The 72,089-nt window shown below is 31.6% G+C and overlaps 3 protein-coding genes across 4 annotated transcripts; all 3 read left to right on the top strand.

Moving 5' to 3' along the window:
* The first annotated feature begins 575 nt into the window (after positions 1–575).
* Positions 576–8,755, top strand: LOC145327900 (uncharacterized). The gene is made up of 10 exons (XM_080171431.1): positions 576–694; positions 2,123–2,191; positions 2,532–2,613; positions 2,870–2,959; positions 4,226–4,290; positions 5,019–5,107; positions 6,133–6,218; positions 6,857–6,917; positions 7,845–7,910; positions 8,607–8,755. The coding sequence occupies exons 1-10, from the start codon at positions 662–664 to the stop codon at positions 8,731–8,733; spliced, it is 768 nt and encodes a 255-aa protein (XP_080027557.1). The 5' UTR covers positions 576–661; the 3' UTR covers positions 8,734–8,755.
* A 250-nt stretch (positions 8,756–9,005) lies between these two features.
* On the top strand, positions 9,006–19,359 carry LOC145327901 (uncharacterized). The gene is made up of 12 exons (XM_080171432.1): positions 9,006–9,155; positions 9,511–9,581; positions 11,599–11,688; positions 12,659–12,703; positions 13,475–13,531; positions 14,104–14,180; positions 14,547–14,598; positions 14,982–15,041; positions 15,699–15,773; positions 16,081–16,158; positions 16,748–16,858; positions 17,854–19,359. Exons 1-12 carry the CDS (start codon positions 9,146–9,148, stop codon positions 17,914–17,916), a joined length of 789 nt encoding a protein of 262 aa, XP_080027558.1. The 5' UTR covers positions 9,006–9,145; the 3' UTR covers positions 17,917–19,359.
* A 1,080-nt stretch (positions 19,360–20,439) lies between these two features.
* Positions 20,440–31,177, top strand: LOC145329047 (uncharacterized). Of its 2 annotated transcripts, XM_080173066.1 has the most exons (15): positions 20,440–20,465; positions 22,459–22,548; positions 22,831–22,872; positions 24,220–24,304; positions 24,848–24,901; positions 26,339–26,386; positions 26,561–26,602; positions 26,886–26,990; positions 27,088–28,590; positions 28,668–28,748; positions 28,988–29,123; positions 29,286–29,334; positions 29,431–29,544; positions 29,809–29,932; positions 30,214–31,177. In XM_080173066.1, the coding sequence occupies exons 2-15, from the start codon at positions 22,489–22,491 to the stop codon at positions 30,219–30,221; spliced, it is 2,451 nt and encodes an 816-aa protein (XP_080029192.1). In that variant the 5' UTR covers positions 20,440–20,465; positions 22,459–22,488; the 3' UTR covers positions 30,222–31,177. The 2 variants fall into 2 exon arrangements, with proteins under 2 accessions (XP_080029192.1, XP_080029193.1); XM_080173067.1 differs by lacking the exon at positions 20,440–20,465 and having other exon boundaries at positions 22,434–22,548.
* The last annotated feature ends 40,912 nt before the right edge of the window (positions 31,178–72,089 follow it).

Here is a 72,089-nt window from a genome sequence, read left to right on the forward strand (position 1 = left end):
TTTGATTAAAATTTCAAACAACTTCTTTATTTTTTGACATAACCATCATTGTTAAAAAAATTTTTAGTGAAGAAACTCTACCAAAAGTAGTAGTAGGATTTTTTATTTGTAGGATATCGCTAATTATTTTTTATACTGATTATTATCACAACAAGGTAAAATGGTATAAGCGGAGGATCTCTATATCCAAGTCCTAAAAATGTAGGTATGTCCTTAAACAGTATCATGTATCTAAGCAGTTTTGCAGAAAATTTACTTTCATTTTTTTGGTCTTAGGCATTAATATTCTGCTTATTTTTCAGTTCTGGCACTCTACAAGTGTTAATGTTCGTTTGTGCCTCCAGTTTTTAGCTCCACTTTTATAGATGTTGTTATCCTTGTTATTTCCCTTACTTTTTTTCTTTCTGATTATACAGCTGTTTGGACAAAATTGAACTTGCTTTTGATTTTTCACTTCTATTTGCGTCCTTGTTTGATTATTTTATCAAGTGATTTACTGACCTTTCCTTAATTTATGCTAAAACATTAATGTTATTCCAAAAACAAGGCGCATTGTTGTTTAGTAAAACAGTTGCGTTTTAATTGTTTTCTTATGATATAAACAATTAAAATACTTTTCAAGTTAACAATACTGTTATTTTATATAATAAACATTATTAAAATGTCCGAAAATAAATTTAATGATCAAGAAAAGGTATTTAAACAAGGATGACAACATCCATAAAAGCGAAGCTCTGAAACGGTAGGATAAAAGAGCATTAACACTTATATGGTGTCAGAACTGAATAATCAAAATATAAATATATAACACTCAAAGCAAAATTATAAGTAAATTAATTGAAAAATTGGTGGATGTGGAATATGTTTAAGGACATACTCACATTTTTAGGACTTGATTATGGAGTTGCTTTGCTTTTAATATTATCCGTACTTTCTTGTCCCAGGAATCAGTATACTAAAAATCAGATCAATCGGATGACTGGATCATATAAAAATTTGTTGTTAAAAAAGTGAAAAAATTAACATGTTGAAAATGGACGTACGGACATTCTGGTAACGATTATAGAGTTGCTACGCTTTCTAAATTGTACCTAACTATTACAGGGATCACCATGCAAAATTTAAAGTCGATAGGACAATTCTAACGTGCCTAAATTAACTGGAAAAGCTATCCGTTACGGACAGACGGACGGACCGCTCCTAATTATAGAAAAGCTTCGCTTTTAAAAAGAAAACATATTTAAATTTTGGTGTGTCGGTCCATACAGCAAGCCAAACAAAAGGTTAGCTCTGATGTTAAGCATGTATAATTTACCCAAACAATTTTTAACGTTGTAAGCTTAGACGTCCAAGGATGGGGGTAAACCCCTCATTATACCCACCTAAAATCAAAAACAATAATACATTAGATCATCCCCCCCCCCCCAAACTAAAAATATAAGACGTCCCTGGTTGTAATAAGAATCCTGTATTAATAAGGTATAATATATTAAGCATAATTTGTAATAACGACTTTTATTTATTGCAAAAATAGATTTTCCAGTATGGCTTGGAAACCGATTGATATCCGCTTGATTAGAACTGGTTCTCAGCCATAATCATTAATCATATATAGCACCATATTATTCGCGGATATTAAAATCAAAATAATGAAATTAATACCAGTTTTGTAGCGCGGGTTTTAAGCTTCTCGGGGCTAACTAAACTGGTTTTAATCTAATTTTTTTTATTTTCATTCCGAAGTAATCTGTCTATAATAAGATGCGATAAATAACTTTCTCGTTTTCATTCGAATCCGGTGGATAGGAACCGGTTCTCATCCATACGAAAAAACTATGTCTAGCATCATATTATATCCAGCTTTCTACGAATATAAAAATGTACAATCATAAGATTAAAACCAGTTTTTTTAGCCGGTGCCTTCGGCAACACGGGGCTAAAAAAACTAGTTTTAATCTAATAATTGTACATTCTATATCCGCGGAAAGTCGTTTATAATACGATGCGAGAAATAACTAATATTTTCTCCAAAGTAAACTTTAAAAGACAGGCAATCAGTTAGAATAATTTGGAATTTCGCTTCTAAATCCACAAATAAAGTTTAAATAATTTTTCGATTTAGAAAGAAGAAACAGATATGATAGAAGATATTGGGGCTCGCCTACAGTTACTAGAAAAGGGGCAAAAAGAGGTATAATTTTTTTGGGGGGCGCAGCAGCTTAATAATTAGCATAAAGTAAAACGATTACTCCCCACTCATTTTTTATTAATTTAATACAAGTGTATAGGGACGGGGGGGGGGGGAGATCTGTTATTGACAAGGCACTTTTAGAAATCTGCTAACAATACTTTATATCCTAATTGTTTCATGGCAAGATTGAATAACTTTGATTTTTAAAATTAATTTCCCTGAGGCTTACATTCCGTGTTTTTTTTGCTGGGCCAATTAAGGAATAATGTTGCTGTTTCATTTTTCACAATCTCACAATAATCAAGCTACTTGACTGTTCATCTATGTTCATATTTTCAAGGTTTTAAGTTTGGTATCTAGCATAAGAGAAGAATTAGCAGGGTTAAACACAGCCATGGCGAGAAGGGACAGCCTACAAATAGGTAAAAAAGACGAATAGCTAATCTTTTTAAAGAAACTTTTGTCAGTTTGTCAAAAATGTTCAAACTTGTTTTTTTAATATGATTGAAAGTGCAAAAAAACTAAGATTATACTTAAATCTTTTCTTTTTTATATCATTCTTATTCTTTTATAGAAAAAGCACTGCCACTCTATAATGCTTTTGCTCTTTTGACCAATTGTCTGACTGTTCAATTAATTTGTATGGACGTTGTCATCCTTGTTTTTTTTTGTTTGCAGCTGAGTCTATGGTCCAAGATTTGCATGTTTCGAGACGGCCTCGGGTAAGGAGAGACACTAATACATCTGATGAACTTGTTGACTTTACAGGTAATCTACAATAACAGCATAATATAGCTCAGTGAAAACTAAAAAGGAAGCTTTACAAAGTGTCTCAAAAATCAGCCATGTGACGTCATAAAAATGAGGGATGAGAGGAGAAGTGGGAAAGAAAACCCTTAAAAAGAAATAGATAATCCTTCATTTTTATGACGTCTTATGGCTGATTTTTTAAGACACTTTGTAAAGCTGGACTAAAAAGTCATGATTTATTAGTATATTTTTCCCCGGGTAAAATATATGTATGGACTGTTTCTGAACCTATACAAATTTAAAATTTGAAACAGAGCTCGGCAGCCACGCGCCAGCCGCGTCTAAATATAAACCCGTTTGGATGCTTAGAATTTAAAAAAAGAGTGATTGCCATATTTGGGACATTTATAGACTTCCATCTTATTTTTAAAACTATAAAAGGTTCAATCTCTCTAAGGCCTACAGGCGGCTGATGCGCTGCCGACATAGGCGTCCAAGGGGGGGGGTAATGGGCCATTTGGCACCCCCAAAATTTTGTGAACAATACCCCCCCCAAAAAAAAATTACCCCTACCTTGGGGGTGCCGTAGGCACCCCCAACGATTTTGGGGGGGGTATTTACCCCCCCCAAACCATTTTGGGGGGGTAAATACTCCCCCCAAAATAGAAAATCTCTAACAAAAAAAATTTTTGCGCGCTTTGCGCGCATTTTTAATACCAAATTTTTTATAAAATTTAAATTACCCCCCCCAAAAATTTTACCCCGGGGGTAAATTTTGGGGGGGGTAAACAAATTTTACCCCTGCCAACAGATTTCAGGGGGGGGTAATTACCCCCCCCAAGCAAATTTTACCCCCGGGGTAAAAATTTTGGGGGGGGTAAAAAAAATTTGCGGCGCGCTTCGCGCGCCATTTTACCCCCCCCAAAACCAAATTACCCCCCCCTTAAAAAAATTTTACCCCCCCCAAAATAAAAAGCTTGGACGCCCCTGGCTGCCGAGCCTTGGTTTAAAACAAATATACTTTATAGATGTAAGATTATTTGACCTTAATTGTACAAACTTGCATAAAAGGTAAGGTATAAATTTAATGTTTCTAATATTATGCCTCTATTTATACACTTGTGTAGATCTGAATTTTTGGCTGCTATATGAAATATACTTTTCGACTTTCCACTAAAGGTATTTTTGTACGAATGAAAATCTTTTAGGTATTCACGTGATACGCTTAATATAGATGTTTTCATACTTGTTTTATTTTCTTGGCAATACAATTTTTTATTTAAGGAACGGGTTCGATCCCCTCTCGAAGCAGATATCCTTCAATTGGACTAGATCATAGTGCCACAGAGGTGAACACAATCTATAATACAAAGTAGAACTATGTCTGTCTGTCTGTATGTCTGTCCGTCTGTTGTCCGTCTGTCTGTCTGTCTGTCCGTCTGTCTGTCCGTCTGTCCCTTAAGATCTCGGTAACCACTGAACCGATCGTATTATACTCTTCAGGGTATATACCTATTGGTCCTGTGGTGGTTTTAAGCTATTTTCTTGGGGGGTGGGACACTCCCAAACCCCCTAAAAATAACCTCCCCCCTATTTTTCTTTATTTTTTTGAATTAGTGGTGGAGTGGGGGCTTCTCACCAGGTACTTAATTTTTTTCTTCTCATTAATTACCTCTTGGGGCACAGCCCCTAGAGACTAGGGACAAAGCCGCTAGTGCTTTAATAAAATACTATGCTAAAGTAGCAGGATGTCTAAAGGTTTATTATTTTAAGTGCGAGGTAAGGAGGAAGGGGTGATTGGGCTGTTTTTACACTGGTCCCCAAAGTTTTTTACTAACGATTTCTTAATCGTTGACTTAACAACTTTGGGACTTTTATTAAATTTTGATTTTTTGGTTCATTAAGTTAAGTATCCGAACGTGTCAACCAATAATTGTAATCTATAGAAGGGGTAATTTTGTGTATTATCATTGGTGATGTACATAAATATATAAGCATTGTCTTATCCCTTTAGATCCATGATTTAGATATTGATCTACTATTTGTATTATCACCCTTTTCCAAATCTACATTACAGGATAATTTTGTTGATATACCCAGAACCTTTACCAATCCTTTGCTACGGGAGCTAGCCAGCACTCCCCCGCCTCCCTGGAGACAAGAACTTACAGGAAAATATTCCTTTTTGTTATCATGTTTTGAAAACTACAAAGTAGAAGTATGTAATTCTTTTAAATACAGATACATTTATTAATAAATGTATAAGTATATGTATTACCCAGACAACTACCTAGCTTCTGCTTTTCGTCTGCAAGCGAATTGCTTTCTAGTCTTATATAGCGACTTGGCTGTGTAAGTATTGCTAACGCTATTGGCTGATATTCAAACCCAATTATCGGCAGAGAGCCCCCACCCTTGCTCCCAACCTCCCTCTATTCTTTTACTTCAATATTTAACTAAAGAGTCAACTGATTTCTTGCTTTTGGTTTTTAATACATTTTGGTATGATTCCTTCTGAAAATATAAATGCTGAAATAAGAAAATTGGTATTACCAACCTTTTCCGGTAGCATGTTTTCAGTATTTAAATTTATTTCGAAAATGAAGAATGGAAAAGGTTTCGCGATGATAAAAATATTCTAATAGGTTTGGCATTTTTTGGATAAAAATAATTCAGGGAGTAAAGGAATTTATTCCCCTCGTTAATTGTTAATATATGTTCGTTTATATTCTGGTTTCTCAATTATTTTTGTTTATTTCAATTTATTTTGGCATTTAAGATAATATGTAAATTGTCATGTAATAGGTTTCGTGATTTTTAAACATCCTGAAATGCACTTTTAATTTATAGATTAACTAGCGGTTTTGCCCCTAGCCTCAACTCAACCTATTTTTGTGTTATTTAAATTTAAAAAGAAAAATATTTTTTTTTTTTTGGGGGGGGGTATTTTTTTTTGGGGGGGGGGGGTTTAGGGTGTCCTCCCCCCCAAGAAAATAGCTTAAAACCATCACAGGACCAGTAGGTATATTCCCTGAAGAGTAGAGACCAGTCGGTTCAGTGGTTACTGAGATCTTAAGCTTCAGACAGACAGACGGACGGACAGACAGACATCGTACTACTATGTATTATAGATGAATATGTTAAGGGGTGGGGATTTGCCACTTGCACATCAAAAAAGTAATATTTTGATGTACAGCCAGCACACCACCGCCCTCCTGGAGACAAGAACAACAACGCCAGGGAAGTGGCAGGGGACAACAACACTCACCAAGAGGAGGTCATCAAGATGCATCAGTTTTGCTCTTCATTTTTGCAAAAATCATATTTTTATTAGGGTTGGGCCGGATATCCGGTCATTTTCAATATCCGGCCTGATACCGGATAATAAAACTATCCGGTTGCATGCTATCCGGCTGATTTTTGACGCCGGATATCTGGTTATTCGGTAAATTGCCGGATATCAAACGTTGCCGGATATTCGGCATTATAAATCAGCCGGATATCTGGTATCCGGCCAAAAAAGTATCCGGCCCAACCCTAATTTTTATCCCCTTTTTGGTGTTACACACTTGAGGGACATTATTTTTGCGGAATTCTTATATAATTTTACTATACCTAAATTAAAATATGCATAAACAATTTGTTACATAACGAAAGTTCGTTTTTTGGTGCTTTTTGTAGCGCTATTTCTGTTCAAGAGAACTATTTAAATTTTTAAGTTGTCTAATATATTCTAAAACGACTCACAATATCACATACAGATATATAACATTTGATGACTTGAATTTTGAGTCAAGTTTAAGGATTTTTGAATGATTTACATATATTTAAAAAAATATTATTCTATGTTTGACAGTATGTCCGTAAGTAACAATCTGAAGATAGTTGAGAGATTAAATATGTCATAATTATCAGGCAGTAAACATTGGGGACTTGTCAAAAGACGCCAGGATTCTGAAAACAGTTTGAGAAGCAGGTAAAATTCTTCTATTAATATTATTTATTTCTTGCATTGTATTATTAACACCTTTCCGCGGATACAAAATATGCAACTATAAGATTAAAACCAGTTTTTTTAGCTTCGAATCTGGAGTTGTACATTTTTATATTCTTAGAAAACTGGATATAAAACTATTTTAGTCATAGTTTTTTCGTATGGATGAGAACTGGTTTTAATCCACCAAAAATTAATCGGTTTTTAATGAATACGAGAAAATGAATGCTCGTTTATTCAATAAAAAAAAATTGAATTATATTTTAAAAATCCATAAATGTTATAGGTATTATATATTTCATGTAATTTGTATTTTCTGCTGAATTAGATAATTTTAGAGTTATAGAATTCATTCACTAGGAACTTTGGAAAATATTAGTTTTAATGATAAATTAGGAGATTTTTTCTGTTATAAAATAAAATCTCAATTTTGGTATTTAATCTTCATAAAACGCCTTTTAAATTGTCGTCACTCTTATATCCTTTTCTCCAGATTATTGTAGCTCTACCACAGAAATAAAAAATAAATAATGGAGAACTATAAACTTAAGGGCACTAGTAACTTCACCTTATATTTTTTCTCCTTTTTCTGAGCCTACTAAAAGTCATACATTTTGTAATATTAGAAACCTCTTGCATTAACCTAACCCTTAGGAGTCCTTCTTACCAATATTATCGATAAATAATTACTTTGATATTGCACCTTGATTATCATGTACTCTAATAATGTCATGCTCGCAGCTGGCTGAAATATCGATACCCCCGTCAACCCCTTTACCATAAATTCCTCCCCTCCTACTGGATATACGATCTGGCCATGCAATGAGGTCCACATTAGCAAGATAAATTGTCGACAAATTTTCCCTTGTCAATATATCCATATATATCCTATATCCATTATTATTACAGAAGGAACAGTGAAGCTCTGCATCCTGACGATGATTTGTCTCCAGCCAGACCTAGAAGTAGATACAGGTAAAGTGAAAGAAATTTTGAGTAGAGTGATCATGGGATCGATAATCTACCAAAAACTATCAACTTTAATGGCTTCTAAATCCTAAGTTTCTTAAAAAGGCGAAAACATACGAACTTCCAGATATAAGTTGTGTTGGGTGTCACTTTTGTATGGTCCTTGGACAAAACCTAAAGTCATAATACACGATCATAATTCTATTATATTTATATGTATAGTAGTTTTTTTTTCTGTTGCTTAAGATATCAATATCTACTGAACCAATTGGCTTTTCCATTTGGGGGTAGCATCACATAGGTCCTTGGATGGCTTTAGGCTATATCATTTTGAGATTAAAGTATCAGTAATAATTTTTTGGCTATTTTCTGCCGATCTCTTTACCTTCGAATACGCAGCCCCTAGATTCTATAGGAGCGCAGCTACTAGTAAGTTACATTGCATTATAGTTCAGATATCTAAAGGGATAAGACAATGGACGAAATTTTTTTTTACATACCCAATGACGATACACAAAATTACCCCTTTTGTAGATAAAAAATATTGGTTGAAGCGTTTGCACACCCAACTAAATTAATCAACCTATGAAGTCCCCAAGGTTGCTAAGGCAACAAATAAGAAAATGTCATTATAAAACTTTGGGGACTATTGTAATAAACTGCTCAATGTCCCTTCCCTCCCTTTAATTTTTTTTGCTTCAGATCAGCCCCGTTGACAAGTACCTATCAGAGAAACAACTGTAGTACAAACGAACCCTCAGTAAACCTGAGAACTTCAGAAGGTTCCAGAAACAAGTTGCAACACCACAGGAAAATTATTGAACAATAAAATATTGCAGCTACTCTATGACGCGTAGGTTCGACCGACTAACCGACAATTAGGTAGACACATTATGGCTTCAAATCTGGATAAATTTTTGTTTTACGATGTGCTATAAATTATTTTCCACGAAAAATAAACAAATAACATTAAATTTATCTTATAATTTTCATCTTACTATATGTGGAAAACTGTCTAGAATACGATGCAATAATTATTCATTCTGTATTATTAATATGTTAAATTCTACTGTTATTTTTAAGGCTTATTGAAATACTGATTTTTCTTTAGTTTAATTATAAAAGTTTTCAATAAATTCCCCCAAAAACTTGGTAGAGACCAGTTACCCCCACGACCAGACAGAAAATTATACTACAGAAATTCCATAAGTGTGGACCCAGATTTTGCCCAGCTGGTTCTGATGGACCAAAGTAAGAAAGATTGTTTCGTTTAGAGGTTATGGGTTCGATCAGTGGCGTGCAAATAATTTTGCCAGAGTCACACCCGTGATTTTAACACCCTTCCTAAGTAATTAATTATTAGTAATATATTAATTTCAGAAATAGATATAGAATATACGTAGGTTTTATGACAGGGGGAAAATGTCCTCAATTTTAGCTGCAAGCATGGACATTTCAGTTCGTTCATACAATAGTAGAAGGACAGAGGATTGGGTAAAGGGAATGGATGGGGGGTTTATTTTTTTAGCCAGCCACAAGTTTCACTTTATTATAGTACATGATAATCTGGTGTGAGATCCAGATAGCAATAAATCCATTATTTCAGATCGTATAAGCACACGAAGCCCACGGATAATGGAGGTACAGCCGTGGACACCAACTAATGAGGTTCAAGGGGTAAGTTCAGGGAGTCGGGGATATGTGAACTAAAGATTAATTATTATTTTTTAGAAAATATTTTTACTCTTTCCTTTTTTAGTAGCTCTTTAAAAAGACATAAAGAAAGTTTATATCCTTAACTAAAAGTAACAAGATGTTTGTCTGTCTGTGTTGTATCTGTGTTTTTGTACCGAATGATCTCGCTAACCGCAAGATTAATATGGTTCTCCTTTACTGCAAATATTCTTAGTTTCAGGAAAAGTATATAACTATTATTCGGTTGTGTAACTCTATCCCCTTTAAAGATATCGCACCTTGAAAGGAATTAAACCACCACATATATTCTTTTTCTGTTTAAAACTAAAATGTAAAGTGGAGGGTTGACTCCACTTTTTCACCGACCTCCCCTATGTGCCCCAAGAGGCCTTTAGGGTGCGAAGCCGGTAGTCATAATAGGGGGTCAACCGGTTGTAGATTAGTCTTACAACCAGTAGCAATACTCTTAAAATAAGTTAAAATAAATAAAGTGCAAACAAAACAAAAAATTTGCTAAAGAAAAATTGCTTTTACAAAAATCATGTTTGATAATATAAATAAAATGTATGAAGAAATAGAATTATTAAATTTGGCACTTGTAAAAATTTATTTCAGATCGTTAAGTTTTCTTAAAAGGTGTTTTTCTTCATATATTTTTAAAAGCGAAGCTTTTCTATAATTAGGGTCGGTCCGTCCGTACGTCCGTCCGAGATAGATAGCTTTTATTCGTTAATTTAGGCATGTTAGAATTGTCCTATCGATTTCAAACTTTGCATGATGATTCCTATAGTAGTTGGGTACGATTTAGAAAGCATAGCAACTCTATAATCATTACCAGAATGTCCGTACGTCCATTTTAAACATGTTGATTTTTCTACTTTTTTAACAACAAATTTTCAAGTGTTTTAATTATCCGTTTGATCTGATTTTTGGTATATTGATTTCTGGGACAACAAAGAACAATATTATAAGCGAAGCAACTCTATCAAGTCCAAAAATGTAAGTATGTCCATAAACATTATCCTGTTTTTAAGCAGTTTTTCAACAAATTTACCTACAATTTTGATTCGACATTTATACATTTATGTTCCGATTTTTCAGTTCAGATACTATACAAGTGTTAATGTCCGTTTGTCCTACCGTTTCAGTGCTTCGCTTTTATGGATGTTGTCATCCTTGTTTATAATAAAAAAGTTGAAAATCAACATGTTTAAAATGGACGTATAGACATCTGGTAACGATTATAGAGTTGCTACGCTTTATAAATAGAAAAGCTTCTTTTTTAAAAAGAGGTTGTAAAACCTTTCCAATTTCTTGCCTTTGGATGATTTTTCACCCCCATACAGAAAGGTTTGCCAAGGAGGGTGTGACTTTTTAACTTTTTATCCCCTTCGGAACGCCTCTGACCCCTTGGAATTTTTAGTGAGGGGGGAGGGGAGTTTTTTGGCCCCGAATTCAGGTTCAATGTAAAAATAATTGGACATTATCGTTCCTGTTTAGCATATTTATCTCTTTACTCGAGTGAATTTGATAAAGCAATTTAAATTAATGTCCCTCATTATTTTCATTTATATATAAGCTTTAAAAATATTACTTCATAGGTATTTAATAACATTATTTTCTTTTATTGATGATAAACAAAATTTCCCATTTATCAGATTAGAATTATTGGTTAAAGAGTCTAGACACTTCAGTTTGTCAACAAACCAAGTAAAATGTAATAAAATAACTTTTAACTTTTATCCAACCAATAAGACAACGTGGGTTGGGTATAAAACTTTGGGTACCAGTATAATTTACAGGTAAATGTCTCCTCATTGGGTATATGTGGACTATATACATACATGTCTAAAAACAAACAACTAACACTTTAATTGCATGACCTTAACTAGAGAGAGCTAATTAAATTACTTCTGTTCATTCTATTATTCTCTAAATAAAACTACAAACGTCATAAGCCTGACATAGCAGCAGGTTTAATTTCAATATTTTCCTGTAGGTGATAAATAGATTGCTGGAGCGACAATTTTTGTTGTACCCGTGGGTCAGGGAGAAGATTATGAAAAATCAGCTCAGGCTTATTCTAAAGGTGAGTTTTCCAGGAAGGGAACATTGGGCTGTTTATTACACTAGTCCCCAAAGGTTTATGCCAACGTTTTTTTATTTGTCACAACTCAGTGAATTTTAATTGGTTGGTTCATTAAGTTGAATGTCTATACTTTTCAAACACTAACTGTAATTTAAAGATGGATTAATTTTGTGTATCATCATTGGGGATGTTTACAATTTATCTGTAATTTATATTTAAGTCTGTATATACAGTCTTATGTATTTATTTTTTACTAGCGGCTACGCCCCTAGAGGCCTCTAGGGGCACTTGAGGAGGAGGGGAAGTCGAATTTTGATAACCCAATTTCTTATTTTAGATTTTAAAAGAAAAAGTAAAAAAAATATTTTGGGGGGTGGAAATTTTTTTTTAATCATTTTTAATTTTAGTTTTAAAAAATTTAATTTTTTTTTTGGGGGGTATTTTTCATTTTTAGGGGGGGGGTGGGGGTGTCCTACCCCCCATGAAAATAGTTATAAACCTTCCCGGGACCTTTAAGCTACCCTGTTAAGGAAAACCCGATTGGTTCAGCGGTTAGCGAGATCCTTCGGTACAGACACACAGATACATAAACAGACAAACAGACAAACATCCTGTTACTTTAGTATAAGGATTTATGTTTGAGCTTTAAAAAAATATATATTCAACATTTTACAAAAATCCCTAAAAATGCCCCTTTTAAAATATCGGGAGGTTAAAGTAATTCTGGATGGCCGTTTTTCGTTTGATTGTTTAGTACTTTATGTCAGGTTAGGTTTGGTTATATTGGGAACTTTATAGCCCCACATGGTAAAGACATATATAGATCCTACACGGGTAAGACCTTTGTTTAGTCAAAATACAGCCCCCGCCTTTTTTTCAAATAAAAAATAAACAAATAGGGATTTCAGTGCTCGATAACCTTTTTGCGGGGAATCGCCAATTATTGTTTAATTTTCCTAAATTTACTCAGGACTACCTTAATCCTGGACCCCAAAGAAGATCAACAGTTTTAAAGGTAACAAATGAACAATATTATTAGGGGTCTAAAAAGAGTTTTGTACAGCAAAGTAAAAGTTAGAATGTAAAATGAAAAATTGTAGTTGGCACATTTCAGAATACCTATATTAATATGCATATAAGTGCCTTTATTACTTTAATTCAGGCTAGGTTAGGTTATTTTGGTTAGGCCCATAGAGATTGCGCAAACTACTCACATTATTTTAATTTATCAAAAAGGGAGTAGGGACGATTCAGTGTTTGAAAGGCACTTTTAGGCAAATTACCCAAAGTATTATAATGTTTTGAGCTTCTACGCATCATGGAAAATTTGCTTTAAAAAATTGTTTTTGTTCGATTTTTATTGTCCTGTTTAATTTATTCTAAGTCACGCGTTTTATCAATATCTTTCTTCACACACAAAAAAATAATAACAAAAGCAAATGGACTTTAAAGGAAAGTGAAATATGCAATTACATATACAATAAATGTTAATATGTAGAATTTATTAGAAAGAACATAAATTATTTTAAATAATTAATATTTTAAAAGACATTGGCAATTTCACTTCAACCTAAAGTTAAACACAGACAAAAAAAATATATTTTTGATGATTATTTCAATTATGTAAGGTTAAGTAAAGTTTAAAACAGTAGGGCCAGTAAAAAATCTCTTAGGATTAGAAATTCCAGATAATGGAAAGAGAACGAAGTAGCTGGTTATTTATATATCCAGAGATTGTTTTAGGCTATTTTATTGTATTTTATGTATAATTTTTCATTGGTATTAGATCATCTATGACGCACATCAATTATTTCCAGTTTGGAGGTCTACACTCAGAGAAAAGGTAAATTATTAGTTTGAATATCTTCATTTGTTTTTGATAGATTTTTAAATTGAATAGATAGATTTCTTAATAAAATTCATGATAGATTTCTTAAAAGATTTCCTGTCAGATTTTTTGATAGATTTCTAAATTTATTTCTTAATAGATTTCTTAATAAAATTTCTGATAGATTTCTTGAGAGATTTCCTGGCAGATTTCTTGATAGTTTTCTTAGGGATAAGGGATGGGAAACCTGACCGAAAACTAGGTCTCAGCCTCCTTTTTAAAGTGATGGGGCAACTTTTCTTTTTTGCCTATAAAATCAACTCATTTCTTAATATGTTTTCTGATAAATTTCTAAACTGATTTTTTGATATATTTCTTTATTGATATTTTGATAGAATTCTTGATAGATGTTTTGATAGATGGATTTATAGACAGATTAAAAAGATAGATTGATACAATTGTTATTAGATAGGTCGATAGATTAATAGATAATTTATATTCAAATATTAGAGAGACAATGGCTGTTATATTTCAATTAGGTAATTATTTATTTATTTTTAATATTCTAATCAATGAAAATTTTCTAGTTGAGTCAAAATTGGAACCTTGTAGACAAAATGGAGCAACTCGTTATCACATTATGTCAACAATTTAGCACTCCAAGGTAATTAAGTGCATTTTTTTTTAGCAGTGTACTAGGATGTTTGTCTGTGTTTGTTTGTGTGTATCCTTTAAGACGTCCAAACCGGCAAAATCAATTAGGTTCTTGTGGTAGATGGGAAGGTAAGGCATTTATTGTTGCTGAGACCTTAAATCAACGGGTTAATCAATTAGGTCCTTGTTGCAGATGGGAATGTAAGGCATTTCTTGTTGTTGATACCTTAAAGTGAGAAATTAATTTTCCTTCTTAGACTTATAAATTTTATTATGACAATGTAATGTAATTGTTGTCTATGAAGAATATTTAAAATAATTTGATTGTAGGAAAGGTTAGAAGCAAAAAGATTATAAATGTTTGTCTGTAATTTAGGCTACCAGACGAGCTAGAGGCTTTGCAACAAGTTTGTTCTTGTATGATTCAGGTTTTTACTTTCATTGATCAAAATTTAATTTTATGTCCGTCTGCCTGTCCATATGTATGCAACGCTAGTTTCCTTCCAATGTCTTATCGTAGTTAATTCGAAATAAATTATATGAAATTTCTGTACTACTCTGCCCACTTATAGATAGTTTTGAAATCATTTTTACGCAGCCAATGGGCATATCTTACAGCTTAGTTTTCCTAATAGTTTTGGTTTTGCTGAACTACTGATTAACACGTTTTTCTAGGTTGAAAATTATGATAGTGCCTAAAAAATGACTTCAAACTGGCCTACCATTGGTTAATTTAAATGTATACTGCCTATCATATGCCATTTGTATTGCATGGCGTCATTTTTTTAGGCACTACCATCAGTTTGTTTAGGTTGCACAGCACTTTTTAAAGTCTCAACTTTTCAGTTCAGGAAAAAATTCATCCAAACAGGTTATTTATATAGACATACATTGCATGCCATAAAGTTGATACTCATTGATGCTTTGGCTAATGCTTATCTAAAAGATCATTGATACAAAAAATTCTTATTACTTTGTATATAAGAAAGCGGGGGGGGGGGATGACTTGCTAATTCGATCATCTTACTATTTACAGCTCGTTGTTCGTTGGCTTAACAACTTTGAGGACTTTTTTGAATTTTGATTGGTTGGTTCATGAAGCCTAGCGTCCAAACGTTTTAATAACTAATTGAAATCTACAGAAGTGGTAATTTTTTGTATCATCATTGGGGATAAACATCAATTTATCGGTAGTTGTCTTATACTTTTAGATTCCTGATATCGTTCCTTAGCCTTTATCCTTGGTAAATCCATTTCCCATTATTACTAAGACAATAACAGAATAGTTATTTCTCGCATCGTATTATAAACGGCTTTCCGCGGATATAGAATGTACAATTATGAGATTTAAACTAGTTTTTTTACTGGTTTTAATCTTATGATTGTACATTTTTATATTATAATATACGATATAATACGATGCTATACATAGTTTTTTTCGTATGGATGAGAACCGGTTCCTATCCACCGGATTCGAATGAATACAAGAAATGTAATAATTGTTGAATTAATTAATCATCAATTTAAGGTTCCAAAACTTCCCAACAGTAAGTTCTGGTTTGAAGTGAGGAAAAAATTGGCCACTGGAGGATTGGAAAACCAGGTCGAAAAATTTTTGCATTAAAAAAACATATTAATAGAATAAAGAAAATATAGATTGTATAGGAACCATAAGACAATTTAGCAAAATCTCAATCCAAAAAAAAATACTTTAAAAGCTTGTAAAACATTCTCGCATATGTTGACTAAAAAACTTTGGGTACTTTTGGTAGATTGGTAAAAACTTTTGGTGCCAATACTTTTCTGCCAATAATACTAATCAACATCATTATTGTTTATCATAATTGGGCATGTGCATGAACATATCGTCTATTGTCATACGCCTTAATATCACTGAGGCTTGTATTTAGGAGATGACCAGCACAGAAGAATCAGAGATAGAACCCTTGTCAGATTCAAGGCCAGATCCTGCGGATTCAGAGGACAAGGTTTGTCAGTTGTGCATTCACTTCCGCATATTAATATATAATACATATTTCGAAAATATTTTTCATCATGGCTTTGAAACCGATTAATATCCACTTGATTAGAACCGGTTGTCAGCTGTTCTGAAAAATAATGTTTTCACGAATATTACAAAAAAATCTTGAATTAATAACAGTTTTGTTATGCCAAAAGGTTTCAATTTTATAATTTCTTATTTTGATACCCGCGGAAAGCTGTCTATGATACAATGTGATACATAACAATTATATGGTAAAAGCAGAAAAAGTTGTCATTCATATACATGGGGAAAGAATAATCTTGGCTATTTAGGATTATATTTAAAAAGGTAATCCTTATATAAAAGTAACGGGAGGTGTTTCTCTTTGTCTGTAAAAGTAATAGGATGTGTGTCGGATTTTCTGTGTGTCTTAAAGGATAAAATGAAAGAACTAATGCTTTAATACACAAAAGCACAAAAAATTAAATTCCTCTATTAACAATTTTTATGCTAGGGGCGAAGCTAAAATTTAGTTTATCACAAAAGCAAAAGGCAAAATAGTTTTATCTTAAACTATTGGTACTCTAATTAAGGTTGTTGATAGAAATGATTCAGCGGCTACTACATTAAATAGCAGCCAAGATATAAGGGAAGACAAGAATAATTATGATCAAAGAGGAAAGTCTAAGCTATCAATACCCAAGGCATGAATATAAATTTTAAAAAGTTAATTGATTTAAAAATCAAGTAATAAATTTTTTCCAGTATGGCTTCAAAACCGATTATTATCCGCTGCATTAAAACCGGTTCTGAACCGTACTGGAAAATTGTTTATTTACTAAGTATATTTGCGATTACTTTTATTTAATGAAATCTTCCAATTTTTAACATGTACAAAACGGCCTGCTTAATTGCTTCAAGATCCATGTCAGATCTATATAGGAAATAAATGTCTATAAACGAGCTCAAGTTTTCCAAGGAATATATGATTAAAACTCATAGTGCTCCAATAATCCATAATAAACTCTCATTGCCCAGAACGATAAGACCCATTATTTTACTTTATTAAAAATAAATTCATTTTTTTAATTTCATGTTGCTATTTACCTTATATTGATGTATTTAATTTCTAATCATAAAAAAGAAAATTTAAATTTATAATATTATAAATTTAAGAAAACTATGTTTTAAAAGAATTCGATTGTGGCGACATTTTGTGTGTTCAAATATTAAACTAAAATTGTAATCATCATCATTAACCCTTTGGTGATAGTAATGTAAAGAAAAAAATATAATTTAAAAAAATCTTTTAAAAATCATTTAAATTATTAAATATTTACTTTCTTTTAGATAGTAATGCCGGGTGAGGAAAATAGATTTATTGAGAAATAGATATGCATATAGAAAACTAGCCAATAGGGAGATAATTATATCGAGCCAACTCTAGTTGTATCATATTACAGACAATTTTTCACGAAATTGACTTTTCTTTGGGTGAAATTATAAGTTGAAAAGTTTGGACACCTTTGGTGAGAATTAATCAATCAATTATGTAATTACGTGTTAAAAGTAAGTATTCCTATTGAAATAAATCATATAGTTTTGAAAAAGAATTTTTTTAGAGCTCTAAGAATATTTATTCTGTATTATTTATTATTGGTCAAAAATGTTTATAAATTCAATAATCATGACCCCTCAGGTTGAAGTTACAAAGCCTGGCCAAGAATCTAAAACAGATACACAACAAGTGACAAATGTATAAATTCAAAAATGGATTAATGAATTTATTACTTTGATCTTACACTAGATTATCATGTAATCTAATAAAGTTTTCTTTTTAGCAATTTGTACATGCATTTTAGAGTCTTTGATTTTCTTTAAGTACATTTTGAATCATAATTTTTGTGCTACATGTAAATTTTTAATGCACAAATTAAATATATTTTAACGCATTTTATTCTGCTATTAAAAATATCATAAAAATGGATTTTTTAAAGTTTTTAAAACATTTTAATGTGTATGATTTAATGATTTATCTAGTATTGGTGACAGTAACCTAAAAGTCCAGAATGTTATATGCGAATTACCACTAAACGGCTGTTAATATAAGTCCAATTAATAAATTGCATCTTTTATAAAATAATGCTACGAAAATTTATTGAAATGTTTACAGAATATGTACTGTATAAAATCCTTTGATGAAATTTAAATCAATTTACCACTACTTTTGAATAAAAAAAATTATTCATTTTTTTGCAATTTGCAAATTTAAAAAAAAAATCCAATTTTTGAGTATTTTCTTATTACCTTAAAATAAGTGTAATACGTCTTTCTACTTTAATTTATTTATAAAACTAATATTTTTGATTTTTCAAGTTTTATTAAATATTTATCAATTTAATTTATGTTGTAAAATAATTAAGATTTTATTGAAAAAAATATAGCAGTATTTTTATTACTATGTTTGTTGGAATGGTAAATTATCGCAGTGTGTTACAAACAGATTTCTGCGAATACTAAAATAAAAGTTTAATCCCAGTTTTCACTCCGAGAGGCTAACAAAACTAGTATAATTTTTTTTAATAATCTAATTTTTATTTTGTTATTCGTCGAAAGTTTAAGTAGTTATTGCATGTAAAGTTTGCTAGACGTTTTTTTCGATAGTTGTAGTTGCGATTTTTTTACTAAAAACGCAGCAACTCAATTTTCATCATTTCCTTTAGAGTTTTTTAAGCTTCACTTTTGTGGATAACTACACATCCTTGTACATAATTCTAATATGAAAATGTGTATTAGGTCAAGACTAATTGCATTTTCTTCCACCTTAAGTTTATAAAAAAAACTTTAAGATACATTTTAATTTTCAAAATATTTCATAAAACCTATGTCATTCAGTCTTAGGCATATATCTTTAATTTTATACTCAGACAGGTTTACCTCAAATCATTGCCCCAATTATGATCAACAAAATTGTTATGGAAAAAATAGAGAATATAATTATTTTTAAAAACTTTTGCATGCAACGATATTAGCTACTTTGTAAAACGTTTTAAATAAAAACTCTTTAAGTTCCTTTTTTATGTTGAAATATTTAAAATATTTTTTGATGTTTCTAATACGGTTTAGACTTTTTATTGGTCTATAATTATAATGTTTAAATATGTATTTACTATAATAAAAATTGTTAGAACGGTTATTTATTTTTTGATCTAATAATTTGCTTCGTTTTTTTACTTCATATAATGCTAAAATGCGTCTATAGTTAAACTACCTCAGGACTTAAAAGAAGCTTCCCTGAAATGAAAAACTCATTCAGTAGTTCTCGCAATCTTAAGCTACGGGTTATAATAGGATAGCTTCATAGTTATCTGAATAAAATTTATTTGTTACTATTAATATCTTAAGAAGAAATATCTAATATTATTCTTATTGTTTGAGTAGCTGAAATTATATTTATTGACACTGATTAAAAATTATTAAATTTAACGTTCTTTTGACTTTAGCCTAGCATTTGATACGCATTCAAACTTAAGTAGTAAACTGAAGCTTTTTAACGTAGCATTTTCGTTTGATGCTCAAGATTTCTAAAATGCCCTGGCCGACTAGATTAATATGTTTTAGGGAAGCTTATTTTTTTTTTTTTTGGGGGGGGGGGGCTGGTTTTTCATTCCCTTAATTATCTTATAGCCCTTTAGTTCTACTTACTTCTTTATGCATAAAACGAAGAATGTCGATCATATTAAATTAGAACTATTCTAAATTTATTTTGCAAATGAGACACTCTTAAGTACTGGACATTTTAATTAAATACATTTTTGCAAAACAGTAAAAAATTAAATTTTTTTACACATTTTTAGAAAAAGAATTGAAAATGAATAAAGCTTGTATAATATTTACATTTTTTATTGTACTTTTCGAAGAAGCTTTGCATTTTTAATTTGCCGGTGAATATGATTGTCAAATTATTTCGTTTGTTTGGGGGAGAGGAGATAGGGAGTAAAAAACGCGTTAGAGTCTTTAAACATTGCTTAAATTGCTAGAAAAAAGTTGTAGAATCAAAAAAGATCTATATAAAAATCGTTGGTATAGGACGTAGTCGCTTGCATTAACAATAAAAAAATATGCGATGCTTAAAAGTTGCTAAAATAAAAGTTATGCTGTTTTGCAAAAAATGTGCAAAATTAAGGTTGGCACTTTCGCTTAATTAGGCATTAAAAGAAACTAATGTGGATAGTGGATACACACCTGTAAGAATTAATAACAAATTATGGTCCACACCTTACCAGTGCTCACTTCTCTACTTTCTGTCAGGTTAGCTGGGCATTTTATAATTTAATTTGCACTATTATTTGATTATTTATAAGTGATATTTTTTTCGGAAATCTTATTATATGAAGTTTTATGTTGTCTGATGATTAAGATCTCAATAACCAATGAACCGATTTGTTAATCTTCACGTAGGTTCTGTGATGGTTTTAGGCTATTTATTTTCAGATTTAAGTCTTAGTATGGTTTTATACTATTTTTCTAGTTCCTCTCTGCAACTTCGAATAGAGAGTCCCTAGATGCTAGTCAATGATTTTTAAAAGCAAAGCTTTTCTCAATAATGTCTATAATTATGGTCGGTCTGTTCGTCGTTCCGGAACGGTTAGCTTTTATTCGTTAATTTAAAGATGTAAGTATGTCCTTAAACAAAATCCTGTACTTAAGCAGTTTTGCAACAAATTTTCTTACAATTTTGATTCGACTTTTATAGATTTATATTCTGATTATTGAGTTTTAACACTTTACAAGTATTATTGTCCGTGAGTCCTACTGTTTCAAAGCTTCGCTTTTATTAATGTTGTCATCCAGAAAATATAGGGCGCTTTTTAAGATAAGAAAATAAAATATTATAATGTAAAGTAACAAATATTAATTTAATTTATAATATCAGATCATTTTTTATGTATAAGTGTTAAAACATATTTTGTGCAATGAATTGAAGATAATTGTCTTTTTAAATGATTATCGAATAAAAACAGATGTGCAACATTTTCATGAAATTTCAATCTATCTAATTGATTTTCCTTTTTATATTTTTTTGTTTTCCATATTGATGTTATATTCGTTATTATAATATACAATGTTTAAAACCCATTTGAACTTAGTCCTTTGAATATGTTTTATTTAATCAACCAGCTGGTATTTTTCTAAAAAAACAAACACCGTCCCTCAATCCAATCAAGACAGGTTTACATGAAATAAAAACACAAGTAAGGTATAAAACTTACCCTTGTCCGAAGGATTTTAATCAAAAAATCTTTTCCGAAGAGTATTTTTATAAAAAAAAGTAGCTTTTCTATAATTAGGGTCGGTCCGTCCGTCCATCCTTAACGGATAATTTATTTCGTTAGTCTAGGCATGTTAGAATTGATTTCAAACTTTGCATGGTGATTCCTGTAGTAGTTAGATACGATTTAGAAAACGTAGCAATTATATGATCGTACGTCCGGTTTAAACATGTTTTAAACAAAATCTAGTTTGTTTTATTTATTTAAACAACATTTTTTTATGTCTAATTATCCGATTGGTCTGATTTTTGGTATGCTGATTCCAAGAACATTAAAGTACAATATCATAAGCGAAGTATCTCTATAATCAAGTTCAAAAAATTTAAGTATTTTCATAAACATTATGTGTATTTAACCAGTTTTTTTTTATCAAATTTACTTACATTTTTGTTTCAACTCTTGTACATTTATATTCTGATAAATTAGTTCTGACACTCTACAGTGGTAATGTTCGTTTGTCCTACTGTTTCAGAGCTTTGCTTTTATGGATGTTGTCATCCTTGTTTACTTGAAATCAACAAAGCTGAACAAATGAAAACAAGGCTTAGCATGTTCAAAGTTTGTATATCTGTATGGAAAGGCTTCGTTCTTTGAATTAAATAATATTAGTATATTTTGTTATTAATTAAAAATAACATAGAACCCAAAGTTTTAAACTAATTTGTTTTACACAAAATTTAAAAACAAACAAAATCTAGTTTGTTTTATTTATTTCAGTGTTTTTATGTATTACTTTTTTTTGTGTGTTATAGCTGTAAGTGGTATTTTTTGTGTTTAACAAAATTTCCAGTATGGCTTCAAACCGATTAGTATCATCTGGATTAGAAGCTGGTTTCAGCCATACTGAAAAATAATGTTTAGTGTCTCTCGAGGCTAACAAAACAAGGCAAAATTATGCCATAATTCATCGCGGAAAGCTGTCAATAATACGATGCGATAGATAACTATTCTTTATTTCAAAATTTTTTTAGGATTTCTGAATCCTGCAAAAGTGTCCAGGGATGGCAGACAGAAGTTTCTATCTGGCCATTATAGGCCTTATCCTGGCTACAGTAGGACAGGTAAATTCAAGGTTATGGGTTCAAGTCTTTTCCCAACCCGTGCATAGTGTAGGTTGACTATAGGCAATGCTACAAATCATGCACATTGTGACCTTTAAGACAAAGGCCATGCTATCAAAGGACTTACCCTCCAAGATATTAATCTGGTTGTAGATCATTATATAATTTTAGGGCTTTTCTGCAACTGCTGTAATTTTAGGTTAATATCATTTATAATTACTTCATTTTCATTTGTTGATCATATTATTATTAATTAATCATAACTAAAGATTAAAATTGTAGATGGTGACAGGACAAGAATGCCCTACAGACAATATCCAACAGGTTATATTTTCAATTTTTGAGAGCACCTAGTTATTTTCAAATAGTCCAATCAAACCAGATTATATTAATAACTGAAAGAATGAGCTAATATATATAATCATTAACACCTTTCTTTAAAGGTTTTAGATAAAAAATATTCTAATTTATGCATAACAAGGACAATATGTCCAGATGTAGGGGAGTAACATAAAGCTTGCAAATTTCAAGACGAATAAATTGAAAAGTCTTGTTGTCTTATTGCCTAATTAGAAAATAAATGTGTTTTTTTATAAATATTAGAGAAAATAAGAATATAAGCATCTTCTTGTTTCTGTGTTCATTCTAAGCGTGTGTGGCTTTATTTTTTTTGTATTTATTTGTTGTTAAAGGAAGGTATTGTAAATCATTCAATTTGCAAAAAATAATATACTAGATATAGCAGATAATTTTTCAATACACCATTTCATTAATGCACGAACTTACTTACAGTCCCTAAAAATGAATTAACTTCTCTTCTAATAAAAATATGATGTTAAAATCACGAAATATCTCATGTATAACAAAAGGTTTCGTGGGTAAAAGACTAGAATACATACCATTTTTATTTAACTACCGCCTTTTATATCCTAAATACCTTCTCTTGAGTTTAAAAAAGATTTACTCCTTTGCTTATAAATTTCATGAAAAGGAAAAAAGCCAGAGTTCCGGGCTAACAAAACTAGTAATAATCTTATATTACTATATTCATTGAAAAGTGTCTATAATACGATATGATCAGGGGCGTCCAAGCTTCTTTTGGGGGGGGGGTAATTCGTTTTTTTTTGGGGGGGGGGGTAAAATGGCGCGCGAAGCGTGCCGCAAATTTTTTTACCCCCCCCAAAATTTTTACCCCGGGGGTAAAATTTGCTTGGGGGGGGTAATTACTCCCCCTGAAATCTGTTGGCAGGGGTAAATTTAGTTTACCCCCCCCCCAAAATTTACCCCCGGGGTAAAAGTTTTGGGGGGGGGTTAATTTAAATTTTATTAAATATATAGTATTAAAAGTGCGCAAAAAATTTTTTTATTAGAGATTTTTTATTTTGGGGGGGGGGGATATTTAACCCCCAAAATTGTTTGGGGGGGGGTAAATACCCCCTCCTAAATGGTTGGGGGTGCCTACGGCACCCCAGGGTAGGGGTAAATTTTAAATGGGGGGGGGGGGGGTAATCGCCCCATTACCCCCCCCCCCTTGGACGTCTATGGATATGATAAATGCTTTTTCAGTTCTACTGAGAACCCGTTCTAATCCAGATTTTACAATTTAGTTTGTTAAGAAATAACTTTTTTTTTAATTTTTGTAAATTAGTACGTAACATATTTCCTTTATAGAAACTTGATCTGTTAGACTCAGATGAAATGTATGTGATGCCAAAAACTGGAGAGGTGTACCACTGTGTAAAAGTATCTTCTACAGGTTAGACATGGGACACCTTTCAGAAAACAATGTTCTTATAAATTAAAGGGCTTGACCAGAGGCACACCATGTCCACCATCCCACTCAAAAGTCATACAAGCGTCCCTAAATTGGTAAATTGATGCGTGGAGCGTGCAAATTTTTCTAACACCCCACTCAAATTTTAAAAAAGATGAGATTTTTTACCTTTACAGCCCCCTTGGCTTTTTTAGGAGGGTGTATCAGGGGTGAGAAGACTCTTGTCAAAGGATGTGAAGATGGTATAGGGGGCTCACACCTAGGGGAGTGTATCCAACCTCCTAAATTTGCTAGGGGCTGGACACACACCCCTACACCCCATTATGCACGTCTATGAGCATGACCTAACACCATATCTTCAGATTACATTCATACAAAACTTTATTAATGAAAGAGCTAGTTGCCTATAACCATTAACCATTCGTTAAACACTTTAAAATCATATTACTATAATGTCCAATAAATTAAATCTAATAGTTAAGAATTTAATATTATTTCTTTTGATAAATTTTTATATTTTTTAAGGTTCACTTCCAGGAAGTAACTTTTTCATTAATCCAACAGCAACTACTACAGCTAGTAAGTTTTTGTGTACAAATATTTTCAAATATCATGCATATGGGTGTGTGCAGTTCACAGGGTTTTGTTGAGATGATATACATTTGGGAAGAGCCGACAATTTATTGGGGGGGGGGGGGGGGGGGGCTATTGTATATCAAAAACATATAGCAAACATGATTTTAATGCAATTCATTGTTAGAGTAAACAATAGAGGGGAGATGGGTTAACTAACTGTATGTCCCTACCCTAAGGCCCTTTGCCGACTTTTAACTAAGTCTTTGGAAATCAACCAATAGTGTTGGGAATATTAACACAGCCTACAAAAGAACAGAAAGAAATATGTTAGCAGACAAAAAAGATCCCAATAGGGGATTCAGGTAGTTGTCTGGTTATACATCTACATTTATACAGCATGACCCTCGAAAAAGTATTTTTAAGCATCTGCAGCCCTTATTTCTCAATGAATTATAAAAAAGTGCATATGTCCTTGTTCTCCATAGTATTCCACATAAGTAGATATAAAAATATTTTTTTTTACCTCCATTAACACCGGAGATTTTTAGAGCTAAAGTTTTGAAAAAGTGACTGAGGAAAAAGTAACTTTTAACATGAAATGAATTTTTTAGCAAAATTAAGGTAGAAATCCTTTTATTTTTGTTACTAGCAGAAACTTTATACAAAAATAAAATAAAAAATTTAGTTTTTGAGTAAAAAGCATTTTTTTACACATATTTTTTGAGTCTTTTTAGTTTAATGATATTTTGAAAAACTTACTTATTAGGCAAAATTGTTTAAGATTAAAAAACCAAATAAATCTTTATGAATATAGCAGGAAAATTGTTTTTGTTTCACAATCCTAACTTTAATAACAAAAAAGTTATAAAGAAAATAAAATTAAAACATAATGATTTTTTTGTCTAAAAAGCTTAATTAACCCCCTATTAAATTATTGAGATGTCAGAAAAGTAGGCGGAGCAACTGTCATAATTAATCCTTTTCTCAAATAAGGGTTAATAAATAACCTAAAATTTGCAAATAATCAATTCATTCAGTAGTATTTTTTGCCATTAAAAATTTATATTTTTTGGTGGAATAAAAAAGAAATAATTAGTTAACTTGTTTTTCTTTGTGTATCATCAGTTGCCAGAAAAACATAATATAACCATCCAAAAAATAAGAGAAACAAAAAAAAAATCTTTTTCTCAGTCACTTTTTCAAAACTTTAGCTCTAAAAATCTCCGGTGTTAATGGAGGTAAAAAAAATATTTTTATATCTACTTATGTGGAATACTATGGAGAACAAGGACATAAGCATTTTTTTTATAATTCATTGAGAAATAAGGGCTGCAGATGCTTAAAAATACTTTTTCGAGGGTCATGCTGTAGATTTATTGTTTCATTATCACCGAAAATGATATCCATTGCTGCTGAATTGATGTAAAATAATAATTTTAGGTCCAGTAGTTACATCTCAGGAGTCAGGTTCTTCTGAAACACAAACAGGTATAACAAAGTTTTAATTTATATTACTTTATTTTACAGAGTATACTTTCTCAGATATAAAGCGAATAAGTAAAAAAAATAATGTTGAGCGTCTTTTTCTATCCTAAAATTTAAATAATTTAAAGATTTTCTAGATTTTCTAGAATGTAACAGATCTCATAATTTTATGTCTAGGGGATGGTTCAGGAACAACTGATGGATCTTCATCTGGATCAGGTATAATTATCTAACTTGTGATCAGGACAACATAAAAAGCAGTCAGATATAATAATATTTATTTATTGCATAGTATAATAGACAGCTTTCCGCGGGTATCAAAATAAAAAAAAATAAGATGAAAACCAAATTGGTATTTATATTCTTATTTTTATATTATTATTTATTGAAAATTGTCTGTAATACAATGCTATTCTTGATTTTGTAGTATTGATAATGACTGGTTCCTTGGTTCCATCAATGAAACATTATAATGAATAAAATATATGTTTCCTCCATGTAGGTTCCGACAATGGAGAAGAGACTGGAGGATCTGAAACATTGCCAGTTGATATGACACCAGTTACAGATGCAAATGTGCCTGATGATGGAGGCGTACTAATAATAGGTATTACTTCTTAAATGATGGAAAAAACTAGAAAACATTTATACATTAGACTATAAAACTATGATTATGCTTAGTAAATTGATGTTATGTTCAATAGGTGATGGTGAATCAAGTGAAACTGAGGCACCAACAATTGAAAACCCTGAGACTACTAATGAAGAACCTATAGATGGTCCTACATTATATATAAGTCAACCAGAATCAGAGCCAGCTACATCATCTGAGGAGTCAACTATTGGAGTAACTGATGGACCTGTTTTAACTCCTAGTGAACCTGAATCCACTGATGGTGAACCTAATGTTGATGGACCTGTTTTAACTCCTAGTGAACCTGAATCCACTGATGGTGAATCTAATGTTGACGGACCTGTTTTAACTCCAAGTGAACCTGAACCCACTGATGGTGAATCAAATGTTGATGGACCTGTTTTAACTTCTAGTGAACCTGAACCCACTGATGGTGAATCTAATGTTATTGAACCTGTTTTAACTCCCAGTGAGCCTGAATTCACTGATGGTGAAAATAATGTTGATGGACCTGTTTTAACTCCTAGTGAACCTGAACCCACTGATGGTGAACCTAATGTTGATGGACCTGTTTTAACTCCTAGTGAACCTGAACCCACTGATGGTGAATCTAATGTTGACGGACCTGTTTTATTTCCTAGTGAACCTGAACCCACTGATGGTGAATCAAATGTTGATGGACCTGTTTTAACTCCTAGTGAACCTGAACCCACTGATGGTGAATCTAATGTGGATGGACCTGTTTTAACTCCTAGTGAACCTGAACCAACTGATGGTGAATCTAATGTTGATGGACCTGTTGTAAGTCCAAGTGAACCTGAACCCACTGATGGTGAACCTAATGTTGATGGACCTGTTTTAACTCCTATTGAACCTGAACCCACTGATGGTGAATCTAATGTTGACGGACCTGTTTTATTTCCTAGTGAACCTGAACCCACTGATGGTGAATCTAATGTTGACGGACCTGTTTTAACTCCTAGTGAACCTGAACCCACTGATGGTGAATCTAATGTGGATGGACCTGTTTTAACTCCTAGTGAACCTGAACCAACTGATGGTGAATCTAATGTTGATGGACCTGTTGTAAGTCCAAGTGAACCTGAACCCACTGATAGTGAACCTAATGTTGATGGACCTGTTTTAACTCCTATTGAACCTGAACCCTCTGATGGTGAATCTAATGTTGACGGACCTGTTTTATTTCCTAGTGAACCTGAACCCACTGATGGTGAGTCTAATGTTGATGGACCTGTTTTAACTCCTAGTGAACCTGAACCCACTGATGGTGAATCTAATGTGGATGGACCTGTTTTAACTCCTAGTGAACCTGAACCAACTGATGGTGAATCTAATGTTGATGGACCTGTTGTAAGTCCAAGTGAGCCCGAACCAACTGAACCAAGTGAAACAGAGACTGAAATCCCTACTTTAATTAATGGAGGTGCTGAAAATGAACCTCCTAATCTGGAATTGGCACAACCTGAAAGTGTTATTACTACTGAAAGTGAAACAGAATCTGCATCTATCACAGAGGCTCCATCAACAAAAGTACCAATAGTTTACACAGCAGGTTGAGTGATTTTTTGAGTGTTATTACTTAAGTTTTTAAATTTTTTTATTCATACTTTTATTTAATTTATTTTTTAGCACCTACTACACCAGAATCACAAGACACAACTGTTGCTCCTGTAGAACAGTCCACTGCTCTCGAGACCTTCGGTGAAACAAGTAAGTGTGGATTGAATATGTTTAGACATAAATAAAGACATTAAAAATCATTCCTACTACTGCTATGTCATGTGCACAACAGAAATAGTTAAAAAAGAGGGGATTCTCTAGATGATCACTTAAAAATCGAAGGAGAATCCTGTCCTTACAAGGTAAGGTAAGATATTAAGATTAAAAATCTAAAAATAACAGATATTGATAACTTTTAGAATTCAAATATCTCACTTTTATATGTTTAGCTGAATCCCAAGAAGAAACAACAGAATCTGTAGAATCTGAGACAACAAGTGAACCTGATGCTTGTGCTGATTGCAACTGTAATATTTTCATGAATCCTGATGGCAGATCTGCACTGCAAGTCCTAGAGTCTCCTAAGTGAGTACTGATGTTGAAAATAAATAATAGGATTCAAATAGAACTATATTGATATTTTTTCTTGTTTAAATGGAGTGTTAATGAGATAATGAATTCAATTATGAATTTTAAAAATTAGGTTATATATGTGATGGATAGATAAATAATAAAATTCAATTTTAGTTATCCTGATCATTATTGGAACAACCTGGAGTGCTCATGGATAATTTCAGTAAGTCATCTTATTAGATTAATTATTAATATCTTTCTTTATTAAGCTTATTTATGAATATTACACTCAAACAAAGATTAAATGTGCCTGATTTAGACAAAAAATAATGCCAGAATTGGAATGGTGTTTGACAGCTTTAACATACAATGGTCAAGGGATTGTCTTTCTAAAGATTACCTCTTTGTTGGTGCAGTCTCCAAATATACAAAGGTAAACTAGTCCTTACAAGCTGTTAACCCTGTAATTTGTTTCCTTCTTAAAAGGGTCAATTTATTATACAACTACTTCTACTACTAATAGTGAGTTTGTCCATTGATTTATTAGCTCCAGGTATATTCTATTCTACTGGATTTGCTGTGCATCTAGTATACTTTTTTTTATTGGTAAAACATTTTGAACTCTTCAACTAATTTGTTGCTTTTTCAACAACAACAAAAAATCTATACAAAACTTTATGCTGACATTATTATTAAGGTGACAATATGTGGATCCAAGCTTCCTCAGACCTTTAAACTAAGATCTAAGAAGAACAAGATGTATATCAAATTTGTGAGTGATAACAAAGTGAGACGATCTGGTTTCAGGGCTACTCTAGTAGGTAAGTAACTAGTTTTTATTGATTCACTTTAGCAATCACAAGCTTTTGGTTTATACCAAAAAACTCACTTTTGTAGCTTAAAAGAAGAAGACTATCTATTTTAGCTATATTATTTGTTAAACAATAACATCCATTTTAAATAATGAAACTTCTATAGTAATGGTGTTTAGATCAAATTACCAAAGGAAATTTTTTACACAGTTTGAAAATAACTTTTATTTAAAAAAATGTTGTTTATCAACCCAACAACAAAATTTTCTAATAATTACTTTTTGTTTCAGCAAGCTAACTGAAAAGATGATAGAACTGACTCTCTGGAATACACAATAAATAAAAAATTATTTTTTTTATCTTTAATCAATCACATAAGTAATAGTTAATAAAAGGTAAATAAATAATAGAAACTAAAATATTTTTTGTATTTTAGCTTATTTTGTTATTATTTCTGCTATTTTTAGTTTAATGTAAGAAGTACAGAAAATCTATATTCATTACAATGCAATTTTTGTTATTGTTGTAAACATTCATATTTAGCATATTTTCTCTGTTAATGATACTCTGCAATGTGATACCAACAAACTTTATTATCAATTTATTGAGAATTAGATAAAATTTTTATTTGTCTTGTAATTTTGAAAGTGAATACCTATGCTTAATAATGTAAAACACTTTACTTAATATGAATATTTACTTTTATTGTTGAGAGACTTGTAAAGATCAAATATCAATATGTAAAATTAGTTTGTAAGGGCTGTTACCTTATAAGAAATAGAATTCTAGTTTTTTTTGATTATATATAAAAATCAAAATAAAACTAAAACTATATTTGTATGGGTTAACAATTTAGTGAGTAAGGTTAGTTATAAGGTAATATATCTTAATTAATTTGGATATATTTTAGTTTGTAAGGAAAAACATGCAAAAAACACTTCATTAAAAATAAAAATTTTCCAAATCAGGCCAACAAATGCTTTTAAAAAGTCACAACATTAAACTACCTCAAAAACATTCTGGGGAGCTTAAAAGTATTTTTTGGTTATTTTAATAAAGTTCTTTTTGCTTTTTGATAGTAAGTAAGGACAAAATAATGTAGCTTTTGAAGCATTAGTTTGTAAGGAAATAAAACATCAATAAAACATTTTAGAATTCTGAAACTAAATTTTCTTTTGAACCATTTGATATATTAACATGTAATTTAATATTAAATCAAATAAATTTCAATCTCTGATTGTCGAATCGAGAAAATTATTTGTTTTCCCGAGTTTATCCTATATGAGAAAAATAGAAGATAGTTCAATAGGATTTTCATACTTAAGTTTTTTTTTGTTCGATGCTTTATTTATTAAAAATTACTGGTTCGAATTACATGACTTTTGAGGTAAGCTGTATAAATATCTTGAGTCGGCTAAGAGTGAAGTACCTAGTATGGATATATAGACTACAGTATTATCCAACAAACAGTTATAATGAGAAGCTACGCTACAAGAACGGCGCCGCAAGATCGATCCATCTGAACGAAGAAAAAGCGCAATAAAATTAGTTACACAGTAATATTATTTTTCTTTAACTTTTATTTTCTCTTTTAAACTCTCTCTCTCTCTCTCTTTCTTTCCCTTTAAGGTGTATGACCATTTGTAAAATGGGCATAATATATTCAATTCTTAGAAGCGAAGCTAACTTTAAGGTTGGGTATGTCATACTAACTGTTCGACTATCAACCGCCAAGAAGTAAAACGTCAGTACCTTCTTTAATTTTAATAAATATAAAAATCCAAATACTATCAAAATGAAGCATAGATCTAATTGACTAGGTAAATTATTTTATAGACAGTTTCCTGCGGATACAAAATAAATCAGATTTGTAATGGACTAGATATAAAAAAAAGATTTAAAAAGTTTTGAGAACAATTTAGCTGTTTATCGTTTATCAAATTTTAAATTAAGTTGACCAACCTAGTTTTAAAAAGGGTGAAAAGCAATAAAACGAATATTTATTCTTATTTACAGTGTTCATCTGATATTTATGAAGAAAAAGACTTTATCAATCGAAATGAGACCTTTTTTGTCATAGACATGAATAACTGTTTTTGACTCATTAACAAGCAAAATTACTTTTTGTGAAGGTATGGTTATAAAACTTTAGACAAAGGTCATGCAATCAAGAGATTGGTTTTCTATTTGACGTGTTGCGAAATGATCATCATACTAAATTATGTAAGATTTCTTAAATAGTAGTTTACCAAATTTTTGTTTGGTAGATACAGTAATAAAACCATTAAATTAATTATACTAATCTAAACCGTATATTACGGTTAGAAAATGTAAACACCATCCCTAAGAAATTAAGAAACCCGAAGTGTAATTTGATAAATCCACTAAAATATAATATACATTATATATTCATAAAATTACAAGAATGAAAATGTCCATATCAAAGATGATTTTACGACAGATAAAATCTGTTAAATAGTAGCAAAGCAGCAGTCTCATTGCCAATTATACTTTAAGCAACTCATTACCATGCACAGTTAGGACATCTACATAGGTCTTCAAATCAAACAGTTGGTTGTCTGTTAGATGTTAATTAACATAAAACAATATCATGGACTCGCCTGTGTTAGGTAATTTATAGGAATTGATATATAACTACTAGGATCTTACACCAGATTTTCAAGTTCACTATTAAAGTGGCACACGCAGTGTGCTAAAATAACGATTTTCCCCTTCCACCTCCTTTGCCCAAACTCCTTCATTCCAATCCAATGAAAGAGCTGAGCAATAAATGACGTATATTCTACATCCATTTTGATAGGTAATGTCCGAGATATAGAGAAGCCATGCTGTAAATAAATTCATGTATATATATCCCATTCAAATTAAAGTGTGATTACAAAACAGAAGAGAACTTAACCTTATCTTTTTTGCAACTTATTTTGTTGTGTTTGGTTAATAAAGCTATTCAGATTGTCAGAATGTTTGATTGCACGGTTTTTATCAGGATATTCTTTTAAAAATCTCTAGTCTGTCACGGTAATAAATATTTAATTAAAGATGTATAGCCAGACAACTTCCTGGATCCTCCTGTTGGGAACCTTTTTTGTCTGCTAGCAAATTGTTTTCTGCGACTTGGCTGTGTTAATATTCCTTATGATATAGGTTGATTGTCAAAGACCCAATCGAAAGTCGGGACAGGGTCCTCGGATGGAGGACATACAGTTATTTAATCCCTTCACCCTCTTTTGTTTTACTCTGATGACACGGTGAGAGTACTTTTTCTTTGCAATTTTGTGTGGACACATGGTATTCAAATTTAATTAGTTATGCATGTAGTAAAACGAAATTTAAAATTGTTAAATTTATTATGATATCCTTTTTTATACCCCTTCTAACACTTGGTCATTTTAATAGTATTAATTTTTTTTGAAGAGTAACTACTCTTTAAGTAAATGAGTAAGTTTGTTTGTCCATTGAAATTTATAATATAAAGGGCTCACATGAAGGAGACTAGCATCGGTGCTAGTTTTCTTCATTCTACACCATTTGGGGCTAGGGTTCTTGATTCTTAAGATTTACAAGATTTCTAATAGTGGGAGGGATTTTAGGTGTAAAAGGTTTAAATGAACTTTATGCAATTGAATGTGTGAAAAAGAGGGAGGAGCAATTTATAGATTTTTAGAAAGAGGCGTAATACATAATACAATTAAGAAGGACCAAAGCCAAAGCATTAAATGTCTTTCACAATTTATGTTATCATATATCTATTCAATTTCCATTGTAATTATAATATAATTATTGATTGATATACGATTTTATCTTATTTAAACAATAAACGAATATTTAATATGTTCATTATTTTATTTATTCATATTAGATTTCCGGGGGCTAGCTTTCTTCATTCTACGATTTCGGCGCTAGTCTCCTTCATGTGAGCCATATAAAGTAATAATAAGGTATTTTTGACTCATGCTAAAAACTTAAGCAATTACTGTTCTGAATGGGTTATACCTTAAATAAAAGCTTTAAGTCTTGGGATGGTTTTAGGCTATTTTCCTAACCTCCTAAGCCATTCCCTAAAGGCTATAGGGCAATCTACTAGTGTATAATATGTGATTACATGATTTAAGAAAACTAAAGGCTATCAATTGTTTTTTTTTATTATCCGTGTAACTTCTTTGATGCAATATGGCATGATATTATATACTATCAAAGAAACTCCCTAGATATAGATTAAAGGCCAATATCTCCATTTATCATCAGCTTCGTATTATTCATTTGTTATTGTTCTTGTTTATTTAACAGTTACAATATCTTTTCATCGTATTCATTCGAATCCGGTGGATAAAAACCGGTTCTCATCCATACGAAAAAACTATGTCTAGCATCGTATTATATCCAGCTTTTTACGAATATAAAAATGTACAATCATATGATTAAAACCAGTTTTTTGGCCCGTGCCTTCGGCACCTCGGGGCTAAAAAAACTGGTTTTAATCTTATAATTGTACATTCTATATCCGCGGAAAGCCGTTTATAATACGATGCGGGAAATAACTATTCTTTTCTTTTATGTTTTTATGTGCTGAAGTCCGATTCATATTGCTTTATATCTTTTATCTTCTATGAGAATTTGTTGAGGACAGGGCTCGGCAGTGTAGCCACACTCTCAGACGGTGTGGTTTATGGAAAAATCCCCCCCCCCCCCCCCACCAAGTTCACACTTGTATTATTTTTTGGATGGGGGGAGGGAGTTAGGTAGAAAAATTCAATTAGTATGGCTAAATTTTTCTGAGGAAAAGCCTTTAGAAAAATAGATTAAAACTTGCTTAGATTCCAAAACAAGCTTTAGATTTTAAGTAGAGAGGTTTCAGAGATTTTAAGGGACACAATTCACAAAAAAAACCTTAATCCTATTATATAGAGTATTAGGTATTTTTTGTCTGCAGCGAAGGATCTCGGTAACCGCTGAACCGATATGGTTTTCCTTTAAAGTAAGCTACTTACAGGCCCTGAGATTGTTTTAGGCTATTTTATTTTAAAATATAATTCTGGGTATGGTATTAGGCTATTTTGCTACCTTTTCATACCCCATCGAAAATAGAGCTCTCTAGTACTAAATGAAACATTTCAAGTTTACCGTTAATGTAACCAATTAATATTCAAACTAAGTTCAGACATTAAAATTTTAAAACAGCAAATAGAATATGTCTAGTCTATAAATAAATGATTAGGGATAGACAGCCGCATGCTACTACTTTAAACAGTTTTGAACAGCCTGCAAAAGAAGCCACAGCCGCCAGTTTTTTTCAACAATCTGCATTCAGAGCCATAAAAAAGTAAATGTTCGCAGTTGAAATAGTTGACGTTCGTCGATAAGCAAATTTTTATGTCGACTATACTAGCGGGGGAGGGGGTGATACCCTCCGCTAAAAATAGCTATAAACTTTCCCAGGACCTATGAGAAGCTACACCGTAAAGGAGAACCGTATCGGTACGACAGATAGCGAGATCCCTCGGTACACACAAACACACTCACATTTATAGATGGATTTTAAATTTTAAAGAATTACAATTAAGAATTGCATTACTTTATTGATAATGATCCAAAAGTTGGTTATTTAAAAGTTATACATACATAATTTGGTAAAAGCTTAGCGAAATATCTTACTCAGCTTTAGTGATGTACGTTCATATATGCCTTGGATCTAATGTAGCTGTGCTTCTAAAAATCTAAAACAGTTACAAATCATGAAAATGACCCGTAGCCGTTATTATAGGTCTAAAATATATTTTTTTTTTGTGAATAGGGAATAGGTATGATTACCGATTAGTTAATATATACTTTGGGGGCCAAACCCTCTCAAAATTTGTCATCATAGTGATTATAAAGAATCTTTATTTCACTTCAGGCATGACATTGATACTGATTAATCAGCTGGATTAGAACCGATTCTCGGCCTTACTGAAAAATCATGTATAGCATCTTATTACAGACAATTTTCTACGAAATTAATACCAGTTTTGTTCAAACAGTCATTCGGCCCCTCGTATCTAGGAGAACTGGTTTTAACTTTATGTTTTTTTTATTTTAATATCTGCAGAAAGCAGTCAATGGTATGATTCGATAAATGAGAAAATAAATACAGACTTTATACTTTTAGAGCTGATAATCCTAAAGGAGGCCCGGGCCAACAAAAGTGATTTCATGTGTGAAAATTCCCTGGTGATAAATAATTTTTCATTATGGCTCTAAATCAGTTTCAATTCAACGGAAATGAATCGGATTCGGAGTCAAACTGGAAAGTAAATTAAGAAATGAATGAAAAAATCCTCGAGGATTTATTGAATACTGTATTTCTAGAAAGTCTGGTCATTAGTATGACAAGTCAAACCTTGGCAACTTAAGACTATAATGGATCTAATATTTGCATGGAAGAAGTTTTAAAATACAATTGTCAGAAAATAAGATTTACTACTAGATTAATCTAATCGAGATTCTATGAAATAGTTTTAGATGCAATGATGAATTGATTGATTAATGTATTGTATAGAGAGATAGGTTGATGGAGAGATTTATTTATAGATTTTTTTAAAATTATAGACGGATAGATTGATAAATAGAATAACTGATTGGTAGATGATTGTTGGATTAATAGATTAAAGTTAGATGAAATACAGATTGATAGATGGATTAAAATCAAGATGTATAATCATTTAATGTTCCATAAATAAAATTTTTAACTATATCATGTTCGTTCATCACACGTAGCGATTATTTGCTTATAGAAACAAAAAAATAGTTCAATTTGTGATAATTTATCCATATTTTATAATTTGATTAAGGTGAGTAAAGTAGGAGGAGAGTTTTTGGCTTACTCATAATTTTTTAATTGCATTACAAAACAACAAAGTTAGAGTTAGCAAAATATTAAAATGCAATTAAAGTAAGTGATAGGTTTAGATTAAATTAAGATCACAAACTTGCTTTTACTACTGCATATTATACCACAAATTGTAGTAAAAAAATAGTAAGGCTTACAAACAATAGATTTACCATGAATGGGTTGGTTGTCTGAAAGAAGTTTAGCTATTTATAATAATTATAACTTACTAATTAGGAGATACGAAAAGTGTAATGTGTGACGTCATAAAAATAAGTCTAAATCCATCTCTTTTTTAGGGGTTTCTTTTCCCACTTGTCCTATAATCCTTCCTTATATATTATACCTTTTTATGACGTCAAACGTGACACTTTCCGTATCTCCACTCATTATTCAAATGAAACAAGAAAATAGCTGCCCTTTTCTAACAAAATCTGTATTTTAACCAATAATTTGGCTGGATTGTTCATCCACTGATTTTCTATTTGCTGATGTAGCATGTATCTAGATTATACCAATACATAAGTAGATATACATTATATTATTTTCAGTTTAAGTTAATTTTAAAAGTTAAATATCTTAGTTTTCACAATATGCATTGGCTAAGTTTATTATATTTAAATTTGTCTATTTTGTGTGACAACTCTGGCAATTATATGTTGATCTTGCCGTATGTCATTACAGCCAGTTACAGCCAAAGCCCCGAGCAGAATTTATTTACCCAAGGATGTAAGGATTAGGCAATGGCAGGTCAATTCTTGGAAAAGCTAATATGCAATTAATGTATGCATATAGATGTGTAATCAAGACAAATACCTGCCTTAAGTGATTTCGTCTGCTAGCAAATTGTTTTTTTGTTCTTTTGTAAAGATCTGCTGTGTTTATATTTCTGACGCTGTTAGCTGATTTCAAAGACCCAATACAAAATTGAGACAGGGTCACAGCCTTGAGGGGAGAGTTACATATAGCTAATGACCCCTCTATTATACTTTAATTACACATCTAGATTTATAGATTTATTATTATAATAGGTTTAATAACCCAAAAATATGGACATAAAGCAAAAATATCACTTAGCATCAAATAAATATCTCTTTATCCGTGGAAATTTTTCACTCCCTTTTTTCTTTCTTTCTCACTCATTCTTATTTCTCTGTCTTTTCTTTATAACGATTAGTTAAGGTATGTCGTTTTTTCTATTGGGTCATTGAATTAGGTGTTTAATTTGAAGCATGGGATCTTTTAATTGGCTTCTTAACATTTTAACGCATAATAACAAAAAATTGCACTTACTTTTTTTCTTCACTGAATGAGAACATAAAAATTTAACTTTATAACTTTAAATATATTGGATTTTAGTGGGTAATCTTTTAATAACCCAAATTTAAACCATAAAATCATTTAAATTCCCTTCAACAAAGGCATAAAAAATATATAACACACAAGAACTAAATAGAATTAAAAAGTAAGAAGAGATAGCGTTAGTTTTCATTTATTCAAGTGATACATTTCTTCTTTTGCAAAATAGCTCAAAGGCTTTTTCTAGAACATTGTTTTATTTACCAAGTGTGGCGATTTAAATATTTAGGAGGGAATACATTGGCTAGAAACAGGCGATGTGATTAAAATGTGCATTTGGTGTTTTTACACAAACATGTTGGCTGCCGTAATTCATTATTAGCTACTATAAGACTTTAAGACGAAGGTTATGTAATCAAAGGGTTAATCCACGCATCCTGAAATAATTGATATATTAAGTATTGGACCTGGTTTATCCTATAATATGAAACAGTAAGTTTTTTTTTGTCTGAAGCTCTCGGAAATTGCTAGTCCGAAATAATTGTACTCTTCAGATACGCTTTATAACTATCTTGAGGTCGTTTTTAAGCTAATTTCTAGGCTTAATTTTAGAGTCTAGGATCAATTAAAATCAACTAGTTCTTAATAATTTAGGGGGCTCAGCAAGCAGGCATGATTGGGGCTCAGATTTTTTACGATAGTTTTTTTTGGAAATCAGTACAGAATCTAAACGACGTACTGTGATAATTATAGAGTTGCTTTTTAGCACTTCTGCTGGCCAAATCACTTGCTCACAGTTCTTCAAAACAGTAGCGAAGCTTCTTTATAGTTGTGTTAATACAATATCCTAAATCTACTATAATTTGCCAAGAACTAAGACGTTCAAGCTATTTGTTTTGAGGGGAAAATGAGGCTTGAGGGGGGAGATGTAATCTACTGTATTTAAAAAAAATTTAGGTGGGTGAAACGAGGGATTTTAAAGTTTGAGGGGGGATAACAACTTTTTACACCCTCCCTTGGACGTCTATGGAAAAGAGGTTTTTAAATCGAAAGTTAAATCATTCTTATGTAATAGTAGATTAATATTGTTTAATATGAAGTAAAACTGATACATGATAATGATATGATAATTTTCAACTGGTGTAAAATTTTGGGGCAATATAGAATTTCTTCAAAAGTAATATCCATTCCTGTTTTGGACCGTGACCAATACAAGTTAAAAATAAAAGAACATGAACAAGTTTTTGCCCATAAATGAACTGATTATTATAATTATAAGCTCTGAACACAAGAGAATATAATTGTATGTTGGCTACTTGTGAAATTCAAGCTACTCAATAATAATGTTTGTCTATTTATATTGGCTTATATGAATGTGTTTAGTTATTTCAAAAATCTGAATTCGTTATTTTAGCCAGCTACAAGTTTCACATGATAATCTGGTGTAAGATCCAAGTAATAATAAATCCGCTGTAGAAGAAATAATAGGAGAAGGTTTTCCGATACTTGCAGAGAAAATGCAGGATCTCGCGGTCATACTGTCTATTGGGCAAACGCAATTTAAGAGGGGTGACACAATTTTCAGTTTCACGTTTTATACAGGGGATGTGTGGGACTAACTTTTAAAGTATGGAGTAGGACCCTCCCCTAAATCTTATATTGTAATCATAAATATGTTATTGTCAACGCTGCTCGGTCCGACGTCACAGACCTTGCAGATATGACTTACAGACAGTCAAATTATAGAATATTTAGATCATATTTTATAACTTATATTTAATTTATATTTTATATTTATAGCTCCGTTATCTCTGCTATAGCTATGCATCTAACCCTATAAATAGCATTGAAATTAGAAATTATATCACGCTAAATAGATCAAAACTCTACATGCTTGCCAAAAAGAATGGTTTATATCAGAGAGGTAGAGTTATCTAAAATACAAGAAAAGGGTTATAGTATGGCGTTTTTTATTATATTATTTAAGTGTATTTTTAATATTTTATTCTAGCATAATTTATAAGCAATCCTAATATAAAAATGACATGATGTCTGTAAGTGTGTCTGTATGTACTAAAGAATCTTGCTAACCGCTGGATTGATATGGTTCTTATTTGCAATTTAGCTTCTCATAGCCCTCCCATGGGTCTTGAGAAGGTTTATAACTATTTTGCGGGAGGGTCTCACTACCCACCTAAGAGATGTCGTCCTTAGAAAAATTACCTCAACCCCCAAAAAATCGTGTTTATTTTTTTTTTAAACTAAAATTAAAAATAAGGGAGGGGGGGGGGGGTAGATTTAAGTATATCCTCTCCCCCTCCAAATCAAGAGTACTTATGATGAACTTTTTTCATCTCTTATGTAGATTACTTTAAAAGTTTTACTTAATTGAGGACCATTATATATAAAACTAGAATTTTAACAAAAAATCACAAAACCTTTTATTTATCAATAAATTAATATACAAAGAATAAAATATACACAAAATAGATTTGAGGAGATAAATCTTGGAGGTTAATTATGTAATACACAGCAATTTATAAATGGTTTATTTAATAATATTTTTTGAGGAGGGGGTGTTATAGAGTGTTAAAGGCATTTATCTCTCGAATGGGAAGGATCTCTAAATGTGAGTATGACCACGACCATTTGCTGTATAATCTGAAAAGTGAACCCTATCAGTAAATCGGTTAGTAAGATCCAATGCTTTAGACAATATTATAAGGTTGGATAGCCTGATAAACGTGTCTAACACCGCATTGTATTATAGATACTATGAAAGAAAAATCACGAAACCTTTCTATTAATTTTGGCTTTAACATTTTAACAGTTTTTAAAAAATCTATGAAATTATGACTTTAGGACTTTTTGGCTTAAAGTAATTTTTCCCTAGATTTTCAAAATTAAAGTTCTTAAATTAATAAAAAAAATGAATTAAAAAGCTCTAAATCACCATACAAAAGCAACACAATAGTATTAGTAAGGTTAAAATATCAATAACAAACCCTCCAATTCTTTCAAAAGTCAAAACAAATTTTGTAATAAAAATCCCCAAATATAAAAATAAACCCTTTTTAGAAACTAACGTCTTTTTACAGGCGCATATGTTTCTCATTTCCAATTTTAATTCTTTTTCTTTCCTATTCAATTATTTTTCAATTCCCATTGATGTAATTTGAAACTTCAAAAAAAAACAAGGACGATAAAACCAAAATTTTCAAATAGAAAAAAATTCTAAGAGGACAATTCTGTGTTTTTATCTATAATACAAAGTAGAATGATATCTGTCCGTCTGTCCGTCCGTCCGTCTGAAGCTTAAGTTCTCGATAACCACTGAACCGATAGGATTCTACTCTTCAGGGTATATACCTACTGGTCCTGTGGTGGTTTAAGGCTATTTTCTTGGGGAGGGGGGGGGGGGGGGGGGTGAGACACCCCCAACCCCCAAAGTTTTGTAACCACATTATCTTACTCAAAACTTTGGGTAATTTTACTAAATTTTGATTGGGTAGTTCAAAACTGGTAGTAATATCCAAATGTTTTAAACAAAAATCTTATTCTATAGAAGGGATAATATTGTTTATCCTCATTGGTTATATACATTAACTTATCGTCTATTGTCTTATCCCTAATTATCACTGAAAGCTACAAGTTACAATAAGTTTCGTTTTTACAGAATATAATTTTTCACACGGATCTTCGAAATCTAAACATCATTACATAAATTCTAAACATTTTAATTATATTATGACTTTAGCCCTTTTCAACAAGGATTTGCAGCTGCCAATTTATAAGGCGGCTGGATTCAGTGACAGATTGGATTTTGGCAGCAGCTTGTCCTGAAAGGGGAAGCTTATATAACTGTTCATAATAGTCGAGCGAATGAGCCGTCTTTGTTGGCTGCTTCTCATTGTTCAGTGCGACTGTGTATTTCTTTTCTGCTTTGTGTTTTTAAAAGCGAAGCTTTTCTATAATTAGGGTCGGTCCGTATGTCCGTCCGTACGTCCGTAACGGATAGCTTTTTTCGTTAATTTAGGCATGTTAGAATTGTCCTATCGATTTCAAATATTGCATGGTGATTCCTTTAGCAGTTAGGTACGATTTAGAAAGCGTAGCAACTCTATAGTCATTACCAAAATGTCCGTACGTCCATTTTAAACATGATGATTTTTTTACTTTTTTAACATCAAATTTTTATGTGATCTAATTATCCGATTGATCTGATTTTTGGTATATTGATTCCTGGGACAACAAAGTATAATGTAATAAACGAAGCAACTATATAATCAAGTCCTAAAAATGTAAGTACGTCCATAAACATTATCATGTATCAAGCAGTTTTTTTTAACAAATTTACTCACAATTTTGCTTTGACTCTTATACATTTATATTAGGATTATTCAGTTCTGAAACTATACAAGTGTTTGTCCTACTGTTTCAGTGCTTCGCTTTTATGGATGTTGTCATCCTTGTTTTTTTTGCAGCTGGCAACCCAATTTGAAGAAATTAGATAAGATACCGCGGATTGCCAATAAACATTTGCAAAATAGCTGCGGCTGACGTACCCTGATATTTTGACTTTAGTAATATATTTCTCGTATTCATTTGAATCCGGTGGATAGGAACCGGTTCTCATGAATACGAAAAAACTATGTCTAGCATCGTATTATATCCAGTTTTCTACGAATATAGAAATGTACAATCATAAGATTAAAACCAGTTTTTTTAGCCGGTGCCTTCGGCACCACGGGGCTAAAAAAAACTAGTTTTAATCTTATAATTGTACATTGTATATCCGCGGAAAGCCGTTTATAATACGATACGAGAAATAACTATTATAAGCTTTCCAAAAACAATTAACATATTTGAAATAATAAGAAACTGTATCGTTTTAATTTAAGGGGTTACAATATGAGAAAGCAGGAATTACAGGAAAAAGAACATTAATATTTATTTATCACGTCGTATTATAGACAGCTTTCCGCGGATATAAAATATTATATTACAAGATTAAAAGTAGTAGTTCTTTTGCACTGAAGGCCCGGCCTAACAAAATTGGTTTTATTTTCTTTTTATTTAGATACTATGTGGATGCGCTCCTAGTATCTATGGGCTCCGAATACAAAAGAAAATAGCCTAAAAACATCCCATGATCTAAGTGTACCTCCCTAAAATGGTAAACTCAATTGATTTAGTAGTAGTCAATATCTTATGCTTACTTCTTTATATATTAGGATAGAGCAAGATTGTTGTCACTGCACTTCTTGTGGACATATATGTCCCTGTTTTTTTTCTTACTTAAAATGTATTTATTTTCTTTCATATATCTAATTCTCTTTATCCCTGAAAAAACTCCCCACGTTTCCTCCGCCCAAAAAATTAATTTCCTCTACATATGCACTCTTACAGTGTCCTAACATTTCAGCATAAAATATTTTTTTTAATGGATGACAATTTAAATAATGAAAATGTCGTGTTTTCATAGTAGTTTTCCTATTTCTAGCCCATGCGGGTCCAATTTTATTAATCTCCTAACCCTGTGGGGCAACCATTAATATTTAACTAACTTAAAAACACCTATCAAAAGCTAATGTGAAAATACGACGAAATCCACTACTTCGTTTTCTTTCCATAATCCCAAAAAGTTTCTTTATACCTTTACTTATACAAGATCTGTAAAATAGACAGTAAACGCATAATTACCAAAGTCAAAACTTTCTTTTTCAGGCGCGATGATACATTTGCAGAATTGTGGGCACACCTTAGAGGTGAGGTGTAAGAAATTTAATCTTTCAAATTACTCTCGTGAAGTGTTTGACCCTTTACGAGTCCAATTATCGCCCTTGTTTTCAACCCTTTGTAGCCGGTAAAAGAGTTCAGTGTCCTATAATATTAAGTAGTAAAGTTCTTTGTCAGTAGGCTAACGATCTAGGAAGTTGCTTGTCAAATTGGCTCTGCTTTTCAGGTAAGGTTTGTAAATATCTACTTCCATAATTTTAAATTTAACCTTTTTTGTTGTTGTTGATTTCATGAGGGGTTGATTTACCGCCCTCTACTCATCAAAATAACCTGAAAACCTACCCTAAATCATTATAAAGCTTCCCTGAAAATTACAGACTTGTAATTGGTTACATTGTAAAAAATCTACTTTAATCAATAGGGACAAGAATATTATTTCGGATGAAAAGGGTTAATTAAAATGAATTACCCGGGTCAAATGCAACTGTATAATGACCCCATCCCCCACCCCCTTAAAAACCTTTATTTTCTTCAATATGCAAGAAGTATTTGCTTTAGTCAATATCAACAAAAATATTTGACATACGATCCCCCCATTTTCAATGCAATGCATAGGTAGACCCGGGGAGGAAGGGAACAGTGGGCTGATTGTTACTTACACTAGTCCCCAAAGTTTTATAAAAAAACGTTTCCTTATTCGTTGCCTCAACAACTTTGGGGACTTTAATTAAATATTGATTGGTTGGTTTAAACCTGAAGTATTCAAACTTTTCAACTAATAATTTTAATCTAGCTAAGGGGTAATTTTGTTGCGCATCATTAGAATGTACATAATTTTATTATCCATTGTCAATAATTGTAGGTATTTTGAAAGTTTGTTAAAAAGTTAAAATATATAATAATCATCAAATTGTTTTTTTTTATGAAATCTAAAATATTTACTTATCTATCCTTTTTATATATTTGTTTATATATACAAATCATCAGACAGAAGTTCGCAAAAAATGTAAACAAAAATTGACATAAACTTTTAATTAATCTTATATTAATCACATTTATTATTAATTTTTAGACACAAAGTTACTCTACAAGTGACGTTTGTTGGTATGTTAGTCGACTATAGCCTCTATAGGAAACAATTTAATTTCAAATTTTGCCTCTTTTTAGTAGCGAAACAACTAATGTCCGTGTGCTCATTAAGGAACCTTGGAGGGGAACATGGGTTTCTCGGTTGTTATTTAAGATAGCAATTTGTAGGTGCATATTCTCCATCTAGTATTTAACAGTTTCTATGCCCGTGTTTCCGTCTTGGATTTAATGTGCTTCTAAGTTCTCTACTTAAACGTGTTGTCATCCTTGTTTAACATTTATCCTCCAAAATTTTTTTTAGACTTTTAAATAGATTATTAATATTTATTTCATAAATAAAAACTTAGGTATTTAAAATATTCAACCCTTTAATAAAATTCCATTTAAAAATTTCAGATTCGATTTCCTTTTTTTGATAACTAAAAAATGATCATGACCATAAAAGGCATAACTATTAAGAATGTCGTTTTAACCAGAAAGAGAGGGGGGACAATGGGCTGTTTATTCACAAGTCCCCAAAGTTTTATAATACCATTTTCTTATTCGTTGGCTTAACAACTTTAGTGAATTTTGATTGGTTGATTCATTAAGTTGGGTGTTAAAACGGTTTAACGACTAATTTTATTCTCCAGAAGGGGTAATTTTGTGTATCATCATTGAGGATGTACATTAATTTATCCTCCATTGTCTTATCCATTAAGATCCCTGCGTTTTAGCTAGACGTATAATAATAATATATGTGATATTAACATAAAAATCTCCCTCTTACTTTCTTAAATCGTCGGCAAAATCCTTTTTTCTTTCATTTTGGACGCCCTTGCCCTCCCTCTTCCCATGAAATAATTAACAATAACTTTATTTCGACAGCAAATATACTCAACAATTTCAATGACGTCAAAGCATCATATAACGCCATTTTCCGCCGGTTTTATTATGAGATCTAAAGGGATAAGACAATGGATGATAGATTGATATTAATCTTTAATGATGATAAACAAAATTACCTTCTAATCTATTGGTTGAAACGTTTGAACACAGCTAGTTAAAAATCAAAATTTAATCAAAGTAACAAAGTTTTTTCCAACGAATAAGAAGTCGTTATAACTTTGGGTAGTAGTGTAATAAACACTTGGATGTATTATTTCAAAATATCAAAATATAGAAGGGGGGGGGGGGGATTCTTGTGATAAAATATGAAATCTAAACCTAAAAGGAAACTGCTGAAAAATCAGACATTTTGATCATCATTTTTAAACAGATCTTTATCGACACTTCAGCTTCGTTTAGGAATGAAGAAAGTATAGAAACAAGGATGAAAACATATTCACAAAAGCGTAGCTTTAAATCATTTTGAAATTTAAGCTTTAACTTAAAATGGAGGGGCTATTGGGCTGTTTATGCACTAGTCTCCAACGTTTTATAATAATGTCTTCTTATTCGTTGGCTTAACAACTTTGGGGACTTTCAATGAATTTTGATTTGTTATGTCATTAAGTGTCCTAATGTAATTGTAATCTGCATAAGAGATAATTTTATATATTATAATTTGAGATGTACAAAAATTTATCGGCTATTGTTTTATCCCTTTGGATCCGCTTGTTTGTTGTTGGTAAGATGATGGGAAATACTTGCGTAGTGTTGTTTTTGTCTCTTGGGGTATGGTTGGACCTCCACGTGGTCCAAGCTGGGAACATCCATCCGGATGGCTAACCGACCAGGAGGCCAGAGGAGACAAAACTGTAATGTACAGGGCAACCTGGAACCTGCAGCCGTCTTTTTTTGGCAACGGAGGGGGAGATCAGTAGACGAGTTCTCTCTCTCCTTAAAAACACGTAGGCCAGACATTGTTAGTGCAAAAGCACGAGCAGTTGGCAGTGTACTATCGGTACAGAACGCCCTAGAAGAAGAAGAAGAAGAAGAAGTTTGTTATGTCAGACGTGTGTTTCATAAATATTATTAATCATACAATACTATAATATAAAGAAGTATTTTGTCTGTCTGTTACGATCCTACTATACTCTTACCGATTCAGTTCTTCAGTTTTGGGGTTGCTTCACTATGCTATCGGGATGGTTTAATGCCATTTATAATATCTAAAAGTTTATCTTGGATAGTTTAGTCTATTTTCGTCACCTCTTTTCCTATTCAAATAGAGATTTGCTAGGGCACAGAATCTAATCTGAAAACATTACTTAGCATACACAGATAGGACTTCCAGACAAGTACTGTACAATCAAAATATCGATTTACACTCATTTGTAATAAGTTAAGGACAAGATCTATGCATGTTTGTAGAGTAGCTTCGCAACTCAAATAAAATATGTTGAAAAAGTTCTTAACGAAGGGAAAGTGTATAACTTACTCTGGCCAAAAAGCACACTTCATTTTTTTGGCCATAAAGTATTTTAGTTGCACGGTTACCCTATAATTTGATTGTAAGGTTACTGTTTTTTTCTTTTTATAGTTACTACTCTCATAACCCCGAAAAAGCATAAAACTAAACGTTTTTCATTGAACAATTATTTTTTCTTGTTTTTTAAACAGAATGCTGTGCTTGTTTTTGTCCGTTTTAGTGCTATTAGATCACCAAACGTTAGATTTTATAAGATTAAACACATTTTACCCTTATGTTTTGTTTTATAAATTTTAATTTAACAACTGTTATTGTTTTATTCGTTGTTAACAATTGATATGTTCTTTAGCATGCTGTAATCCTTGTGCTTGGTCATAAAGTATAATTTTAAAGAAAATAATGCATAACTTGCTTACTTAATGAGTAAACTATAAGGGCCAACAAGAACAATATTGTTTATTATTGTATGGCTTTATTATGATTACTATTTGTGACTTCGCGCCTAGTCTCTACAGCGTGTCTTTTATAGAAGGGTGGGCATTGGGCAATACATTTATTATAAGATTAAAATTAAAAACTAGGAAAATTGATTGTCTAGTCGTTTAAGAGATCTTACTGTACATGTTCAATTATACACAATGTATTTATTATCATTTGGATCTTACACCAGATTATCGTGTACCTTAATAAGTGAAATTTGTACCTGGCTAAAATAACGATCCCCTCATTCACCCTCTTTAACCTATCCTCTCCTCTCCTACTGGATGCACGAAATAATCAATAAATGATGTTCATGTTAGCAACCTAAATTGACGTCAATTTTTTCCCTGTCATAATATCCACTTTTTTATATATCCATAAAAATTACAAAATTTTCATTTCAATATATTTTTATGCCCTTGTTAATGTAAGTTTAATGCGTTTGAAAGAACTCTTTTATTTTAATGCACAAAATCAGATTTTAGAAGCCAAACACAAAACAAGTTTTTAATTAGGTTTAATCTTGCACCTAAATCTACACATATAAACTTTAACAATACATGAAATTTGAACATTTTTTTATGCAAGGCTTCTCTTAAGTTATCAGCATCCCCCACTTTCTGTTTCGTACTACTCATATAGTTATTGATAAAACGTAAGTTAAATTCCAATAACCTAATTATCAAAACATTATTTTCTTAAACATATTTAAAAATAATAAACTTTACCCAAGAGATCTTAAGGGACAATGACAGATAAATCAATGTGCAAATCCAATACTAATCAAATCAACACATTGTCCCCTCTTTAGATAATAAATTTATAGTATAGATGTATAACCAAACAACTACCTGGAACCCCCTGTTAAGGATCTTTTTGTCTGCTAGCAAATTGCTTTCTTCTCTTTTGTAGCGCCTTGGCTGTGTTAATATTCCCGACGCGATTTGTTGATTTTCAAAGACCCAATTGAAAGTCAGCACAGGGTCCTCGGTAAAGGGACATAAGGTTATTTAACTTCTTCCCCCTCTATTGTATTACTCTAATCTATAGATTATAGGTGGAAAAGTTAAGATTGTTTAACCCAATCAAGATTCAATAAAAGTCCCGTGGCCGTAGGTTTTAAAAACCATTAAATGAAAGAACGTGTTGATATATCATTGGGTATCAGTCTTATTCTCCCTACCTTTCTTCACAATTTCTTTAGTTGTGATTAAATATAACAATTTTGTAATTTAAGTTCTTAATTTGTCTGCGCCAATCACAATCTAGCCATCCCTGTTTATTGCTTTGTTTTAATGAAAAGATAAATATAAAAGTTTTTGGGCGGTGAAAAAAATGGTTTATTAAAGAAGCAAGAACTATAAAGTTACCTAATTTAGATAGACGCAACTGTGCCCCAATTATATTTGATTGATCGATTCGTTATTTTTTAAAATTCGTTATTCTCGCCCCCTCCCCCTACGCACCCGATTTGTCTCTACAAATGTTCCTAAAAACCCCCTTACCTCCGTTTTCCAAGTGCACTTTTGAAGGCCCCTGTCATGAAACTTTACTTTTCATTGGTGTTCGTTTAAAATTGTTATAAATATGCTTTTTAAACAAGGATGACAAAATCCATAAAAGCAAAGCTCTGAAACGGCAGTACAAATGACTATTAACACTTGTATAGTATCAGAAATGAATAATCAGAATTTAAATGTATAAAAGTCGAAACAAAATTGTGAGTACATTTGTTTAAAATTTGTTAGAATATACTTACATTTCCAGGACTTGATTATAGAGATGCTTTGCTTATAACATTGTACTTTGTTGTCGTAGGAATCAGTATTCCAAAAATCGGATGAATAGGATAATTTCATCACATGAAAATTTGTTGTCAAAAAAGGTAAAAATCAACATATTTTAAATAGACTGTTATAGGAATTATCATGCAAAGTTTAAAAACTTGGACGTGCCCCCCTCCCCCCCCGGAGCTTTTTTATCATTTCACTTTGATCTACGCTAAGAAAAACAATATTTTTGCATTTTTGTTTGGTTTAAAAGTATGCACATTTATTTTCTTCTTTTTCCATCTAAGTGCAGCTTTTACACAGTGTCACTTTTTTATACAACAGAAACATCTACAATACCATGTAAGATCTCAAAAACCGGATTCGTTGCTTTTCATTGAACCTTTTTATGTTTGTTGTATAAGTTGATTTGGGACGGTTAAGTTAAGATAGTGAGGGAACATTAGACTTTAAATTATACTAGTACCATACTTTTAAGAACATTTTCTTTCATTTGTTGGGCTCAAAAATATTGATACTTTTATTAAATCTTGATTGGTTGGTTCAAACTTGCAATGTTTAAACTTTTACTACTTATTCTAATCTGCTGAATTTGTATTTTTCCTCTCATAATATTAGATAAGGTTATTCTAATAATACAATTTGATCTCATTTGCTATACAGAGGTGTTTTAATTGTATTGAGGCCAACTTTAAACATATGCATGTGATAAACCACCTGAAAGACTTACCTAACACCAAAAAGACATGATTTTAAGAAAGGCTTTGATTATGAAAATGATTATGACCACTGTTTGAACAAGTGTGTGTATTTTGCTTACATTATTTTTGTTGCCTTAAATCTAAATGGACTTGTGACCATGATTTCAATTATATAAACACAAAACAGCAAAAACATAAACATAAACCAGAATGATGTGATAGAGAGATGGGTCAATAGCAAATAAAGGATGATTGAAAAATAAATTCATTTGACTGTAATTTATTTAAAAGAATTGGCTTCTAATGGAATTTTTTAACATTTTTAATAATTAACATAACAGTTCTTAGTTAAATTTCTATAAAATTTTGATACATATATTTGGTTCTTTGATCGTTGTACAAAATTAACAATTTAAATCTGTTTGTCTCTTTCCCAAAGATTTCCTATACCACTTAAAGATTTGACAATGCTTTAGGGAAATCTACATATGTATATATCTTAGGTATTAAAATATTTCAATAGAATTGATCATGATATTATCTAGATTTTTATTTATTTCCTTTCTTTGGGGTTTAAAATATTATATGGTAAGTGTTACTTATGATAAAGGATTTCCTCTACAGGCTAGAGCGCATCTATTTCTATTTCATCATTTACATTTACTATTTTAATCAACATTTTTGTGTTAAATTTAAAGAACACTTTCTTGAGTGCTTTAGTAGATTTTTTTTCAATTTCGTGAAGTAACAATTTGATTTTGGACAAAGTACGACCGCTTTGCAAATAATTGAAGGCCTACGTTTATATATCTTCTTGTTTATCTATCTTTATCTATCTACTAGCGGCTTCACCCCTAGAGGCCTTATGGGGCACTTGAGATGGTGGGGAGTTGAATTTTACTATACCATATTTTGTTTTAGATTTGAAGAGAAAAAGTCAAGGATAATTTTTCTCCAGGGTCGATTTCTCTTGGTAGGGTGGTTGTACACTCCCCCCAAAAAGTTATAAACCTTCCCAGGGCATATGAGAAGCTATATTGTAAATAACCTGATTTTATTCGTGCTTTTATTCATTATCCTGATATCTTTCTTTTAAATTATTTATTTATTTTAAGAATAAAGTTTTAATAATAATAATAATAAATAAGAACCATCGATTCAGCGGTAAGCAAGATCCTTTGATGGCTAAACTAATAACAAATCTGAAACATTTTTAGAAATAAGTTTAACGAACTACATTTATCAGTAAGGGAGTTGAATCCATTTTTATAGAAGCAGAAATATAATCTATGATTATGGTTTGGACCCTCTAAAACTGTAATCTACCCTTCCACTTTCCCCTCTCTTGGTGAAGATATCTTCACCAAGAGAGGGGAAAGTGGAATCTTACATTTCAAAAATCGTATCGGCGTTGAAGATATCTTCACCAAGAGAAGGGAAGGTAGAATCTTACATTTCAAAAATCGTATCGTCGTTGAAGATATCTTCACCAAGAGAGGGGAAAGTGGAAAGGTAGATTACAGTTTTAGAGGGTCCAAACCATAATCATAGATTATATTTCTGCTTCTATAAAAATGGATTCAACTCCCTAACTGTTTATTGCTTTGTATTTGATATCTTTTATTATTCTTTTGATAGATAACGATTTAATTAATATTTAATTTCAGTTTATTTTTATCTTTTATCCTTCTAGTAAAACAATTATTTCTTCTCAAAATTTTTTTTTCTTCAAATGATGTGGCTTATTATTATGTAAGAAAAGACAAAAATAAAATCCTATAAATTGTTTATTCAAATAAAATAATGCAATAGAGATTAAGCCCCCCCCCCCCCGCCCCCCTTTTTTTGTGATAAATCACTAGTTTTTTTGTAGCTTAGAGTTTAGGGGCGCAGTGTTAATATTCCTTAAAACCTATCATTTACAATTTTAACATAAAAAAAACAAATGAAACCCATCTTAAATGATATAAAACAGATTTAAACATGTAATCAAAGCCGCACCTTTATCTAATTGAAGAAAAACACTAAAATTACACTTTATAAAAGAATTAAAATTACGCTTTAAAAGGCAGAAAAATGCCTTTCTTCATGTTTTTTTTTATACTGGTTTTAAATTGCATAATTCAATAATATCAGTTCTTTAAAAACAAAGATGACAACATTCATAAAGGCAAGCCCTAAATTATGAAGGAAGGCCAAACAAACAAGAACTCTTGTAGAGTGTCATAATTTATTATTAATTTGTAAGACAGAATGAGGACATACTTTTTAGGGTTTATTTACAGAGATGCTTTGCTTATAATACTGTACCTTGTAATCCTAGCAATCATCATTCTAAAAATTAGCTCAATATGATAATTATACAAAAAATTGTTGTCAAAAATAGTTAAAAATCAGCATGTTTTAAATGGACGTACAGACTTTCTTGTAACGATTATAGAGTTGCTATTTATTATGGGCGGACGTACGGACGGACCGACCCTAAATATAAAAATCTTTGCTTTAAAAAATCAAGCATATTTGCTTCCATAAGAAGCGTGGCTACTTAAAAATTAAACGAAATAGCTGTTTCTGACACTTGTCATTATACGTTCGTATGTACCGTACAATTAAATACTGTATAACACGTTACTATTCCAAAATATTGCCTTTTCACTGTTTAATTCATGGATTTTATTGTTCTTGGTGAAATATAAACACACAAATCAAAAAAACCAACTCATAAATATCGCTTAAAAATCAATTACAAATAAAAAAGATATTTTTTACATATTTACAACTAGGATATAAATATTTACCAAAAAAGCCCTTTTTAGAGCCCTTTCAAGGCCAAAAATTGTGTGTTAAACATTGCTAATCAATAAGTGTTAGCGCCATCAGCGTGTTAACAAATTAAACATAACCAAAAAAAGGAACTTATCAAAAAAAACATCCCACCAGTTTTTTTTGGAAGGAGGAAGGATGCGCTATATGGACATAAGACCACAGTTAAATTTTTGTGGATTTTTAAATAATCACGAAAAATATGAAAAAGGCTAAAAAAGCTGAAGCTTAGGTGGGCGGTAGGGGGGTGTCAACACCCGCCAATAATAAGAAATTGGGTAGGCCTGTCTTTCCATTTCATTGTCCCTTTTCCAAGACTTCATCCTCGCCCTTGTGTAATTCCTGTGCACGCAACTGATCTTAAGGCTTACAAATGTGAAAAAAAAATTCTGTTAAACTAAGGGATACATGGAAATAATATGAAAATAGAATTATTATTACTTAAATTTTACACCAGATTTTTATTATCTATTAAGAAAGTGAAACTCACAGCGGGCTAAAACCACGCTGCCCTACATCAACCCCCTTTACCCCACACTCTCCCCTTCTATTGAATGAACGATCTGAACAATAAATGAGTTCTATTTCAGCAACTATTATCTTATTGTCTATTGCTGACAATTTTTCTCCTGTCCTAAGATCCATGTATATTGTATATCCATTATTGTTTACAACGAAGAAATCTTTTTCAAGTGGAAAAAAATTCACCAAACTTTTAAAAAATCAAAATCTTTGGTTTGAAATTACATAATGAAATTGTTTTTCCATGGTGGCGAAGTGATGGGTAAAAAAGGGGACTATCATAATATTTTTATCAATTTTCACGCAGGGAGCGAAGGCCAAAGTTTTATCTGTGCGTCCGGTTTTCAAAAATATATTTAGTCGTGTTTTTCTTTTGTTGCTTTTTACATCCATTACGTGCTTATCTTCTATTAAAAGCTTAATTTTATATTTATTAGGCTGCTTTATAACTATGACATGTCAGTCTGTTTATATTCAACGTTATCCATCAGAATGCGTAAGAAAAAGTTAACATTTTAAACTAGAAATGTTACATCAGTTACCAAATTTAGTTAACACTGCTATTTTTTATTCTAATATTGTAAGCTTGTCGCGTCTTCGCTTTACCTTTCTCCTTGTTTTTAGATTTCTAGATTATAGAATAAGCTAAACTATTTTTAAGGCCCGGGCCTTACCGAGAATATTGCTATAAATCAATTTGACATATACTACACAACTAATGTTGATCGATTTTAGCCATTTCTTACAATATTTCTTCAACTTTCTATGAAAACAGCTAAAATTCTTGCTAATCAGTTAGCAGAAAATATGTTTAACTTTGAAAGCAGATTGAAAGTCTATTGGGGGTTTTCATGCATTTTATGGACTATCCTTATATAAAAGTAACAGGATGTCTACCTAACTATACAGAAGGATCTCGCAAAAAAGCGATCCGATTTTCCTTTGCAGTGTTGATTCTCATAGGGCATATAACTGTTTATTGAGGAAATATAAGTTGAAAGGAATTTTAATGTTAGAGGGAGATTTGAAATATGCATCAAATTTTAAGGATTTTTTTTTATAAAATTCGTTTTTTGTAAAATTCTTTATCTAAAAGCGGATATACAATTTAAGTTAATAGATTTTGACCAATAGGATAGCGGGATTGGAAACTACCTGCGCTCTAATTGGTTGAATGATGTGCGACACTTAAGCTTCTCCAATCAAAGCGCAGATAATTTTCAATCCACCAATCACAGATGTCAAAATTAATTAACTTAAATTATATTTCCGCTTTTTGATAAAGAATTATACAAAAAATGAATCTTATAAAAAATCCTTAAAATTTGATGCAGATTTCAAATCTCCCTCTAAGATTAAAATTCTTTGCAACTTGTATTTCTTACTGTTTATAACTACATATTTTATTGTAGGTCACTAACACTCTCCCAAGATATACATCCCATAGAAAAATTACTTCCTTCATTTTTTTGTATGACCAGTATGATCTCAATGAACGTACAAATGGATTGGAGTATACAGGGAAGCATGGTAAAAGTTTGATAGCAAGCTATTATACACTAAGCTGCAAAAAAGTAATAAATGTATCTTAATGCCATTCACCTGGTGTAGTTTAATCATTAATGTACAAGAATAGAGGAAACATAAGCTAAATGTAACTCTGCCTACGGGACGGGGACCCTATCCTTATTTTTTATTGGGTCTTTGAAATCAGCAAATAACGTCAAAAATATAAACACAGCAGAGTCGCCTCATAAAAACAGAAAGCACATTGCTAGCAGACTAAAAAGGTCCCCACAATTTGGGCTAGTTGTTTTCAGGATTATACAGCTATACTTATACATCTCTTGTTCAACCTAATACTCCTATTTTTACTAATTTGTAATATTTTCTGTATTGTATAAATATATACCTAGAGGTTCAGACTTATAGAAGATGGGTAAAAAGGTGGTGGTAGAAATATTGGGGGGTGGGGGGGGTGGGGGGGGGGTGACAACAATTTATGAGCTTATATAAAACTGAAATAAAAAATAACATAAAATATAAAAATAACTCATGTTTTCAATATATGTAAAAGATATTGCGTTTTCTTTAAACCTTTTTTACGTCACCAAAAGTTAATATTAACTTAAGAAAATTAAACTAGTTTTTGCCATAATCATGTGAGAAAATTGTGGACAGTTAGAGGCAGAATTTTTTTCTCCTGGTTATTTATCACAGCTTGACCTTTCTGTCTAAAAACCCCTTATTGTACAGTTAGTACCAATTAAATTGTATATAGTAGATGTGCTACATTCAAAAATCATATAAAGTATCCATTTATTTTGAATGTATTGCTACTTTATGATTTGAACTGTCCGGATTTCAGTCACTACATCATTCCCAAAGAAGTGTATAGACCAGTAAAAACACATCTACAAACGATAAAAATAACTGTACTTTTATTTTAATTTAACAGTTAGGGAGTTGAATCCATTTTTATAGAAGCAGAAATATAATCTATGATTATGGTTTGGACCCTCTAAAACTGTAATCTACCCTTCCACTTTCCCCTCTCTTGGTGAAGATATCTTCACCAAGAGAGGGGAAAGTGGAATCTTACATTTCAAAAATCGTATCGGCGTTGAAGATAGCTTCACCAAGAGAAGGGAAAGTAGAATCTTACATTTCAAAAATCGTATCGGCGTTGAAGATATCTTCACCAAGAGAAGGGAAAGTAGAATCTTACATTTCAAAAATCGTATCGGCGTTGAAGATATCTTCAACAAGAGAGGGGAAAGTGGAAAGGTAGATTACAGTTTTAGAGGGTCCAAACCATAATCATAGATTATATTTCTGCTTCTATAAAAATGGATTCAACTCCCTAACTGTTAAATTAAAATAAAAGTACAGTTATTTTTATCGTTTGTAGATGTGTTTTTACTGGTCTATACACTGTTTAATGTATCTAAACCAATACTACAATACAGCTCAATGTTTTAATGTTGGAACATTTTGCCAGTTAGATTCTAACATATGGATCTAAAGGGATAAAAAAATGGACGATAAATTGATGTACATTCCGAATGAAAATATACAAAATTGCCCTTATTTAGATTACAATTAGTGGTTGATACGTTTGGTTACCCGACAGGGAAGCACCGAATTAAAATTTCCCGAATTGTTATGGCAACAAATAAGAAATTTTTACTATAAAACTTGGGGACTCCCCTCCCTTTCTTGAATATGGATGATACTCTACTTATGAACAAAATTGTCCTTGTTTTATCTATATTTAATATTTATGTAAAATCAAGACGCTATAAAATATTAAAATTACATACTATTAACCTCTAAAACCCGCCAATAATTTACACTCTAAATCGCGACGAACTTAACTTTTGTTAACCCCTTATTTTAGAAAATTCATATCCCTTTAATTTTCTCAAAAAATGTGGAAAAATAAAAAGTGTGGGGTTAGCGATAAATCTTTAAGACTAACAAGAACCGATTTTGTTCTTTAGTAGCGCAGCAATTACAAGGAAAAAACATTGTGTCAATATATAAACATTTTCAATGTACAAGAACAAATTTTATTTCTGTATGGCTTTGTAACCAATTAATATCTACTGGATTAGAACTGGTTTTCAGCCATACTGAAAATCCATATATAGCATCGTATTACAGACAATTTTTTATGAATATTAAAAATAAAATAATATAACTGGTTTTAATCTTGTAATTTTTCATATTAATATCCGCAGAAAGCTGTCTAACATCTTTTAACAAATCTGACGGACCGACAAACAGACAGAAAATCTGCGATACAAAAAAATTAGAGGAAAATTCAGGGAGGAAAGAACAAATATTTTCTCGTATACATTCGAATCCGGTGGATAGGAACCAGTTCTCATCCATACGAAAAAACTATGTCTAGCATCGTATTATATCCAGCTTTCTACGAATATAAAACTGTATAATTATAAGATTAAAACCAGTTTTTTAGCCGGTGCCTTCGGCACCTCGGGGCTAAAAAAACTAGTTTTAATCTTATAATTGTACATTCTATATCCGCGGAAAGCCGTTTATAATACGATGCGAGAAATAATTATTTCTAACTTTCTTTACCCCCCAAAATATCAAAGGTCTAAGGGCAGAATTTCATACTCAAGACTGCCTGGAGATGGTCCGGCAGGGAGGTGACAATGGGCTGTTTATTACACTAGTTCTCAAAGTTTGATAATAACGCTTTCTTAAATGTTGGTTCGACAACTTTGGGGGAATTTTGATTGGTGTAATTTTTGTATCGTCATTAGAGATGTACATCAATTTATCGGCCATAGTCTTATCCCTTTAGATCCTTGCAAAATTCACACTGAAGACTGAAGAACTTTTTTCCTTCTTTGACCTATCTATGAATCCTTGCCAGAAATTACATTATAAATTCATATGGGTATCCGTAATTTGAAGCATATTTGAAAAACTCTGAACATACATATATTAGCTTTTTGGATAACAAGGAGTTAAATTTTAAGGAAAATTTAAAACATGCAGTTATGTCATTGAAAATAACAACTATTTCCAGAAATAATATACTAAAGATAATTTAAGTATGTCCAACCTTACTTTTTAACTTAGAGATGGGGTTATGGGGAGGGGTTACTACTCTTTGGAACCCTTCCCCTAATCTCTAAAAATGGGACACAATTTATTATTTATATAACGTTTTTCTGGACTTACGCTGGTTCCTTTATCTCATTTTTTTTCCAAAAAAAAGTCCAACATAACCCCAAATAGCCGTTACGCCGTTAATACTTACATTACACTATTTTCGTATGCCTCTGGATTTATACAATATGACACATGGATGTAAAAAGTTCCAAAAATCCGGTAAACTGATTATACAATAATAAATGGGCAAGTATCATACAATATTAGAAAATTTGGGAAAGCGTGAGGTGAATTAAAATTTAAACAGAAAGGAAAATTAGTCAAAGTTTTAACCCTTCTTAAAACAAGAACAAAAAAGCTTAACAAGCAAACTTCAACAAGATTTTATTCTATGTAAATTGCTAGAAAAAATCATCTTGTCTTTGTAAAGATTTCTTGTTAATAATGAAAACATAAAAAAATATTTTTCCAGTGACAGATTACGCCCCGTCTTACGAAGCAGTACATACAATAATACACCAGGCTACTGCTTTACAATTTTTCATAATATATATAAAATTTTATTTGTATAACTAACAGTAGATGTTTGGGGGTCAGGGCGTGACACTGAGTAGGCTTCCCTAAAATTAGGAATATGCGTATCCAAGATGTTTTCGTACGATGAAAAATAGTTCGTCACAAGATAAAAAATAAATCCTTGTATATTTTCAATTATAGATAAGCCTCGCTTTTTAAGGTATTTTTATTTGAAATTTCAAATAAGATTTCATGCCTCTTATTTCACTGATACAGAGAAAGAGACAAATTAAGTTTTAAAATAGCATCTACACTAATAAAAATAGCGTTCCAAACTCGTTTATTATCCACTAAAAAATCTTAAGGTCTCATTAAAAAGTTAACAGTAACAATAAAAAAGTCTTGAAGGGATTTTTGGTCATTAAGAAGGATAAATAGACTAACAAAATGGAGTTATATTTGAATAAGAATTAAACCAATGTCCTATTTCTAATTTTGTATATTTCATTGTTCTTTTCTTTCATAAGAAATAAAATATTACACCATACACTAAAATTCTGATAAAAACTCTTTAATCCTTACAAGCGACTGTACACCTAGCATCAAGAGACTTCTTATTCTAAGCAGAAGGTAGAATGAAATAGATTAAAACCACGGCAATACTTAAATTTGACAACAATTAGCGTAAAACCATCTCAGTATCTAAATAAAGCTTCTCTGAAATTGAGAACTCAATCGGTTTATTACTTTACTTATATAAAAACAAATCCTTATTATAAATGGTCTTTAGTAAACGGAAAAATCACTAGTACTCTATATTTTAACTAGGGTTGGGCCGGATATCCGGTATGGCCGGATATCCGGTATGGCCGGATATCCGGCCATTTTCAATATCCGGCCGGATACCGGATATTGAAACTATCCGGCCGGATATCCGGCTCTATAATTTTTTATACTTTACACCAAAAATCTCTGTTTTTTAAAATCTTAAATGGCTATAATTTTCTTATTATTGAAGCTAGAAGAACTTTTTTCTGAATAAGTTTAACTTTATGTAAATTTATATAAGATTTCTGAAAAAAAAAAATTTTTACTACTTTAATATCTAGTAATTTGGCCGGTTATCCGGCCGGATATCCGGTAATTTGGCCGGATAACCGGATATTTGCCGGATATCCGGCGTTGGCCGGATATCCGGCCGGTTACCGGATATCCGGCATTTTAAATCAGCCGGATATCCGGTATCCGGTATCCGGCCAAAAAAGTATCCGGCCCAACCCTAATTTTAACATCAATTTTAAAAACAAATTCGTATGGCTGTAAAAAATAGTTTGGCTGGAGAAAACAAAACAATAAATAAATACAACTAAATAGGTTGCAGGGTTCGGAAGCCGCGCGTAAGCCGCGTGTAAGCCTCAGTGAAATCTTCATTTTATCACTATAAAATTCAGCTGGATGTATAAAACTGCTCTTTAGCAGACAATCCTTCTTTCTGAAATTTCTTTTTCTGCTCACAAGCAGGTTTAAAACTGAGGTATATGCGCGGCTGAGGCGCGGCTTCCGAACCCTGATAGGTTGCTTGCTGGACGCGGTTTGTACTCAAGATGCTCTATAATCCACTATGTAATTGTACATCCTATTATTTAAAGTGATTAGGTTCTCTATTTTTGCTTCACATAGGTACTGTGATGGCTTTATGCTTTTTTATTTTCAGGATCAAGTCTTTGGATAGTTTTAAGCTATTTTTCTAGCTCCTCTCTGCTCCTTCTAATAAAAAGACACTCTATGCTAGGGGCGTATTTGTTATGTGAAAATGTATGTTTAAAAAACTAATTAAATTGTATCATAAGGAGGATTTTTTTTATGAGTGATAATGAATAATTTACAATGATGATAATTAATTATTAATGCAGTTTTCCGTGGATGGTAAAATAAAAAATTATAGGATCATATTTTGTTGACCAACAACACATGGAGCAATTTAATGATTTAGTATCTTATTTTTTGCGTAACAATCTCTACAATACGGTAAATCGGATTCGAAGCCATACTGAATTTTAAAAATGGCGTCATATTCTTTCTGAAAGAAAATGTAAGATTAAAATAAAAACCAAACAAACATTATACAATAATTTTAATCTACCAAGTAAAATATTTATTTTATCATAATTGGGAAGAGGATTGATTTATCGCCCATTGTACTATCCTTGTATTCTATAACATTAAGTATGCATGCAATTTAAGTTGTGTAAAAAGTAACAGTTTTAACTTTATGCATTGTTGGAGTATTAATTTTGACTTCCACACAATTCATACAATTGAGAAAAAAAATTCTTAGTAGCGAATATTTGTAACTAGCGGCTACGCTCCTAGAGGCCTCTAGGTTCACATGAATTGGTGAAGGGTTGATTTGGACTGCCCTTTATTTTTTTGAGTTGAAAAAGGAAAAGTAAATAAAAGTTGTTAGTGTAGAGGGATTTTTTGGGGGTGGAATCGAACACCTTCCTATTTTTAATCTTAGTTAAGTTTTGAAAAGAAAAAGAATTTTTATTCTAGAGGCGGTTTCTCATGGAAAGGTGGTGGTACCCTTCCCCAAATTACTTATAAACCTTCACAGGACCTATGAGAAGCTTCATTGTATAGAAGAACCATAACAGTTCTGTGGTTAGCGAGATCCTTTTGTACGGACAGGCTCACACACAGAGAACCTGTTACGTTAATATTTTTGTGTTAACTTTTAGTTAATGAACGAGGTAAAATAGTTTGTCAGAAATTATAAGAGATAGAGGCTGATTGACCTTTTATCAGCCATAGATTTTTAAATACAATTTAACCGAGTTACTTTTGGATACAATCGTCCTGTTTTGTTCATACTCATAAAACACCCCTTCCCTAGAAGTAAATACAGTAAGAAATATGTATGTATTGGAGAATTATTAAGGAGGGGGGTTTTATGGGGTCATATTTTTAGGTGTTTTCGAGGAGAGAGCTAAATAATTAGAAAAAAATTGTAGTAAAAAATATGCAGATTTATAGACTAAGCAGTCATATCGTAAATAGAAAGCTAACTTTACTAAAAATATATATCTTATTTTAGGTTAGGTTAGTATAGGTAAAGGTTAAATGTTACCCGCAGGGATGGTACCCTGTAGTGATAGTGCCTCTCAAAATTAGAAACCCCTTCGTGTCCATTGCAGTAGGAATTTTATAGGATTTCTTGCTTGAGTCCTCTCTTATGTTACTTTTAAAAGTTGTCATTCTTTTTAATGGACAAATCTTTAATCATTATCTTTATCTCGCTTCCTGAATGCAAGTGGGCTTTTTAGGGGTCATATTTGGGGTCAATTGAATTAGCTTTTCAAGGAAATGTGTTAATGCTCCTCTTGTAATTTAATATGTAGAGTATTTATTTGCCTTTTGTTTAAGCTGCTTACAATATATATGTTGTATTATGGAGTTATTTTTGAGTGTCTTTTTTAACCTTTTAAATTTCTTAAACGATCGTAGCTTATATTTAGTTAACGTATGTTTGTAAGTTATTACCTAAAAATACAGCCTTCCTAGCAATTACTTTCCAACACCAACAATAGAGGATATACAATTACTTTTCTCTTACACCAGATTTTCAAGTTTACTAATAAAGTAAAACTAGCAGCAGGCTAAAATAATGATTCTCCCTTTACCCAATACTCTTCCCTCCTATTGGATGAAATATCTGACCAATAAAATTATAAACGAGTTCCATGTTAGCAAACTAAATTTACGATATTTCACCCTGTCTTATATCCATGTATATTCTATATACATCCATACAAACAAACAAAGTAATTCAATAATAAGACTTACTTCTTACACTTTATTGTTCGTATTTTACCATAAACCTTATCAGATTATTATTGCTGCGATTCTTATGGACAAAAATTAATTAGGTAAATATATAAGTTATTAAAAACCAAAAAAAAATGTGTACCTATTTGTTCTAAAATAGCTCCAAGCATTAAATATAGCGGTTGCTTATAATAAAAGATAAAAATGTAGGTTCCACAGCTATTCTATGACTAGATTTAATCTAACTAGAAACTTTTCTGACAGTAAAATTGTATGATTTAATAATAACTAAAAAATATAAAATATCAAAGAGTTACTACTTTAAAAGTTTTTTTTAATAGTTATGATGGAATTGTGTATAATTTTTTGCTACTTTAATATCTGGTAATTTAGCCGGTTATCCGGCCGGATATCCAGTAATTTGGCCGGATAACCGGATATTTGCCGGATATCCGGCGTTGGCCGGATATCCGGCATTTGAAATCAGCCGGATATCCGGTATCCGGCCAAAAAAGTATCCGGCCCAACCCTAGTAAATATATAAGTTATTAAAAACCAAAAAAAAATGTGTACCTATTTGTTCTAAAATAGCTCTAAGCATTAAATATAGCGGTTGCTTATATTAAAAGATAAAAATGTAGGTTCCACAGCTATTCTATGACTAGATTTAATATAACTAGAAACTTTTCTGACAGTAAAATTGTACGATTTAATAATAACTAAACAAGGATGACAGCATCCATAAGTAGCGAAGCTCAGAAATTATGAATGTATATTATGAATATATTTAGAATATACCAGTGTCATCCTATATATTTGATGAAATAGGGAAATGACAAAAACTTCAAAATCACGCAACCTTTCAAGCACGAAAAATGAAAAATCTAGGAATCGATCTAGCACCACAATTTATAAACAAATCTTTATGAAACTTGATGGAAATATGTAGAATATGAGCATATTCAATCCCTGATAATTTCAGCCGCAAATTCTGAATAGGAATTGAGAAAAGAATGAAAACCTAAAAATCTAGGAATCGATCTAGCACCCCTATTAATATAAAAATCGTAATAAAACTTAAGGAAATTATGTAAAATGTAAATTTAAGCAATCCCTGAAAATTTCAGCCCATTATCTTAAAAAGCAGTTGAGAAAATCAGAAAAACATGAAAATGTAGGAATCGATCTAGCACCCCAAATAACAGACGGATGGACAAAACAATGTATAGATTAGATGTGCATATGTTATAAGAATCTTCACTAAAATTTTCAGCTTTCTATCTTTTATAGGAGCCGAGAAAATCACGTTTCCCCCACTTTGTCTCAGACGGACGGACGGACAGACGGACGGACATTTCGAATTATAGAGTAGCTTCGCTACTAAAAATATAAAATATCAAAGAGTTACTACTTTAAAAGTTTTTTTTTAATAGTTATGATGGAATTGTGTATATTTAAGATATTAAATCAAATTATAAGATTTTTTCAGGTAAGCTTTCCTAATGCTCAAACATAAATGGATTTCCTAAAGACAATTATCTTATATTGTTTAATAAAATATTACATTCAGACCACAAACTATCATATTGCTAAAAACGTATTTTTATGTTTGTTTTACTTTAGGTTAGGTTGAGTAAAGGTTACTACAAGACTTTTTTCAACGCCATATCAAAAGAGGGATGTGGGGTGTCACTGGTCAAGAAAAAGGTTTGAATGAAAGCATCAAAATTTAATTTTCATTATCTATAATACAAAGTAACACGATGTCTGTCTGTTTCTCTGTCTGTTTGTTTGTCTGTAGCGAAGGATCTCGCTAACCGCATAACCTATCAGGTTCTCCTTTACAAGGTAGCTTCTCATAGGTCCCGGGAAGGTTTATAACTATTTTCTTGTGGGGTGGGACACCCCCAACCCCTCCCAAAAATGAAAAATACCCCCCCCCCAAAAAAAAAGTTTTCTTTTTAAAACTAAAATTAAAATAGTAAGGTCGACTACCCCCCCCCCCAAAAAAAAAAAAAATTCCCCACCCCAAAATTTTTTTTTTTTAAATCTAAAATACGAAAAATTGGTTTCTGAATCTCTTGGGGCAAAGCCCCTAGAGGCTAGGGGCGAAGCCGCTAGTTCAAAATAATGCAATGATTAACATATTTTTCACATGAGAAAATTGCATCCTTTAACCTTTTTATATTTGTTTTAAGCTTAATTTAATTTGCTTCGCTACTCATAAATGTTAACTACCTTGTAAGTTACTGTTTTGGCTATAATTACAGTTCTTTCTAAATTCGTGTTATAAATCATTAGTATGGCCCTTTTCTTGCTTTTTACAATTTTCAATTAAGTTTTGATACAAAAAGCGTGTTTTCAATTTAAGTTAATGTTATATTTATCTGTTTTTATATGAAATAAGATAAACATCGATTTTTCATGTCTTTTTAAATCAAGGCCTTATCTTATGTTTTTCTAAAGCAAAGATACTCTACAGTATTCCTAGAATATTTCAAACAAGGATAACATCATCTTTTCAAGCGAAGAACATTGACTTACATACATGATAGCGCTTTTAATAACGAAAATTAAACATAATACTTGTCAAAAGTGCTTCATTATTTGGGTTATAGAATACTAGCGGCTTCGCCCCTAGCCTCTAGGGGTTTTGCTCCAAGAGGTTTGATCAATCTTATTTTTTTGTATTTTAGAATTTTAAAAAAAAGTAAAAAAATTTTGGTTTCAAAAAGAAATTTGTTTTATGGGGGTGATTTTTCATTTTGTGGGGTAGGTAGGGGTGTCCCACCCCCGAAGAAAATAGCTTTAAACCATCACAGGACCAATAGGTATATTCCCTAAAGAGTAGAGCACAATCTGTTCGGTGGTTACTGAGATCTTAGGCTTTAGACGGACAGACAGACCTTGTAAAGGGGAACCCGATCGGTTCAGCGGTGAGCGAGATCCTTCGGTACAGACAAACAGAAAGATATACAAAGATCCTGTTACTTTATTATAAGGACTAGCGGCTACGCCCCTAGAGGCCTCTAGTGGCACTTTGAATCTAATTACAAAAATAATTGGTTTATGTTTCGTTGGAGTCTCTTTTTCGGGAGGGGTAATTTTTTTCTAGGGGCGATTTCTCCTGATAGGGTGGTGGTACCCTCCCCCAAAATAGTTATAAACCTTCCCGGGACTTATGAGAAGCTACCCTGTTAAGGAGAACCCGATCGGTTCAGCGGTAAGCGAGATCCTTCGGTACAAACACACAAACACAGAGACATCCTGTTACTTTATTATAAGGATAATTGTCTTCAATATTGTAAAAATCAAAAATCAATAAATTATTTGTGTTCTCTGTACCCAATTTAACCTAGCCTAAGGTAAAAGCTAACAAACCCATGCGGTGCCCTTAACCTGCCGGACAACCCTGTACCAAATATAACCTAACCTAAACTAGACGAAGGTAAAAGTTTACTTTCAATTGTTTCAAAGACAAAAAATTCTACAAATTCAAATGATTTCATTTTCCACAAAGATTGTTGTTTTCACAAATTATATTTTAAATTTCAAATTAATTAGCTTTGTTTTGATAATTTAAAAAGACTTCAGTTTCTTTTTATATTATTATTTTAATACAATAATATAAGATAATTTCAGATGTTTCTTTTTTAATTGATTCAAAAAGAATACAATTATAAATACTAATAAGTAGCACAACAATAAAACGTTTAATACACAATTTAGGCGAAAAAGACCATTTAATTGTTATTCAGTGATACATAACTTTTTTAATTATGTAAAATATCTGCTTCATAGAAAACAAAAGTTTTAAATTGTCTAAAAAACAAGTTTTAAAATCATAAATAAAAAAAAATATCTTAGTTTCCTTTTACGCATAATGCAATAAATTAAATTAGATAAAGTTGCTTTGTTTGTTAAGAAGTGAGTAAAATTATTGAATTAATGTAATAGACCGTAAATAACGTTAACGCCCATCCAAAATTATTCATAGAAACAATATTGGCTAGGATAGATGTGTTCTTTTGGAATTATTCTCCCCCACTCGATATTTTTGGAAATTTAATGCAATTTAAAAGTCCATTCCTAACTACATCTTAAAGGGGTTAAGATTCCACCCCTAAAAATGTAAAAAAAAACAAGGATGATAACATCCATAAAAGCGAAGCACTGAAACGGTAGGACAAATGGACATTAAAACTTGTATAGTGTCAGAACTGAATAATCAGAGTCGAAGCAAAATTTGTTGATAAACTGTTTGAAAAATAGGATAATATTTATGGACATACTTAGTTACTTACATTTTTAGGACTTGATTATAGAGTTGCTTCGCTTATAATATTGTACTTTGTTGTCCCAGGAATCAATATACTAAAAATCAGATAAATCGGATAATTTGATCACACAAAAATTTGTTGTTAAAAAAGTAGAAAAATCAACATGTTTAAAATGGACGTACAAACATTCAGATAATGATTATAGAGTTGCTACGCTTTCTAAATTGTACCTTACTACTACAGGAATCACCATGCAAAGTTTGAAATAGATAGGACAATTCTAACATGCCTAAATTAAGGAAAAAAGCTATCTGTCTCAGACTTACGGACCGACCCTAATTATAGAAAAGCTTTGCTTTTAAAAATACCATAGGCTTCAAAGGCGTCAAAGGGAGAGGGTGAAGGGGTGTTAACCTCCTTCACACCATATTCTTAAAGTCAAGCAATTAAACATTTGCACTTTGAAGTGTAAGGGTTTAAAGCCAAGTAAAAGTTTACAGTATTATCAAGAAATTATTTTTTTTTTCAAACATTGCATACACTAGATTTTTGCATTCTTGTTTTTAATTTCTTTCTTAAAATAAATTGAATACTTTATTTTTGTTAAAACTCCTTTAATTGTCCTAGGGTATTCATTCTATACCCCCACCAGGGAAGTCCAAGTGGGGGGGGGGGGGGTTTAAAGGGGTGATTACCTCCTCCAAACGAATTACCCCCCCCCCCCCCAACAGATTACAGGAGATATTTACCCCCTCCCAACAGATTTCGGGGGGTGGGTAATTATTACCCCCTCCCCCAAGCAAATTTCCCCCCCCCCCCCCCAAATAAAAAAGCTTAGACGTCATCGCTCCCCACTCTCTATAGTTAACCTAACCTAAAATTAAAAATCGAAAAGATGGGGGTGTAATAGTGGTCCACTTGCGACAAGGGGGGGGGGGGAGTATTGCTTTATTGTTGCATGTAATGTAAATCTTTAAATAATAATTAGATGTGTTTTTCGTCCTTCTTCTTAAGATTTATTCAAAATGTTAGTTTTACGGCATATCAAATGTTTCACATTAGTTTAATTGAACAAATATGTAAACTTAACATTTTATTTTATCCATAAAATTTACTACTTCAATGCGTTGGTTTTAGTCTCTCTCTTAGTTTTCTTCTCTTGTGCTCTTTACTAGTTTACATTAGTCTCTCTCTATTTCTTTCTCTCTATTTCTCTCTCTCTCTCTCTCTCTCTCTCTCTCTCTCTCTCTCTCTCTCTCTCTCTCTCTCTCTCTCTATCTCTTTCTCTCTCTTTCTCTCTCTTTCTCTCATTCTCTGTCAATCTCTTTCTCTCTGTTTTTCACTTTCTTTCTCTGTCTCTCCTCTCTGTCTCTCTATCTCTCTTATCTTTTTCTCGCTCTCTAATTCTCTGTTATCGCTTTTTCACTCTGTCTTTCTTAATCTCTCTCTCTCTCTCTTTATCCTATATTTCTTTTTTTTTCTTTCTCTTTCTTTCTTTCTCTTTCTTTCTCCTTCTCTTTATCTCTTATTCTTTCTCTTTCTCACTCTATTTATCTCTTTCTGTCTCTCTTTGTCTTTTTCACTTCTCTCTAATATTTCTTTATCTCTCTCTCTCTCTCTCTCTCTCTCTCTCTCTCTCTCTCTCTCTCTCTCTCTCTCTCTCTCTCTCTCTCTCTCTCTCTCTCTCTCTCTCTCTCTCTCTCTCTCTCTCTCTCTCTCTCTCTCTCTCTCTCTCTCTCTCTCTCTCTCTCTCTCTCTCTCTCTCTCTCTCTCTCTCTCTCTCTCTCTCTCTCTCTCTCTCTCTCTCTCTCTCTCTCTCTCTCTCTCTCTCTCTCTTTCTTTCTCTCTCTCTCTTTCTCTCTCTCTTTCTTATTCTTTCTCCCCCTCTATCAATTTCTTTCTCTCACCCTCTTTCTGTCTCTCTTTGTCTTTTTTTACTTCTCTATAATATATCTTAATATACAATCTTTCGTTTTTTCTTCCTCTCTTTCTCTTTTTCATATTTATACTCAATGTCTTTCTTTCTCTCTTTTCTTGTACTTCATTCATCTAACTTTCTACATATATGCGTTATTTATACTAACATTGCTATTGCGTATAAAAGCGTAAAGAAAAGTTGTATTCTAAAATTCCTAACTGAACGTAAATATGTGCAGTGAATCGTTGATAATTGAACCATTATAATTTCTCAGTCAAGATTTTTATAAAATAAATTGGAAGGAGTAGATTGGGGGTAACTAAGTTGTGTATTTTTAAGAAAAAATCTACAACTTTTCTGTCTGTCAAAAATGCAGCTGTTCAGAACTTTTACAGTGATTGGCCCTTCCTTCCCCTAGCTTCTATGGAAAGTTAAGACACTGCTAGTTAAGTTAATAAACTTACCAACCAAGGTTTAGTGGAAGTACCAAAAGTTTTTAAGCTAACGAATGAGTAAAGTGTTTATAAAACTTTGGGTACTAGTGTAATTTACAGTACATCTCTGTTCGGTTTCCAGACATGCATTGAATGTAAAACAGCTACGCCGTCAATAACTGCAATTGTCTTTTAACAAAATTGTCCCTGTAAAAGGCAGGCCTGTAGTGGTTAGTGGTATGTTGTTATTATTCAATAACATAAAACCTTTATGGATGACCGATATGAATTATTATTATTTATAAAATTAGGAATGGTTGCGAAATTTTATGTTTTCTCAATGTGAATAAAGATTTAACTAAAATTTATTTGAGTTTTTATTCAGAGAGGAGGCGACATTTCTTTTTCTTATTCGTTGGCTTGACAACTTTGGGGACTTTTATTGAATTTTGATTGATTGGTTCATTTAGTTGAGTGCCCAAACGTTTCAACCACTAATTTTAATCTACAGAAAGGGGTAATTTTGTGCATTATCACTGGGGATTTACATACATTTATCAGCCATTGTCTTATCCCTTTAGATCCCTGACAAATAACAGCGTATATCAAATATTAAGCTGTAACGTAGCAATATTAGTTTCTTAAACAAAACTTTCGTAAGAAATATCCGATTAACATTGTTATGATTTATCAAAAGAAATTCGACATGGTTTTAACTTAACAGTATATTCTTATACAGTGTAAATATTGATAGAAATTTTAGGAAGGGAGGTGGGAGGTTTTCTACAGATTTTATATCAGTTGATTACTTAGATCTTAAACTAGATTTTCATGCTCACTAATAAAGTGAAATACGCAGCAGACTAGAATAACGATTTCTCCTTTCCACACCTTTCATTCCATCCACTCCCCTCCTACTGAATGAACGGGCAGACCAATAAACGAGTTCCATGCTAGCAAGCTTAATTGACGACAAGTTTGTTCCCTGTCATTATATCAATGCATATTCTGCATCCATTTAAATATACCTCCTTTGATTTGCTTACTCTTTCTTTAAAAGATACCTTTTCGTTCCAGGAATCTTTAAAAGTAAGTTTGAATGACGATTAATGCAAACACAAATTTGTAATCAGAACTTTTCGTTGTAAAAAGACAGAAGGAGAATTCAAATGTAGATAAATTAGCTTTTCATTATTTTGGACCGTTAAAGTCTTTATATACCGGGATCTCAATGGATAAGACAATAGCCGATAAATTGATGTACATCTCCATTAATGATACACAAAATTACCCTTTCTGTAGATAATAATTAGTAGCTGAAACGTTTGAACACTTAACTAAATAAACCAACCAATTCTAATTCAATTAAAGTTTCCAAAGTTGTTAGCTAACGAATAGGAAACCGTTATTGTAAAACTTTGGGGACTAGTGTAATAAACAGCCCAATGTCTCCTCCCTTCATGATTTTATGACAATAGTTGCCTAAAATAAATTGAATTCTTAAACTGCATTATTTTTAATTTTCTTTGCGTTATACACTTTCTCCCCTACTTGGACAAAAATTAAAACAAGGACTTCATAATGCAAAGAGTCATGTTACAAACAATTTAATACATTTCTATATGCAAAGATTTCTATAATTAAAGTCGATAAATACGCCTGTAACTGATATAATATAATCTATAATACAAAGTAGCTTGATGTCTGTCCGTCTGTCTAGCCGTCCGTCCCTTAAGATCTCGGTAACCACTGAACCGATAGGATTCTATTCTTCAGGGTTAATACCTATTGGTCCTGTGGTGGTTTTAAGCTATTTTCTTGGGGGGAGACACCCCTACCCACCCTAAAAATGATAATCCCCCCCCCAAAAAAAAATGTTTTATGGGGAAACTACTTCACGTAAAATAGCAGCACTATTTCTATTTTTAAATTACCTTTTGGGGCAAAGCCCCTAGAGGCTAGGGGCGAAGCCGCTAATATAATATAGGCATTTTAGCGTTTTCTCTCTATGTTTCTTAAGCTTTGTTTTTTTGTTGTTGTTTTGTTGAGTTTTGTTTTTAGAGATATGGTGATCCTTGTTCATTCAAAATTACTAGTTGTAATAAGGACAAACATCTAAAAGAACCAAGTGGTATATCAAAGAGTAGCTATGCTGCAATACCTTTATAAAAACACACACAAACCCCCTTGAGTATAATCTGATAAAGGTATGCAAATAATTTTATACCACGTGTCCATACAAAGCAGTAGGGCTCTTGGTTTAGCTCACAGCTTTTTTCATTGACTAGGGATGAATCAAATGATCAAAATGTGTTTTATTTTCTGTTTTTATTGTACAATATCATACACTAAAATGTTATTTTGAGAGGGATTGATGCAATATTAAATTTAAATATTATGTACTTTTTTTGATCTGTGGATAAGTCATATACAAAAAAAAAATTTCAACATTTTTAATGCTTGATTTTTTTGTGACTTTATGGGAAAGCTCGAAAAAGTGTAGCTTAGAATTAGATAAAGTGAAAAAATTATAATTTCTCTTGCAAACCCCCCCCCCTTCCCCTTTAAAATTTCCCCTGCCCAAATTATTTTGCCCACCATAGCTACTCTATATATAGTTTTGTAGGTATTTTAATTGATTTCATATTATTAAATTGTTATGTCTAGGCTTTTACAGCTTTAATATCTCATTATTGATCATTACTTATAGAAATATAAAATAAATTAGGGATCTAAAGGGTTAAGACAATGGCCGATAAATTAATTTCATTCCTTATAATGATACACAAAATAACTCCTTCTGTAGATTACGTTTAGTGGTTGAAACTTGTTGAACCAACCAATCAAAATTCATTGAA

The sequence above is a fragment of the Acartia tonsa genome, chromosome 9, assembly GCF_053477335.1.
Source record: "Acartia tonsa isolate MP-2025a chromosome 9, ASM5347733v1, whole genome shotgun sequence".
Lineage (NCBI taxonomy): Eukaryota > Metazoa > Arthropoda > Copepoda > Calanoida > Acartiidae > Acartia > Acartia tonsa.

Bases quoted from the DNA above. Each gene is read 5' to 3' on its own strand.
- LOC145327900 (XM_080171431.1), top strand. From the start codon at position 662: ATGTCCGAAAATAAATTTAATGATCAAGAAAAG. The intron at 4,291-5,018 runs GTGAACACAATC...TCTACATTACAG, and splicing joins TAGATCATAGTGCCACAGAG to GATAATTTTGTTGATATACC. The intron at 5,108-6,132 runs TACAGGAAAATA...AATATTTTGATG, and splicing joins CCTCCCTGGAGACAAGAACT to TACAGCCAGCACACCACCGC.
- LOC145327901 (XM_080171432.1), top strand. The intron at 15,042-15,698 runs GTTATTTATATA...CATCAATTTAAG, and splicing joins GAAAAAATTCATCCAAACAG to GTTCCAAAACTTCCCAACAG. The intron at 16,859-17,853 runs GCATGAATATAA...ATGACCCCTCAG, and splicing joins CTAAGCTATCAATACCCAAG to GTTGAAGTTACAAAGCCTGG.
- LOC145329047 (XM_080173066.1), top strand. From the start codon at position 22,489: ATGGCAGACAGAAGTTTCTATCTGGCCATTATAGGCCTTATCCTGGCT. The intron at 28,749-28,987 runs GTAAGTGTGGAT...TTATATGTTTAG, and splicing joins CGAGACCTTCGGTGAAACAA to CTGAATCCCAAGAAGAAACA. The intron at 29,545-29,808 runs GTAAACTAGTCC...ATTATTATTAAG, and splicing joins CAGTCTCCAAATATACAAAG to GTGACAATATGTGGATCCAA.